The sequence below is a fragment of the Desmodus rotundus genome, chromosome 3 (assembly GCF_022682495.2).
Source record: "Desmodus rotundus isolate HL8 chromosome 3, HLdesRot8A.1, whole genome shotgun sequence".
Lineage (NCBI taxonomy): Eukaryota > Metazoa > Chordata > Mammalia > Chiroptera > Phyllostomidae > Desmodus > Desmodus rotundus.
The window spans coordinates 95,763,434-95,835,522 of NC_071389.1; the positions used below are offsets into that span (position 1 = coordinate 95,763,434).

General features: G+C 39.9%; 1 protein-coding gene and 1 pseudogene across 1 annotated transcript; both read left to right on the plus strand.

Annotated features, from left to right (window-relative positions):
* Window positions 1-19,282: 19,282 nt before the first annotated feature.
* On the plus strand, window positions 19,283-23,256 carry FOXI3 (forkhead box I3). Its single transcript, XM_024552383.3, has 2 exons — window positions 19,283-19,904; window positions 22,374-23,256. Exons 1-2 carry the CDS (start codon window positions 19,283-19,285, stop codon window positions 22,994-22,996), a joined length of 1,245 nt encoding a protein of 414 aa, XP_024408151.2. The 3' UTR covers window positions 22,997-23,256.
* Window positions 23,257-40,699: 17,443 nt separating this feature from the next.
* On the plus strand, window positions 40,700-55,424 carry LOC128780375 (tigger transposable element-derived protein 1-like; annotated as a pseudogene).
* The last annotated feature ends 16,665 nt before the right edge of the window (window positions 55,425-72,089 follow it).

Below are 72,089 nucleotides of genomic sequence, written 5' to 3' on the forward strand. Positions count from 1 at the left end.
TTGAATCTAAAATACAAAATAAACAAACAGAACAGACAGGATCATAGATACAGAAAACATTTTGATGGTTGCCAGATGGGAGGGGGTTTGGGAGGATGGAAGAAAAAGGTGAAGGGATTGAGAAGTACAAATTGGTTGTTACAGAATAGTCATTGGGATGTAAAGTATAGCATCAAGAATATAGTCAATTATAGTCTAATAACTATGTATGGTGTCACATGGGTGCAAGATTTATTGGGATGATTACTTATTAATTTATGTAATATCTAAGCAGTGGGGTGTACACCTGAAACTAATATAATAATGTATGTCAACTGTAATTCAAAATTATTAAAAGAAAAATATAAAACTAAAAATAATAATATAAAATAATTAAAATAGTATACTTCTAAAGAACTCAAAAAGAACTCAAAAGAGAAATCAGAAAATATTTTAAACTAAATAAAATTGAATAGGTAACATCAAAATGTGTGTGATGCAAATAAATCTTAGAGAGAAATTTATGACATTAAATGCATATATTAGTCATGAAGAAAGGTCTCAAGTTAGGATGAACATATTTAGCAAATAAAAATACAGGATACCCACTGGAATTTGAATTTCAGAAAAACATTAATTTTTTAGTATAAGTATATCCATACAATATTTGAATATGCTTATATTTATACTAAAAATTATCTGTTATTTATTTGAAATTAAAATTTTAATTGAGCATTCCATATTGCATTGAATACCTAATTAAAGCAATGATCTCAGCTTCTACCTTAAGAAACTAGAAAATTAGGTGGGATAAATGGTGATGAAAGGAGACTTGAGTTGGGGTACTGAACACACAATGTAATATACAGATGATGCATTATAGAATTGTACACTTGAAATCTATATAATCATGTTAACCAATGTCACCCCAATAAATTTAATTTAAAAAGTAAACATAAATAAATAAATGAATAATAAAATAAAATAAAGGAAACTATAAAAAGAAGATCAAATTAAAGTCAAAGTAACCAGAAAGAAAAAATAAAGTTCAAAGCAAAAATCAATAAAATAAAACACAGGAAAGCAATACAGAAAATACATAAAATCAAAAATGGTTCTGGAGATTAATAAAACCGATAAATCTCCAACCAGATTCAGAAGAAAAATAAAAGGAAAAATAAAAATTACAACCATCAGAAAAAAAATTAACTCATCAGTAGTGAGATAGAGGCCATCACTACAGATCCTAGAAACATGACTAGGATAATAAGAGAACCTCGTGAACAACTTTGTCAGTAAATTTGACAACTCAGATGAATTAGACAAATTCCTTGAAAGATACAAACTACCCACACTCACTCATGATGTAAATCTGAATAGCTTTATAATTATTAAAGAAAGTGAATTTGGAATTAAAATCTTTCCCACAAAAAGAAAAAAAAAAAAACATAAAACCTACAGTCCCAGATGGCTTCATTGGTGAATGCTACCAAACATTTAAGAAGAAAATAATAGCAATTCTACAAAAACTTTTCCAGAAAATTGAAGAGAAACCAAAACCAGATACAGACTTTATGAGAAAAGAAAACATACTAATATCCCTCATGAACATAGACTCAAAAATCCTTACCAAAATTTTAGAAAATGAAATTTCAAAATATGTTTCAAAATGCTTCAGGACTAGAGATAGGGCTTATGCTGTGAATATAAAATTTAATATTTAAAAATCTATTAATGTAATTCACCATATCAATAGACTAAAGAAGGAAAACGCTATGATCATTTTAATAAATGCAAAAAAAACACTTGACAAAATTAAACATGTACTTATGACAGATCTCTGAACAAACTAGGATGATAAGGATACTTCCTCAACCTGGTAAACAGAATTTATGGAAAACCTATAGTTAACAACCTCCTCATTGTCTGTACAACTGGAATAACTACACGCCTTCCCATGGGGACTGGAAACAAGGCAGGGATGTCCACTCTCCTCTCTCTTATTGAATATCATACTGGAGGTCCTAGCTAGTGCAATAGGCAAGAAAGGAAATTAAATACCTACATGTTAGAAAAGAAAAAATAAGATGATCATTCTTTGTAAGTAACAAAGAATACACAAAAGAGCTCCTAACGCTAAGCAAGTTTAGCAAGGTTACAGTACATAAGGTCAGCATAGAAAAGTCAATCACACATTTATATATTAACAATGAACAATTCAAAATTGAAAATTTAAAAAGTACCACTTACAGTAGCATCAAAAAGCCATCGAATACTTAGGTGTAGGTTTTACAAAATATGTGCAATGTCTGTATGCTGAGAATTACAAATCACTAATGAAGGAAATCAAGGAAAGCCTGAATAAATGGAGAAAAGCCCAGTGAATGGACCACTGTGTAGTGAGTCAGACAGGTTACCATTACATTGGGATGCAATGGAACGGACACAGAATCAGGAATGTGAATGTCTGCATTCCAGCCACATCCCAGCCAGCAATGAGCTGTATGACCTGTGAAGCCAGACAAGCCCCAGACATTACATCCATTGTACCCTAAAATGAGTTCCACTGGGCTATACATTGACCAAGTCTGTATGGCTTATAAAGCACTCTTAGCATCAACCTCATTCAGCCCTCAAAGTCTCTGCAGTGTATGTTGTTGTTCCCTTTGCACATGAGAAAACTGTCCTCAGAAAGGTTAAGGGTCTTGCTTAAAGTCACTCTGGATCCAACGCCCTTTCAGCCACCCCGCAGCAAGGGGCAGAGCAGCACTTGCAAGTTCTAAAACCAGACTTGGTGGTGGTGATTACTCACTGGGGAGAAGAGTTTGCGCCTGCGGGTCAAACAGGAAAGCTCATTCCGGAGTGAGGAGAGCACTCAAGGTGTGTAAACAACTCTTCATCTGCATTGTAGCTACCGCTATGGAACCTCTACTTTCAGTTCACAGGTTTGTAAATGCTTGTGACAGTAAGTGTGATAGGCCATTCAAAGATCGCCTGTGTTCTAATCCCTGGAACCTAGGAACATGCTACTTTACATGGTGAAGGGAGTTTTGCGTGTATGATTGAATTAAAGGTCTTGAGTGAGAGATTATCCTGTATTATCTAGGCGGATCCAAGGCAATCCAAGGGTCTCTGTACGCAGGAAAGTCGGAGTCAGAGGAGTTGTGATGATAGAAGTAGAGGTTGCTTTGAAGATGTAGGAAGGGACCACAAACCTACAAGTGCAGGGACCCCTAGGTGCTGGAAAAGGCAAGGAAGCAGATTCACCCCTAAACCTCCTGGAGTGCAGCCCTAGTGACAGCTGATTTGGACTTCTGGCTGCCAGCACTGTAAGAGGATACATTTGTGTTGCTTTAAGTCACTTAAGTTTGTGGTAATTTACAACAGCATCAATAGGAAGGAGAATATGGATGTTTTGGAATTAGATGTTTTCACAAAATGTAAAGCCAGAAATTCTTTATTTCAATCATTGCACGCATTTAAAACAAAATGTGAACAAACTCAAATCTCTGTCCACAGCTCAATCGATAACAGTGCACCCTGCATCCTGTAACAAAGTGATGACAAGTTTACTTCTGTTCAGCAGATACTGTTTAACACAAAGAGATTGTTATACTCTTCACTCTGGAGCCCCAAATAATTTGGGCACAAAGAAACTTAGAATTCTTTTTTACTCAGAATTGCTCAAACACATGCTGGGGTTACCTTTCATTAATGCAAACTCATTTCAGAGTTCAGAGTTGAGAAAAACACATAGCTTAGCACTTAATTGGAGATTTTGATTAGTATTATGTCCATGATTTCCTGCCCAATTTCAAGTTTTCCACCCTTATCTTCATAAATATATGTGGACTTAGGTGCAGATTTTTATTCAGGAAAAAAAAAAAAAACCCACTCTCCATCCTCCGAAAACAAGTACTAAATATCTTAGGATTTTCCAAAAAGGTGTATGGGAATAAAGCTTCCTTTTATTTTGAAATTTTGTTTAACATTTGTTTCCACCCCTCTCTGACTTTGACAGTGATCTGCTGTCCTTTGCCCTGAGCGTGAGTTTAGTGATCATTCCAGTGTGTTAACAGACAGTGACATCATCTGGAAGCACGGAATGGCTCTCAGGTTACCATGAAAATTGACTTTAGCGTCAGAGAGGATTTCAGGGCAGACCTTGGCTAAGTGTGGAGATGCCATTACAGCTAAATCAAAGGTAACTGTGAGGTCTGGCAGGCACCTGTCAACAGGTAAGGGAAGGAGGAGTCCATGAAGGAGCCTTGAGTCAGGAGTACATTCTCCAAGCTTTATTTTTATTTCAGGTGAAAAGGTCATACAGAAAAGCCATCTCAGTTGTCTTTATTTATGGTTCTCAGAGGCCCGATTGGTGAAGTGTCCTGAAGAAGAAGGATGGCTCAGGTGGGATCCCAGTTTCCCAGTCTGGCTGATGACAGACCGAAGGCCTCAAGCTTTGTGGAAGCCCAGCTTTTTATCATTGTTCATTAATGTTTGCAGGCACAACATGAGGGCCCGTTCTGTTACCTCCTGGGCAGAGAGAGGTGTTTTCCCTCCCTCCTCACTCCTTGACGAACTGAAAAGGGTTGTTTCTACCACCTTGTTGCTGGGCTTTCAAGAACAGGTAAAGATATACAAGCATCCCTGGCTGGCCAGCTTCGTAGGTAACATTTCCCACACACTTCTCAAATGCTCAAAAATCAGTAAAATGTTTTACTCAAGCCTTCTCTTGGCACAAGAACAAGTCTCCATTCTTTGGACAGGTTATCTTTCCCAACCAAGTGCAGTGTATAGGGAAGGATGTTCAGACAAGAGCAGAGAAGGAAAGAGACCCTGCTCAAGTTCTCCCCATTCCTCTGGGCCAACTCCACCTCCTTCTCCCCCTATAACGTTCAGTCGGATTCCATGACCCTCTGCCATGTCACTTCCATCGGACACAGTGGGCAGGTAGACAGAGCACGGTCAAGGTGGAGGCAGGTGGAGGCTCTGGGTGAATGTCTTCTTTGCCACTTGAAGGGTACAGGAGCTGAGACAGTCTCCTCCACCCCTGGGAGACAGAATCCTCCCCTGTGAAGTGGGATTAATAATGTCTGCCTCCAGAGCAGTATGGTCGGGAGCAGTATGATTAGGTTTTAATCAAAACCTAAATGTATTTTTAAATACATTTTTAAAAAGTCAAGCAATCCTATAATAACGTATAAAGGACATTGTTCACAAAAAACATACATATATATGAAAAGATATACAAATTTACACAAAATTAAAGAAGTGAGTTAAAACAATAAATGAGATTTTTAAATTTATCATATTAGCAAACTTGGGTTATATTCATTCTTGATAAGGACTTCAAGAAAACAGTCTTTTGTACTGTTGATAGGCCTGCATATTGGCTTGAGGCTTCTTTCTACTCAGAGTTTCAGAACTAATTATCGAACCCTAAATGTGATGGCGCCTGAAACACTGAGGAATTCCAACCTGGGAAGACCTGGGTGTCTGAGTGGCCTGCTCGCGTGCGCACGTGCAGCCTGTGGCTCGTCCGTAGGTTGTCACTGCAAACAGATTTTCTCTGAGCCTTTCACTTTATTTTACTTTTAGTTTTACTTTAATTTGTTGTGTCCCAGGGCTTAAAAATAAGAAAAAGAGTGTTTCATTTTATACTTTGTATAAGATTTAACTTGGCTATTGGATGGTAAGATGTAAACCTTTAAAACAATTGCCTTTAAACAACAACAACATGTTAACATGAGTTATTAGAATCATTTTATATATTAATAAATTATTCACTCCTCTCTTAAAAGAGGCTACAGAATATGATTTAACTTTTTATTGAAGACTCAGGGTCACCACTACTTAATATCAATTATTCTGCCATCAGAACTAAACACCAAACTGTTTTATATTATCTACAAGCCTAAATAAATTAAGGGGACTCTTCAGTAAATGACATCAGGACATCTAGGTGGCCTTCTGGAAAATAAAGTTGGAGTCTTATCTCACATCCAGATGAATCCCAGTGGATCAAAGATTTGAGTACAATAAATGGAACTGTAAAAGAACTTGGAAGAAACATGGGAGAATTGTCTTATAATCTCTGAATGGGGAGGCCAGACAACTATGATGCAAAACCCAGAAGCCCTTACATACGATATAAATTTGATGATTTAAAATGATATCTGCATAGTAAAAAAAAAAGAAAAGCAAAAGAAAACAAAAACACTGCAACAAAGTCAAAAGAGAATATTGGGGAAAAGTGTTATAATTCATATTATAGTCAAAGGGCTCAATCTCCCCTAAATATAGAAAGCTCTAGAAACTGGTCTTTAAATTACTCATTTTTTACTAACAATTACTAATAATATGAATAAGTTATTAACCCATGCTATAATCAAAAGTAGTACACTTAATTCCCAGGTTTATCAATTTAAAAAAATTTTAAAAAGACTATGATAAAAACTATTCCTTAGTACTTTATACACATTATCACATTTAATCTTTTGAACAATTTTGGCATTTTCAACTACATTTTGTATATGAGAATTTCAAGATTCAGAGATTCTTGTTGGTTCTCTTCTGTAAGCTTAATAAGCAGCCAAACTGAGACCTGAACCCAGGTCTTTCTGACTACAGAAACCAAAGAACTGAAACATGTTGCTCTATTGCCCAAAATGCTTCTGATGCCCTTTGTCAGAGGTTTGTGGGAGGCTCTGCTTTGGGAGGGCAGATCTAACTAGCATCCCACAATGACTTGTGCTCTCTCTCTTCAAGTTCACTTCATTTTCACCTCCCAACTCTCAATTTGGGATAAAAAATATTTCCCCCCCAAACTTCCCTTCTTTAAAGAAAATTTACACATATAAACATGTTTACACGAAGTGCTCCTTGGTTAGTTCTATTTCTTGTATACTCTGTGCTCCTCAGCACGGCTGTCAACTGTCTCGCTCTGCCCCTACACTGCTGGGGGTGCTGCAGGCACATACCTGCTGGGCATGGCTCCCCATGATGTCATCTCCAAAAGGAGACCAGCACAAGAAGTACTACTCCTACAACTTGAAAAAGACTTTGATTTTTGATGCCTCTTTCTAATCTCCCCAACTTGAGAATAATAGCTTTACCATTTATTTGTATCTATAAAAGCAACATTTTCTCTCATTTTTAAAGTTATGAATAGGTAATTATGCTCCCAAACTCAAGTGTCAGGATAATGGGGTGGAGGTGAGGATGAAGGTTAACAAGTATATAGCCTGAGGTACCCCACCCTAGAGATTCAGACTCCATGAGGATAGGGCCTAGGAATCTGCATTTTAATAAGCTTGCTGTGTGACTGTACCACAGACTGGGAAATGCTGATTGGAAAATGAGGCCAATCCAACTTTAATTTCAGCCTGGATAGGTGGGGTTGACCCAAGCAGTGGTAGAGTCAGGAAACAGCCATAGGGTCAAGGTTATCATCATCATTACCATCAAAAACTATCTCTGGAGTGCCAATTATATGAAAGGCAATTAGCAATCTTAAAAAGTAGAAAAACGTAAAGGGCCTCAGGACAGAAAGGTTGCGGGGACTGAAATTAGAAAAATGAATCCGGGTTCCACTGGAGGTTGGTAAAGAAGTAGTGCAGTGCCCTGGCTGGTGTGGCCCAGTGGATTGAGTGCTGGCCTGTGTACCGAGGGGTTGCCAGTTTGATTCCCAGTCAGGACACATGCCTTGCTTGTGGCGAGGTCCACAGTTCAGGGTGTGAGAGAGGCAACTGATCACTGTTTCTCTCCTCTTTCTCCCTCTTCCCCTTCTCTCTGAAAATAAACAAATAAAATCTTTTTTAAAAAAAGAAAAAGGAAGTGGTGTAGTAAATCAGTAAAATGCATCTGATGCTTATACAAAGGTTTTAAATGTAATGGAGGCTAGCGAACTCATGAAGCCACAGATACTATAAAATCAGCTCATCTGTGGGTGTTTGTCAGACAGTCTAAATTAGGATCGTAGCTACATCTTGGCATGCCAACTTGTCCATCTGAAGAAGAGAAATGATTTTTGAACTTACTGATTCATTCATGGCAACGCATGGCAAGATGTGGGAATAATGCATTAGGAGAAGCATGGGGGATGCTGGGACGGTGGCTGGTTCAGGAGAGGAATGAACTCCCTTCATTCAGGCAAGAGAGCCAAGACTATCCACTGTGTACACTGGGGAAGTGTTGGCCACAGAAGATAGGCAGGAAGCTTCCATGAGGCAGTTAAAACTGTCAGTTGTGTTAAGAATAGGCCACTGAATTCTCAATCTTCTCAACTTTGTGAAGTTCTGGGTAGAGACTACTGCTTGATACTGAAGCTCCACACCTGTCCTTTCAAGATAGAGAAGAATTAAGTCTTTCTAAGAAAAGGTCTATCTTCACGGATGAATGAATGAGGGTTTGCAAATTAGCATATCTTACAGATAAGTCTTGCTCATTTGAAAGCCTAATTTACCCTTAAAAGACAAGCTTATTTCAGTATTCCAAGGCAAGATAAAATGGCCTTGAATATAGCAAGCCTGTAGGCTGGGCCCCTTGGATCCATCCCTTGGTCCCCTGGGTCATTTGGAGTGGGAAACTCCTCCTTGTCTGAAGCCTTGTTGGAGCAGGGGGTCATGGTTTCACTATGTTTGTTTGGAGCCAGGGACAAGGTCTGTCCTTCTCAATAACAACTTCTTGAATTCATAAATGAACCTTGTTATAAACTCACCTGAAATATTTGCTAGAAGTATTTTGAAGGGCATGAAAAAACACTTGACAAAATTGCAAAAATAACTTTAGCCCTGGCCAGGTGGCTCAGGTGGTTGGAGCATCATCACATACATTAAAATGCTGGGGGGTTAATTCCCAGTAAGGGCACAAACCTAGATGGTGGGTTCCATCTCTGTCAGGGCACATAAAGGGGGCAACCAATCGATGTCTCTCTCTATAAAATCAGTAAACATAGTTATATGAGATTAAGAAAAAAAATCATAAGCATTTCACAGTAGTCAGGGAACAAGAAATCCTTTATCTATTCCTTTTTAAATATAATCTTGGAATTATATCTTCACAAATTTACAACAGATCCTAAGGATTACTTCAGATGGCTTCTTGAACGAAACCTTTTTTGAATAATAGTTAGCTAAACCTATCAAATAGGGCAATTAAATGCCTTTTTCCATTCCCATGTAGATACTTGTAAGCTGCAAGTCTTTATGCTGGTTAAAAATAATTTAAAAAAATATCCCACAGAATTTGTTTTACTGATGTAGGACTTTGTCTGAATCTTAACTTTAAAATAAGCACCATTAAACTGAACATCACTGTTACTAAGTTGATTATTAGTGCTGATCTTATTGAGGAATTTATTTTCAGCTTTTGATCTTTGTTAATTAAATTAAACTTGCTGTTACTTATATGCTGTTATTTATATTTTCATCAAAATATTTTTTGAGCCCTGGCTGGTGTGGCTTAGGTTGCTGGTTCAATTCCCAGTCAGGCCACAGGCCTGGGTTGTAGGTTCAGCCCGGACAGGACACGTAAGAGAGGCAACTGATAGATGTTTCTCTCTCACATCGATGTTTCTCACCCTCTCTTTCTCCTTCCCTTCCTCTCTAAAAAAAATAAATGAAATCTTTAAAAAAATTAATTCAAAAATAAAATAAAAATGTTTTTGAAATTCAACATTATTATTTAATGGAACAATTTTTTCAGCAATATTAATGACCCATTTAAATTATTTACTTCTTTATAAGTGAGATAGCTATTTTATGTTTTATATTATTTATATATAAATATAATTTATAGTAGTGCTACATAGTTATCTTTCCAAATAATGAAATTTAATTTTAAAAGTTGAATCAATTAAAAATATTAAGTAATGATTAGCATAAGTAATAGAAAATCATGAAGGCAATATCAGAATGACTGGATTTGGGGAAACAGAGCTTTGAAGGGAGTGCAGATCGAGCGTGGAGTGGAGACAGGCGAGCTAACACAGTAAGCTGCCTCTCTGAGGATCACTTATGCAGGTGGGACTTAATCTTAAGAGCAGTCAGAGCCACTCAAGAGCAGAAAGCAGGGGAGGGTCATGACCTTTACAGAATCATTATGAGAGTGTCAGGAGAGAGGATTGGAAAGTGACAAGAGGAGGCAGGGAGGCCAATTAGGAGCCAACTTCAATAATCCAGGAGACGGATGATGGTGGCCTAAACCTTGATGTTGCAAGTAGAATAGAGAGTGAAGAGCCATCTCATGACATGGCCATTGAGGGAGAAGAACCTCCTGTTTCTGACTTAGATACCTAGGTCAATGGTGGAATGGGGCCTTTCCACCATTGGGATACGGAACACAGGAGACGTGGATTTTAGGAGAATTGTGATGACCTGTTTAGACATGTCATATTTGAGGTGACTTGTAAGAAAATGAAGACATGTCCAATAGGAGTTGCTTACTGGGCCAGGAGCTCATGGGAAAGACCTGGATTGGAGTCACCAGCACTTTCTTTAGAAAGAGACAAATACCCACCTGTATCAATCAGTCAGCTCAGGCTGCCAAAATAAAGTACCACAGACTAAGAGGCTTAAGCAACATAAATTTACTTCCTTATAGTTCTGGAAGTTAGAAGTCCAGGATCAAGTTGTGGGCAGTGTTGGGTTCCTCTGAGGGCCTCTCAAAGATATGTCATATTGGATTAGGGCCCGTCCTGATGACCTAATTTTATCTAATTAACTCCTTAAAGACCCTAAGTCCAAACAGAGTCACATTCTGAGCTACCAGGACTTAGAATATTAACATATTAATTTTGGAGTGGGGGTGGGGAGATATGATTCAGCCTATAATAAACACCATCCTTAACCTATTAAATCCAAGGGAAATTTGTTGGCTAATGAAATCAGAAAGTTCAAGGTGGTGGGGGGTATGTGAAGGAGGATTCTGGATGAAGGGAATCAAATCCGGGATACAGAATGTGCTTTTATCTGCCACTCAACTTTCCACGGTGTCATCTGCATTCCTAGGCAGGCTCTCCCTCCGTCATGGCACCAAAGATGGCCATTTCAGGACTACAATTCTGCACAGAAACCAACTCCTGTGAAGAGAGCAACTTTTTCCTTGTAATCCTAGCAGAAGTCCTGAAGATGCTGAATGACCTGTCTTAAACCACTCATGCACCTCAGCTAAATCACTGGAACAGGGAAAAGTAACCCAGGCAAGGGCCGAGTCTGAAACTCCAAGTCTGACTCTGCAGCAAGTCTGAATCTCCAGCCAACCCCATGTAACCCTCAAGAATTAGGAATAAGGAAAAAGTGTTTCTTTATACAGTTGTTAAACAGTCAATAACAACTACAATAAATTGTGTCCACTACAATTTCTAAAGCCACCGGAGTAGATGCAGCAAACCATAAAGAATCTATAGACGAAAAATAAGAGGGCTGAAGTTAGGAACCTGAAGGAAAAACACTACTCAATAGCGTGAGAAATATATCCTTGTGGAAGATATATCCTTGTGGAAGAGAAAGGAAAATGACCAGTACAGTGTGTTACCATAAGTCATGAGAAGAGATAGTTATAACATGGAAGCCGGGAAGCAACAACTTGGAGAAAAAAGATTAATATGCTTAACTGTGAAGAGCTCAGACACATCAATTTTAAAAAAGACACACAAATGGAAAAACGGGCAGAAGATCAGGACAGGCAGTCCACCCCCCCCAAAAAAAAATTAAAATGACATATGGCAAAGCATTTAAATTCATTCATGAAGAAAAACAAATCCAAATATTTTGAGATATCTTTCGGTGCTTTTAAAATTGACAAAAAATAAAAAGATGAGCAAATCCAGTGTTAGCAAAGGTGAAGGAAAATAGGCAACCACGGTGAATCTGCTGGTGGTAGAAACAGGGCACCTCAGGCAGAGCACTTTGTCAGAACCACACATGTAAAGGTACATAGATACTCACTGGCCCTGCAAATCCCAGCTAGGAATTTACTGTCATAAGTAAATTAAGCCATATTTTTAAAACAAGGAAATAATCCAAAGACACATCAAAAATATGTTAAATTCAAAATATTGCCCAACAAGTATGGAGGAACACAAACAAATTGGAACAGACACTAGCTATAAATCACTCAAATACAGCCACATGGGTGGGTGTTCCCTGAATATCCCAGGAAAAGTAAGCCCAGGCAAATAAAATGAGGTAGACATAAGGATATCTGGGCTGTTTTGGAAAGTTCTCCAACATATATTAGTGAATATATAGTGTATATATTAGTTGTGTAAAGTGCAGAGCCATGTGAATAACATGGTTCCATTTTTGTCCACTTTAAAATGCATATAGCTGTGTGGATAAGCACTGCAGAACATTCTGGAGAAAAACATAAGCCACTGAGAGCAAGTAGCTGCATTTATTGAGAGGCAAAGAGGGGCAGGGAAGTTGTAGGGGTGAGACTTTTTATATTCTATACTTTTTAGCTTTTTAATTTATTCAAGCAACCAGCTGTAATTGAGCACGCAGTGATGCCAGGCACCGCAGTAGGCACTGGGGGAACAATGGAGGAGGCGATTAGAGCTGAAACACTAGCATGCGCTTCTGGACAGATGGGCCCAGGGTGAACCCCTACTGAGTGCTTAGAAGTGGGTATACCACAGCTACATTACTTAACCTCTCCTTCCTTCCTCTGTAAGATGTAGACTAACAGCTCTTGTCTGATAGGATTCCTGTGAGAATTAAATGAGATAATGCTTGTAAGATGCACAATGCCAGGTATTTACGACCTGTTCCTTTTTTTTTTTTTTTTTAAGATTTTATTTATTTTTAGAGAGGGGAAGGGAAGGAGAAAGAGAAGGAGAGAAACATCAATGCATGACAGCCTCTCGAGAGCCCTATAATGGGGATCTGGCCTGCAACCCAGGCATGCGCCCCAACTGGGAATCGAACCAGTGACTCCCTGGTTCTCAGGTTGGCGCTTAATCCACTGAGCCACACCAGCCAGGGGCTACTACTTGTTCCTTAATTGTTCGCTCTAAAAGAAGTGAGGTCCCCATCTGGTAGAACACCCAGTACAGTGAAGAGGAGTTGGTTATTGGAAATAAAGGGCCAGATTGTTGGATGAGCCATCCTGGCAGGAGTGGGCACCACTCAGAGGTATCCAGCATGATAGCAGGGCTGGAAGGCCTCCTTGCCCAGAGGAGGGAGAAACGCTACAAACATAACCTTCTTTGCTTCAGATGGCTTTCAGGCTGTCATGGGAGGGGCCTGGGGGATCCAGGAAGCAGTCAAGGCGGGAGGCTTTGCCAGGCAAGTCCTCCAGAAGAGCTGCAAACACTCTGGGAGCCTGGTCTGGAGCAGAAGGCAGAGTCTGAAAAGTTAGCTGAGGAAGCTCTGGAATGGGGCTAATGAGCTAGAGCAGAGGCCAGGAAGCATTCCAGAGAACCAGGGAGGAGAGAGTGAGGCAACTAGCAGAGGGGTGGGGGAGGGGTGGATGTCATACATCAATAGCTCTCATAGAATTGTTGGGAGCCCACTGATTTGGCTGACTATTTTTTTTTCTTTTCTTTTTCTGGATTAAGTACATGGAACTTCTGTGGTATCTTCACAGAAGAAGCCTTAGGCTTCTACAATCCTCAGGATTTATCTTTTTTGCTATGCTTCTTGTGTCTAATGTTGCAGGGGGAAGAAGAGCATGCGCGTTGGGGGTGAGCTGGCATGTGGCTGTGCCATACCCTTGCTTCTGAGCTTTCCTGGCTTTGATTTTGCCCCACTCTGTATTTGTGCCAGTCTTCCCTGACTTCCAGAGGGCTGAGTGGGGTGAAAGGCAGGGACAATTTGGCAACGTCAACAAAAAGGGCTTCCAAGGGAAGTGTATTGAAACAGGAAACAAGTCCCGAGTTGGTGGAAAGCTTGCTGTCCCAGAGAGAAAAGAGCTGCTTTGACTTCCCATCAACACTTACGCTCAATACTTCTTTTTTTTCACTTTTAAAAAATGTTATTATTACTGTTTACCAAGGGGGGAATGCAATTTATATACACCAGCAGCTGTAGGGGCAAAGGACACACACAGTTAGCAGTCTGCATAGGATGGACTACTTACGCAAAAATAAGACTCTCCAAAATGAAGGACAGGGGTGCGTTACTCTACACGTCCCCAGTGACCCCAGCATTTGATAAGGCTAGTCAGTGGCCCCTGGGCATGTGGTGATAGGAACTAATATATGGAAGAATAAGCCACAAATCACAAAAAATGTGTAGAGAACCCTTTTACCCCCATACAGACACAAAGAGAGATACATAATAGCATTACAGGGTGATCAATACATTTAATTGAGGAGGAGAGGATAGGAATTTTGCTGTTAGAGGGAAGATTGGTAGGGAAAGGGAGAGTTCCTAACCAATGTCAACTATGGTAGGAGCATTATGTCCATCCAAACTAAAGGAGTTAGTCTGTTCCAGCCCACCTGATAGCCATCCAGGGTAGGAGGCTACTGCTCTGATAGTGGAGGACAGAAAACAAAAACCAAGAGTGACAGATAATAGGAACTTCCCACTTCCTCCTCTAAGCAGGAGCAAAGGCCAGAAAGAAAATGGTAACGCCACAATCTGAGCTCCCCCTCTGAAGGAAGAGTGGACCATGGCCTTACCCTCAACTTGTTTCCCAGACATTATCTGGAAGTAGGCCAGAGTCTCACTCACACCCCCCTTTACCTTTACATTCCCTTAGAAGGAATTATCTATAAAAGCTCAAGGGCCAATTACCCAGTTATTTTAGCTCTTGTCAAGGTTTGACTTTTTAAAAAGTAATCACAATTCTTAGACTTAAGACAAATCTGTAACTAGGCCACTATCCTGACTCTATGGGGGGAATGCAGTAACCAGTCTTGAGGGCCTATTACTACAGTTCCCTGAATCTTCTAGAGTATGTAACCCAAATCAGTCCATGCAGTTCAAATCATTTCTTCTGGAATAAGGAAGGATACATGCACAGCCGGTATCAGAGAAAATGGATCAGGACCCACTCCATCCATGTATGTGGCCTTTCTCTAGCCTTTCTGCTCTTCTGCTTAGGTCTTAAGAAGCAATATCCAAGTGGAAGTGGGAAGATACAACTCCTCATGAAGCAAGACACAGCAGGAAGGCATATTAGCAAGGCAGTCCTGTCCAAGAAAGGCTCAGGAATCACATTGCCTTTCATACACAGGCTTTCTCCCCATCCTATTCCCATCAGAGGGGGCCACAAGAAAGATTCTTCTGAGTCTCCCACAAAAAACAAGGGGGGGGGAAGAAGTCAAGAAAAAGGAAACTGGACAGGCTTCAGAAGCAGGAACATCAAGAGAAGAAATGAAACCGGTCACTGTGAAAGCAGAGTGAAAGGCAGCACCTGGAGTCAGGATGCTCAATACTTCTTAAAGGAATAAAAGAACGGTCCCTCTGAGCTCTGTTTCAATCTGTGAGTAACAGCCTTGAGGTATAAAAGGGAGAGGACAAAGGCTGTCAGTTGGCCCTTCATTAATGACACTTCCAGCTCTTAAATGATAAACAACTGAGTGGTCAAAAATTGGAAATAAAATGACAGCAAATAAGGAATGAACTAGTGGGTCCAGGTCTGGTCTTTCAACATCTTTTCTTAAATAATCCATCCTTTCAACACCAAAAACAATAAATGTACTAACTCATCTTATATATTCGGCTTATATGATAATTACTCTCATTGTTTTATCTTATTTTTAAAAAATATTTTATGTATTTATTTTTAGAGAGAAAAAGGGAGGGAGAAAGAGAAGGAGAGACACACAACTGGCTATCTCAAAGGGGACCAAACCCATAACCCAGGCACTTGCCCTGACCAGGAGGAATTGAACCAGCAACCTTTTGCTTTGAGGGACAACACCCAACCAACTAAGCCACACCTCAAGTCTCACCTCAATATTTTAAACTGTGCTCTTCAACTACAATTCTAATTATCTTGTATATTTTTCTTACTCCCTCTAGTTCCTTTTCCATCCCTACTTGAACCAGGGTGTTTACCTTTTATCTTACTCTCACTTCTTGTTTCATAAAAGCCAAACTTTCTTATGTTTTATTGAGAACAAAACAGATATTTTCTAAAATGTTTTTCCATTACTTTAGTGAATTATTTTCAGAGTTGGTCTTTTCCTCTACAATGAAGTAATGCTTCTATTCTTTGCTGGTATAGAACATTTTCTATAATTTGTGTGTGTGTTCACACATCCTTGGACGGGCTTATACATATTCCACTGTGGCATTTATAAGTAATTCATTAATCAGATACTCATTTTTAAGCAACTGATATTTGTTTATGCTATGATGGGCAAGGTGTTAAAAAAAACTGTATTACATAAAAGGATTTGTGTTCAAAAAGCCTCTGATTTACTAGAAAAGGTCAGGTAGGCATAACAATAATCATGCGAGGTAGAAAGCCGGGTGGGAGGCGTGAGTAGATTTCATTATTTCCACCTGCGGCACTTTCCTAGCCGATGCAGGGAAAACATGATGCTGCAACAGGAAGGACTGACTGCACGGCCCAGTCCTATTCTAAATCGGCGGCCATTAGAAGTGAAGAGGACTGAAGCTATTTCCAATGTATATTACCTTTTTCTTCCTCTGGAAATATGTAAAAATACTGGCAAGCATTAATGTGCCAATGTTTCTGTAATGCTATAAATTAATGAGTATAATAAATTTTACATTCTGTTACATTATTTATTAAAAATGACAACAGCCCATTATAAATCACTGTCATCACTTAACTATTTCAAAGAAGCAACAAGAATGTTACCAAATGTTAGTGGAAAATAAATGGGATATTATCTTTGGCTAGAAAAATTTCTCAAAATGTTTATTTTCCAGTGATGAAAACATGTAACAGTCTATCCTTATTTTATACTGGCATAGATACATTAATCAATTGCCTTGATTATATATTTTTGTGAAAAGACATTTTAACAGAACATTATTATGGGGAACTTGTTTTTTAAAATTTGCTTAACTTTTAAAAAATAGAGATTTAAAAAACATTATCATAAATTTGACGTTAAAAAATCCAGACTATGCCAGTAGTTTTAAGCTTACCTAATTAAGATGTGATTGAAAATAGAAAAGTAACTTCCAAACCCCTAGAGGGTGTGTCCACCTCACAGATCTCCACCCAGACCCGTGCTGTAACAGAGGCAAAGAGCCGCTAGGTGGCTCTGTCATTTTAAAATAAAACTAAAGTCCGCAAAAGATAATGTTAAGGAACAAAATATCTCTACTAGACAGAGAAAATATCTCTACTTAATCAAAGCAAGAAACAAAAGTCTGCAATTATGGCCTCTCAGAATAATTTGGAGCTATTGAATTCAGAATTAGACTTAAAAAACAACCTTGCAAAACTGCAAAGTATGTATGGGTAAGCAATTTGCTAAAAAATGAGGGAAGGCATTATATTATATAGTCTTAAGGAAATCAATTACTAGAGGGAAGATGGTTTCGTATTTTTCCTAATTTATTGCTATCTATGTTCCCAGCTTTTCTTTGGGACTTTCTTTAGTTTACACCATTGTTTAAGAAAATAATGTTAAACTTGGGCAACATAACCCATTAGAAATTGCTTTCCAATTTCCTGGGCTATAGTCATCATCCTTAATAACATCCCAAGAGAATTACAGAACAAAACTTCGTTTGGGGCTATTAGGGAAGGATGGGGGGGGGGGAAGCACTGTGTTTATCTAAATTAAGAACATTTAGATCCTGAAATCAAAATACAATGAAGGCAAACACTATTCCATTCTATAGCATTTGCCAGAACATAGAAAGTGTGCTTTAGAGTGGACAAATAATTCCTTTCTGGTTCCAAAAATGATGAGAAAAATAGCTACTTTTGAAATATGATTTGTACCGTAGGTACCAAAATTTGCTTGTTAAGTAGCTCTAGATTTCATTATTTAAGATTATATATGGAAGATGACACTTTTCCCCCAAGTACATAACTAACTTTATCATGGAAATCAACGCAGGGTTGAGAGGTCGGTGGGCTCCGAATTATCAAGTACTCAGCTGTCAGACTGTAATGGGCAAGTAGGGGGAAAAACATTTTCCTCTCCCGTCCCCCTTAAACGAGAACCTCAGACGTGTCGTTTACTAAGAACATTTAGGGACAGTTTTAATTTGTAAAAACCAATTTTCTTATTAGTGTTCAGAGACAATGACTGCGTGGCATGTAGTGTCGCTACAGGATTGTCCTGGTTTTGTTTGTTTTCCCAGGCAGGACCAGCATTTGAAAACTCACAGAAGTAGTCTGTAAAAAAGCTATTTTACGAACGTACCATAATTTGTGACCTTATTTTATTTGTTTAATGAGCTCTTCTGGCACGCAGCTTAACTTAAACTTGGCTTTAAAATGCTAACTTCGAACCCACTTATTTAAATGTCTTCGAAAACGTTCACTTTTCTGCTTTTGAACACAACAAATCACACCAAAAGAGTGCACACAGTGGACATAAAAATGAACAAATACTTCCCGAATGTGAACGAACAAATAGTTATATGTTTAGAGACATGGTTAGAGAAATTAAAACCGATTTCAGTTCCTCCGATCACAGAGTTCCCTAGAAGGGGACACGCCAAAGATGCCTGTTAATATAAACTACTGTGTATCTCAAAGAGTTGAAAATCACGTTTATTATGCCCTAGCGGGAGCGGATCAGTTCAGATCAGACGTGAATCTGAACCTCGGTCTTAAAAGCTGGAGAGACTGGAGGTAGAAAAAACAGCGAGGGGTAGGCAGGTGGTCCAAGCGGCCATCCAAAGTTAAACGCAAGGACTTTTGAGAAATCTCTGTACTCTTTTGGTTATCATCTCTTTGTTTTAATATTCGTTGTTTTATTTCCTTATCGTGCCAAGGCTACGTTAGCTAGGAAGGGGTGGGTGCTCTTTCCCTAAAAGCTGGAGGCGCCGGCCTCCCTGGGACTCCCGGGCACCGGGGCCCAGCGAAGAGGGGCTGCAGGGGCCCGGCGCGCTCCGCCCCGCGGCGCGGGCAGGTGGGGCGTGGCGGCGGCAGGGAGAGCCCGCCTGGGCCACCGCCCAGCCCGGCCCTGGGTTGGGGGGGGCGGCGGGGGGCCTCGCAGACAAGTATAAGAAGTCGGCTGGCTGGCGCTTCGCGCTCAGGAGCCCGTTCCGGCCCAGAGGGACAGTCGCAGAGCCAGAGCAGAAGCGCCGCAGGGTTGGCTCCCAAAGGGATGCTCTCGCCAGAGCGGCGAGATCCACCCCGCTCGCCCCTCGCAGCCGCCGCGCTGCACCCGCCGACGTCCACCGAAATGGCTCTCTACTGCGGCGACAACTTCAGCGTGTACTCGCAGTCCGGCCTGCCCCAGCCTGCTGCCCCAACCCCGGGCGCGCCGCCGGCCGCCAGGGCGCCCTACGCGCTGGCCGACTACACCGCACCGCCCGCCGCCGCCGCCAACCCCTACCTGTGGCTCAACGGGCCGAGCGTGGGCGCTCCGCCCGCCGCCGCCGCCGCAGCCGCGTACCTGGGCGCCCCGCCGCCGCCCCCCCGGGGCTCAGCTGGGCCCTTCCTGCAGCCGCCGCCCGCCGCCGGCACCTACGCTGGTGCTCCGCGGTCCCTCGCTCAGCCCGCGCCCGCTGCTCCTGCGGCTCCCGCCGTACCGTCCGCGCCCTGCGACCTGGGCTGGTTGTCCGTGGCCAGCCGCGAGGATCTAATGAAGATGGTGCGGCCGCCCTACTCGTACTCGGCACTCATCGCCATGGCCATTCAGAGCGCGCCCGAGCGCAAGCTCACGCTCAGCCACATCTACCAGTTCGTGGCCGACAGCTTCCCCTTCTACCAGCGCAGCAAGGCGGGCTGGCAGAACTCCATTCGCCACAACCTGTCGCTCAACGACTGCTTCAAGAAGGTGCCCCGCGACGAGGACGACCCAGGTGAGGGCAGCGGGACAGGTGCTTCCTTCCCGGTGGGAGAGCAGGACGTGGTGGCAGGGTGGGTGGTCTCCGCGTGGTTGACTTGCGATCCACACGGAGTCTTCTGGTTCTAACTGGCGGTGAGAGCCAGTGGAAGGACAACTACCCAAATCTCTTGTTGGGGTGAGGGGAACCCAGAGGACAAAGAAGTATCAGAGGACCCTCGGAGTGGGGACTTGTAATGGAGGAACTGGTTTCTTACACCTCATTCCCGCTTCTCCCTCACCCCCGCCCCCCCACCCCTCCCCGAGACTGGCCAGCTAGAGAAAAAGGAAAAAGCCCTCGTGCTCAATGGGAAGCCACCTCTGCGCCTGTCGAAGGGGGTAGGGTCAAGTTACAAGGTGGTAGATTAAGAATGAGATCGCGGTGAGCTCTCAGATAAGTGTGACTGTGAAGGTATTCGGATGAGCTGAGAATCCCATCACACATCACAAAAGCGGTGGTGGGAGACCAAGAGGAACCTTAGGCCCTTCAGCTGCCCATGGATGCACTTCCTCGTGCATCAGGTTCCTGGGAGACTCACTGCGTCCTTCATAAAACAGATACTCTGTCTACCTTGAGAGAGATGATTGGAGGATGAGAGGCTCAGGCCTGAGACGGGGGCAGGGCGGGGTGAGGGTGAGGGGTATAAGAACTTTAGCTTAGTCCTGAAAATTGTGGTCTTGGTACCTTAACCTATTTGAAAATGTAAAAATGAAAACCCCAAAAATGGTTCTTTCTGATCTAAGCGCTGGGATGAGGAGGGCTGAGTCACACTGGAGTGCTGCTAGTGACTTCCCTCTACTTGGGAAGTGGATGTGGAGAAAAGCTGAAAAACTGGACAGAAACCTAATTCTACTTGAGGTATTCAGAAGGAAACCAGGACAGGGGACATGGGGGCAGAGTTGTGACAGGAAAAGGGGAAGAGACATAAAACCGTTTCAGTTGTACACTCCAGAGACCCAGAATGTTGTGTAAATTACATAGACACCTTTGTGTACTCATACCTGAAATCATTCTAAAGCAGTGGTTTCCAAGAAATACAGTACAAGCCACATGTGATTGTAAATTTTCTGGTAGTCACATTTAAAAAGTAAAAAGAAACCAGTGAACTTAATGTTTTTTAAGTAACCCGAAATAATTGTTTCAACCTATAACAAATAATAAAAAATATTAGTGTGGTACTTTATATTACTTTTTTTGGTACCAGGTCTTCAAAATCCTGTGTGTTTTGCACCACACCTCACTTTTTGGACTAGCTACTTTTCAAGTGCCCAGCAGCCATGTGTGGCTAGTGATTGCTGGATAGGACCAGGCATGCGGTTCTAGAATGTGCATCTTCCACATTCAGCTTCTAACCTGAGATGGTCACTTAAATGTCATGTACACTCCTCTGGACCTTCTGAAAAGTTCGAGGATCTAGTGTCTCGTCAAAGTGCTTGGTACCAAGGTGGCACAATGTAATTATCCTGATAGATGTATGTATTATTATTGAGATGGTAGTTATATGAATAAATTTTTTTCCTGCAACTATTTGCAGAAGATGTGTCGGTAGAAAAAAATGGGTGTGGGGAGTGCATGCTAGTTTGTGGAGGTGATTAGTGAAGAGCATTCCTGGCTCTACTGTTTCGAACTGGGAATACATCAGGGAACTAGCCAGTCTGAACCTGTCCCCCCCTCCCCCCTTGAAAAATGGAGGTGATAATATTGCCTGTCTCCATAGAGCTGTGAGGAGTAACCCAGGTTATTCATGTAAAGCACTCACTGTAAGTTAAATGCTTAACAACACTTTTAACTGCTGTTGATTGTCTTTACCAAAAAAGAGCTGTTGGGAAATAAAATCCTGGGGAATAGATTTTTTTTTTTTTACCTCAATTGTGCTAGTTAAATTGTGAGTGAAACTTTCTAAGCAAGAGACTACTAGCACTTCATGCATTAAATGGGGCCCTGATTGCTGATATTTGCCGAGTGAAGGAAAAACTTGGAAGACATGATAACAGATACTGTTTTCGCACTGCTTCCTGTACGCCAGCTACTATGCAAAGACATTATTTAACCATCACAGCCAACCAGTGAGGTGGGGACCATTCTTACCTCTATTTTTATAAATAAATAAATGGAGGTCAGTTTAAGAAGTGCTGGATTTTACAAAAGCACTCCATTTGGATTTAGAAGGGAGGCTGTTGGGTAATTGTAAGTGACTTGTGAATAAAATTAGGTCTTAAAATTTAAGTAGCAGACACTGCCAGGAGGAGGTAAAAGTGGCCAGAACACCTTTGTTTCAGATTTTTCCTTAAAGATAAATAAAATCAAGATAACTTTAAACAGTAAATGAGTGAGCATCTTTGTCTGCATTTAATTGAAAGCCTGCCTTCTTCCTCCGAAAATAGAAGCTAAATGAGTGGGCATAAACGTTTCCTTCTCTAACAGCTGTCTTTCTCATTACCATAGGAAAAGGTAATTACTGGACCCTGGATCCAAACTGTGAGAAAATGTTTGACAACGGGAACTTCCGCCGGAAGCGAAAGCGCCGCTCTGAGGCCAGCAGCAGCTCCACTGTGGCTGCGGGGACATCAAAGTCAGAAGAGGGTCTCTCCTCAGGATTGGGGTCTGGAGTGGGTGGGAAGCCAGAAGGAGACAGCTCCTCAGCTTTGCTAAGGTCTTCGCAGTCCCCCGAGCCTCCCGAGAGGACGAAGAGTACTGTTGCCTCCCCGGGAGGGCCCATGCTCACCTCTACCCCTTGCCTCAACACCTTCTTCAGCAGCCTCAGCACCTTAAGTGTGAGCAGCAATGGCAGCACCCAGCGAGCTGTCCCTAGCAGCCACCACCTAGGGATCCAGGGGGCCCACCTGCCCTCCAGCAGCACATTCCCCACCAGCGTCATTCCAGAAGCCTCATCAGACACCTTGCAGCTAAATAACAGCACCAGCAACAGTGGCAGCCAAAGATCTTCCTATTATAGCCCTTTCCCTGCCAGCACCGGTGGGGGGCAGAGCAGTCCTTTCAGCCCCCCTTTCTACAACTTCAGCATGGTCAACAGCCTCATCTACCCCCGCGAGGGCTCTGAGGTATAGAACACAACTTCTTAGAGTTGAACATGCACACCTGAGATCTTGTTAAAAATACAGATTCCAAAGCAGTAGGTCTGGGTAGGTTCTACATTTCTCTGGAGCTCCCAGCTGATCTTCTGGCCGGTTGACCACACTTGGGAGTAGCTTGGGTATAGTAGATAATTTTTTCTACAACCCAGGAAGATTTTACAGGTTTCTCTGGATAAGGGCCTCTCTGGAGAGAAATACACCCTACTCTGTTCTAGGACAGTACCTAGAGCTCTAAGGGGATAGGGACCTTATCCATTTTGTTCATCGCTGTATATCAGGGTTATAAGCTAAAATGTGTACATGGGCTGGCTAAAACAAGTGAATGAAGTCACTGGCTAGGGGAAAGGTAGCAATTGGTGATTGAAGCAGTAGGGAGTGGTTGGGGGCAGCTAGTTCTTTCCTTCCTGCCTGTCAGCATTCTGATTTTCCTAGAAGAGTCAGATCAATATTTTTACAGCAAACCTGCATTTGAATTCTTGGCCACTAATTAAAGTTTTAAAAATACTATAGTAGGAAACTCTACAAATCCTTAAGCTATATCCAGCTCATGAATCACTTCTGCTTATGTTCCAAGTCTGGAACATGGTAGGAAATAACACCAATAAAACTACCCAAGTAAACCCTGTGTGCCAGGCACTGTTCTAGATACTTGGCTCACTTAATCCTCACAATAACTTTGGGAGATAGGTATTATTACAAGCCCTCATTTTCATATGAGGCTGTGAAACTCCAAGATGTCAAATCACTCAAGGCCATACAAATAGGAATTCATGACCCAGTATCAGATCCAGGCAGTCTGGCTTCAGAGCTGGAGCTTGTAACTTAAGAGTTCTAGTTCCTGAAAAGCAAAGGCAGACATAGCATAGAGGGGGTAGGAATGAGCTAGATCACATTGGACCAAAGATTCCAGTTGAAATAACTGTTACTTGAGATGTTCCCCTGAGCAGCAAGGATGACACCACATCTGCTTTACTCCTGCCATATTCCTGAGGCCTGCATGACAATTGTCCTAGTTAACTTGACATCCTATCCCTTCTAGCATGTGTCCTGGATTTTTTTCTTAACAAAGCATTAGAATTTTATTAAAAGTAATTTTTAAATGGAATTTTTATAATTTTTAAAAAATAACTTGTGGTAATTTTTAAAAAATATATAATTTATTTTTAGCACTCCCTTTTACTTCTCAAGAGGTATTTTCATCTGAATAATTGTTATGGCCACCCTCCCAGTACCCAGCAGAGTGTCGGGTACAAGGCAGACACTCAGTCACTGCTTACTCTAGTTGATTTTATTGGAACAATGTTATTTTAAGATGAAGGTAATGTCCTATGAATTGCCTTTGTACCATATTGTTGGTTTGGGGTTTTAATTTAAAAAAAAAAAAGAAACACAAGTACATTTTAAAAAACAAATGTTTAACTTTCTCTGTGTATTTTTTGAAACTGACAGCATTACTCTTAAATTTTTATTTTGAAATACAGAAAACTTTTTAAAAACAGTTTGTTGAGGTATAAGTAACATCACTATTATTGTTTAAATATTATGAATGAACAGGCATACCTGGTTTTATTGTGCTTTACAGAGGTTGCATTTTTTACAAATTGCAGGCAAAACCCTCCATCAGCAAACAAGATGATGACTTGCTTTGTTGTGATACTTTAAGGGGATGGTGTAGCACCGACCCCGCAGTATCGCCAAAGTGTGCCTATAGAAAGATAACCAAAGAGACTACCTACTCCCCTACTATGTGTACAAAAGTCCAGTTTCAGTGGATGTTCCATGTGAGAAATCACTAACTTTTATAAAGATTTCTAACACAGTTCTATATTTGTAAAATAATTTATAATGTGAACTGAGACAAAAATTTCCCCAAAGAAAGTACACTGTGTGCTCAGAATCACATGAAATAAACCCAAATGGGGATGACTTCTGACCATTCTTCGGCATTACTGTTTTTCTGTCTTCGGTTTCTCCTAAAAGAATAGACGTGATTGGCACGGCACCAAAGCCATTACGGGGACTTTGTGTTGAGAGGGGAGGGATGGATGTTTTGTGTTCCACCCGCCCACATCTGAAAGGGCTGGAGTGAAGCAGTTCCTCTTTGGGGAGGGTCTACAGGCCTATGAGCATTTTATTACTGGCTGACATTCTCTGTCACTTAAAGTGAGATTCAGTGAACCAGATGATGTCTATTGTAGGAAGAAATGTTCTGGAAAGGTTTCACCAGCTGGCAACACTCCTCAGGTGGAGCCCTGGGTACTCCAGGGGGCCACAGGCAGCCCATCATTTCCAAGCAAATAGCTAGAAAACTTGAATGTGTCCTCATCTGGAAGAAACCTGAAAGATGAGGTTTTTGGACTAGGGTTTCTGAGCGTCGGCACTATTGATATTTGGGGCTACATACTTTTGTTGTAGGGGTGGCCCTTTGCATCACAGGATGTTTAACGGCATCCCTGTCCCCCGGCCCTAGCCATATGTGACAACCAAGAGTATCTCCAAACCTTGCCAGATATCCCCTGGGGGACAAAAGTAGCCCTGGTTGAGAACTGCTGATGTAAACCAACACCCACAATTTGCCAGTGTGGAAAGAAAGCTCCCTCCCCGACAAAAAGTCCTAGGTCTCAGGGCCAGTAGTTGAGCCCTGAATGAATTAGACCTCTGGGTGTGTATAGGACAGTGTTCCATGAGGTGACTTTTCTCCTAAGGAGAATCATTTGTGAGTAGGTACAACACAGTAACAGGTATTTCTCAGAACTGGTATCTACTATCTGTGTTATTATTTGGGGGCTGAAGTGGGTGGGGAGGGATACAGGCATAGGGAAGACACAGTAAAAAACATGACTAACCTGTATTTGGAAGTATCTAGATCCTGGTAGTTAATGGATATTAAATGCCAGAACATTGGTATTTATGAGAACAAAGACAATGAGAATAATCTACTTCTGGTCTGAACAACTTAACTGCAAAGGCCAGCAGGGCGGCTTGGACCACACTCCCAGGACTGAAGAAGCTGTCCTGAAGGCAAGTCTTCATAGGGAACTGCCTCCTGCTGGCCATGGGATTAAAGGGAAAGGGACTAAACTGCCTGTGCCTGTGATATTCTCAGGTCAAAATCTGCCCCTGCTTTCCAACTGGGAACCAAGTCAGAAATTACAGACCTGAGCTAAATTTCACTTTGCGTTGTTCGGAATAGTGCGGAGAAAAAGATGTGGACCGGTGGCATGTTGTTAAGCACTCTTGCTCTGGGGTGTCCCCAGGGACTAGGGCCTGCAGTCAAATTGCAGTCTTAGGCTGAGGCCAATTAGGCACATTTATAACTCAAAGCACCTGTCTTCCACAGTTCTAGGGCCTAGTGTACCATTCAGAATAAGGGGAAAAGGAGAATTTGAAAACCTAATAAGCAGTTCTCAGGTTTTATTTTTAATACTTTTAGATCCTTTCATCCCATTCTTGAACTTAATGGAAAAAGGCTTTGGAAACTGTATGCTTTTGTACCCCAACTCGTCCCTGAGGCCCCAACTACACTTACAAGTTCCTCCAAGGGCAAACAGGGCCAAGCTTTGGCCACAAGGAATGTCACTAAACTTTGGAAGAAACTCCAAAAGTGTGCTTCATTCCCTTCCTCTCTGAGATTCCTAGAATTTGGAAAGAGGCTAAGTCTTTAGGGTTTAACTGGGTCCTGTTTTCTTTAGATTCTCTAATAGCTGAAACTGAGAGGTTGCTAATGAAAAAAAAGTCCCTGGTGGTTTCCAGGGATTTGCTGATTTCTGGGTAGAGACCCAGTGGGCCAACGTGACCTCGCCTTTTGTCATGGAAAGCAGTCAGCCGGGGGCCGGTGGCTAGGTGGCTGGCACCACTGAAGAGAGGAGGAGTTTCCAGTCAGACTTGAAAACAAAAAAGACCAGGTAGCTACTGAATTCCTCTGAGCTTTCTCATTCATGAGGTCAAGGCATCACCACCAAAACTTTTGGAGGCCTGGAGAGCAGCCCTTTATCATTTAAAATAGGGAACATTACAATAACAATCACTTCTTGGATGCCAGGCAGTATCCTAAAACATACATAAAATAGTTACATTAAGCCCCCCCAAAACTCCTAAGTATACTGTTTTTATTCATTTCACCAAAGAGAATACTGCAGCCTGGGGCATTTGTGTACCAGGCCCTAGTCAAAAATCAAAGTGGTTGTTGCAGGTAAGTGGTACAACTAGGATCCAAAATCAGGCCATCCGATACCAGAAGCTAACTTCCCTGCACCTACAATGCTGCCTCTCCATTTTGGAGATGAAAGGAGAGGCCCAGAGAAGTTATGTGACCTGTCCAAGGCTACACGGCTTGCTGGTTGTAGATTTGGGCCTAGATCCCAGGCTCCTGGCCCACTGTTCCCCTACAGTGTTGTTCCTTCAGGCATTTTCTTTCTATGCTCCCTGATGTCTTTGTGTCTGGAGCTCATTTTCCAGGACACAGAAAGGTAAGCAGTGGGGAGGAATGTCACTTTTCTTTGAAATGTTCTCTTCCACAGGATCAGCCTGCACTCAGGTCAGGGGCCAGATCTAATGCTCTGAAGCTGCTGAGGGAAGCCAGAATTTGGCCTGGAACCTTGGACTTCCATAGGAAATTTATCCATTTGCTCAGCAAATCCCTTTCACTCATCAGGCCATGTGTGGGGGGTATTGAGATCATCTGAGGCCTGGAACAACTATGCATTGGGTAGGGAGGATCCACAGGGTTGAAGTGAGCATCCCCCACCCGGCTGCCAGCCTCTGATGAGGGAGATAGACTGGTTTCACCTGGAAGAGTGGCAGGCAGTGCCACCCCTCCTCACATCTTCACTCTTCTTTCCTGTGTCTGGTGTTAGCAGGACACAACGACCTGGACTGACATTACTCAAAGCTGGAACGACAGACGTGATAAAGCGCCAGAGGTTTAGCAGAGGTCTCTTTGAGGTCTAGGTCCTTGGCGCCTGACTACAGTCCTTTCAGTCCTCTCCAGCCCTGGCTGGGAGCAGCCACAGTGAGGGCACATGAGCAATCTGACTGTCAACTTCCAGTCCCCGCCCAAGGAGACTGACCTCTTTGTATTGCACTTCAGAGGAGGTTCAAGGCTACAAGTGTGTGGGGATTTTCTCCTGCCCAGTTTACCCTCTTGAAATGCATTAAGCAAACCACATTGTAGGGAACCCTCTGCTCCCTTATTTTGCTTCCTCTGTTTCCCCACATCCAAGCCCAAAACAAAAATCGTTGACTCCAGCACCAAAACTTGGTCTCCAGCCCCTGACATCTCACCAGTTCATCTGTGATCACCACGCCTCTGCCAGGAGGGCTACACAGCCTCAGCTCCTGGCTTCCTGCTATCCACAGGGCATTCTTCCCTGCTGTCCTGCACTCACTGGGTAGCTGGAAGCCAGAGCAATCTTTTAAACAATACTTGCAATTATATAGCTTTTCATCTTAGAACATTTTGGTAATTCTATTACCAACAAATGCCAAAGTTCTGTGGCCCTGCATGAACTCTGTCCTGCCCTCATCACCTCCAACTTTCCTTTGCTTCGCTCCAGCCACTCACCATCCTGCACCCGTCAAATGTTCCAAACCCTTCCATTCTAGCATCTTTGCAGCTACCATCCTGCCACAAGAGCTTACTTTGTCCCTCAATTTTCCCAGGCTTCTGCTTGAAGCCACTCTTCGAAGAAGCTGTCCCTGACCAGCCCAACCCCTCCCACTTCCACCAGTGACCCTCAAACTGCCTTTTGCAAACTCTTCTTCCCACCTTAACTAAATCTCTGACTTAAATGAAAACAAATAAGCTATTTTAGTGGGATAATTTCGGGGGGTGAGGAATGAGCCAGCTTAACAGGGCCAGAGCTGGGTATGGGATGAGTCACTTGGCTGCATGCTCAGGTGACCCCATTCATGCCCATCTCTGATTCCCTAAAGAAAGCCTACGTGCAACTGAAATAATTGTCTGACTGATCTTAAGAAAAAGGTGCATTGTTCTTCTTCCCTGTATGGGGAAACTGAGGCCCAGAGTATACATTTTCCAAAGACTTTTATTTATGATATACTAAATGTGCCATCACTAGGTGCATAAAACACAGAACGTTATGTTTATCTTTCAGTTTTAAATGGGCAAAACCCCAAGAATTTCTGCTATGTTTAGACTGGATTTAGAACTCAGCTGTCCCTATATCCCTACACATCACTCCCCCTTTCCACACTCATACCTCCCCTGAGTTCTCCTGGAAACTAAACTGCTCAGCCAAACACCTGAGGTCTTTGATCATCAACCCATCAGCTGCTCCCCCAGCGCTCAGCTAGAAGACTTTCAAGTTCTCTCTCTAAGTTTGGGAAAGGAAGAAAATACCACAACAGCTGCTATACTGCACCTTTCTTTGCATACTGGTGGTAAGAGCCAAAGAATAGCTACTTCAGCAAAGGTTTTTAAAACCTTCCTTCAATGGGGTTAACTCCTGTGCAGCCAAAGACTCCCACTACACATCAGAGCGGTGTCAGCCAAGAACCCCTGCCTCTATCATTGCCTGCTCAGGGGATGTGCCAGGTGTCCTACTACATCGTGTTTCTTGATTCAGGAATTACTGAAAATGGACATGTCCTATCACTGCAGGAATGTTGCCACTGCTAAAGTAGTGAGGCCAACAATGGTGTGGCAATGGTGAGAGTCCTCTAAAAGGGGAAGATCACAATTCATTCTGGTGCTTCCAAATTTAGTACCCCTCCATTTGCTCAGTGGTCTTTAGCACCCACTTTTTATACCTATTAGGAGACACAACGAAAATCAAAGCCCCTGTAAGGATGGAGCTCCACTTACTTTCTAGTGGAGGAGAAGTAGCAAAGAAGGGATAGATAACAGCAGGGTGACAAAGTGCTTCGACCAGAGAAATGTGGGGTACAATGGGGCTGTCTGGGAGAGACCCCAACCCTGACCAGAGTAGGAGTTGGCCAGATGAGGAGGCAGGAAGGGAGGAAGTCTATGTGTGGAAAAAGAGTGGAAGCCTGGAAATGAGAGACCAGGACACCTATGGGAAACAGAACAGCTATGTATGGGGGCAGGTTACATGTAACACTTTTAGGTGGGAAAGGGCAGTAAAGGAGGGGGAAGGTGAATCTGTAGTGTGATAAATCCCATCAACATAATAGAATTGGGCAGAATAAAATGGAATATAAATGAATTCAATTTTATTTTAAGAATGAAATTTATGTATTAAATAGAGTTCTTTGTGGAAAAGCCTGTGGAAGGATAAGATCTAAGAAAGGCCTTTCTGGAAACCACTATAGAAACACAAGCAAGAGGTAATGTAGGGATGCCAGGGAAGAAGACAACGGGAAGTGTAACAGACACTTAGGAGGCCAGAAGGGGCAGACTTAGCGACCTGGAAGTGGTGATTCAGGGAACAGAAAGACTCCGGGATGACTGCTGGGGTTAGGGTGGTTCTGGTCACCAGGTCAGGGCCCTCCAGAGGTGGAGTGACTATGTGGGTCATTCAGGAGGAACTTTCCAGCAAGGGCGGGAGTAGATTGAGATTAAAAGGGAGGACTAGGCTGGCTGTGTAAACCTGGGAGATAACAGAATGTGGATGAGATATTTAATTCAGTCAGTTGATAAACATTCTTAGCATTTCTTTGCTAAGCCCTGTGCTAGAGATACAATGGTGAGTAAAACAGACTTGCTCCCTTCTCTCTTGGGGTTTATACTCTAGTATAACCTGGAAATAATCTCACCAAAGAACGTTATTGAAAAGAGGCCAGAGCACTGTGAAGGAGCAGGTGAAGGTTCTGTGAGCTCATAAAAGGAAGGACAGTAATCTAGCCTAGGGAGTCAGAAAAGGTTTTCCTTCGGGGCATGGGCCTTGACTCGAGACTGAAAAAGAGGGCAGGTATGGACCAGATGAAAGGAAGGGAAGCACATTCCAGGCAGAGGGAGCAGAATTTACAAATTCCCTGTGGTGAAAAGGCCCAGCACCCTGGAAGGCTGAACAGTGCACAGAGAGCTGGGGGACATGGAGCAGTGTGATGGAACCTGATCAGATTAGCAATTTAAATGGTTGGGTGAGTCTTAAAGAATGAGGTGGACAAAGTAAGACATTATTGCTGTTGTTCAGGTAAGTGACCTGGACCAGGATAGTGACAATAAATAAAAAGATATGGATTCCTTTGAAAGGTATCAAGGAAGTAAAATGAACAAGACTTGGTGAAAAATTGGATACAGGGGTGTAAAAAAGGAAGGTGTCCAGGATGAGTGTTAGGTCTGCAGCCTGAGAAATAGAGGGGTGCCATTTCTGAGGTGAGAAAAATTTTTAAAAGATTGGTTGTTGTTTGGAAGGGTGGGGTGGAGAGGATCATAAATGTGGTCTCAGATACATTGAGTTGAGGTGCCGTGGAGATATTTAAATGGGAATATACTGTATTTTGCCATGTATAATGAGCACACTCTTTTTTGGCCCAAACTTTCAGGAAAAAAAACTTTTGTTTTAATTTTTTAATTCAATTATTTATTTATTTATATTTAGATACTTGGTTTTTGTATTATAAAGGGTATTATTTTGCATACAGATTTTGTTATTGCTTTCTAGAGTTACACTTTTAACACATAGGCATAAATAAAGGAATGAAAAACATATAGATACGGAATTAGTACTACTCAATAGTACTACTCAATAGTACTACTCAATTAGTACTACTCAATAATGTGCATCCTTATTTTTCCCTCAAAAATTTGGGCAAAAAATGTACATTATATACAACAAAATACGGTAGATGATTCTGGAACTCAGAAGAGAAATCTAGGCTAGAAATTTAAATTATGAGTCATTGGTATGGAAATATTAACTGAGAAACTTCTTGTTTTTGGCATGTACTTCCATGCTCCCATTAAGAAAAAGCTGAAAACCTAAAAATCAACTTTTTTTAGATTCATCAGGGTTCAAACCACTGCCCCCTAAAACTGAAAAGATAAGTGGATACCGAGGATCACAGTTTATTGGGAGCAGAAGCCTGCTACTGGAGCCAGGGCTGGTAGGAAAATTTGAGATGTAATTGACAAATTGCTGGAGGATCAGCATGAACAAGCTTGAGACTTAAAAATATGGCAGGGGTGGGAGCCTCCACCCTGGCTGGGTAGCTCATTTGGTTAGAGCATTGTCCTTTATGCCAAAGTTATGGGTTGGGTGGAACAACAAATTGATGTTTCTCTTTTTCTCTCTCTCTTCCTCCTTCCCCTTCCATGCTCTCTGTTAAAAAAACAAAACAAAACAAAAACAAAACAAACAAACAAAAAACCCCACATTGGGAGCTCAGGAGGTCTCACATTGTCCTGAGTTTTACGTCTAGGAGCCCTTTCAGGTTCTCAGGGTCAAGATTGGGGAAAAAAAAAAATCCTCTCCTGCTTCTCACAAGGGGTGGGGGGAGGGAGGAAGTAACCATTTTGAAATAAACCACAGCATTCTTTTTGCCATAACAACAGCCTGGCCTTTTTTTTTTTTTTTTGGAACCTAACTAACCCAGGGAAAGTGAAATACCCAACTCCAGTCCTCTCTAGTTTTCCTGTCTCATGTAAATGGGAAAAAAAAAAAAAAAAGCTGAGAAGCACTTGCTAAGGTCACAGGCCAGGAGCACAGGCTCACTGAAAGACTGAGACAGGATCCTAGACCCGGAATTATTCCCTTCCCCGCCCCACACCTCACCACATCAGTCAGGCTCCTGTATAGTAACAATGAATTACAGCTAAAAGAACTGCAAGGATCAGCCTCTGTTTTAAGAAGGAGTCTCTAGGGAAACCCAAAGACAACAGAAGATGAAAAATATGAGGACATTAAAGGAAATGTCACTCTTTGACACATACAGCAATAGCAAACAGTAAACATAGTCTAACTCCTAGACAAATAAATATAAAACCTCACACAAAAGGCCTATCTCATTTCCTTTAACACAATACATCATGTCTAGCTTACAAAAAAAAAAAAAATTAGAAAGCATGCTAACAGGCCAAAACCACAGTTTGAAGAGACAAAGCAAGATTTAGAAACAGGGATATGATATGGCAGGGATATTGCAATTCAACTAGGGGTTTAAAATAACTATGATTAATATGCTAAGGGCCCTACTGGAAAGAGTAGACACCATGCAAGAACAGATGGGTAATGTAAGCAGAGAGATGCAAACTAAGAAAGAATCAAAGGGAAATGCTAGAAATCAAAGATGCTGTAATGTAATGTAAAAAGATTGTGATGAGCTCATCAGTAGACTGGACACAGGCAAGGCAAGAACAAGTGAGTTTGAAGATATTTAGAATAGAAACTTCCAAAATGGAATGCAAAGAAAAAAGAAGAAAGGATAACAGCCCTGGCTGGTATAGCTCAGTGGATTAAGTGCTGGCCTTAACTAGAAGGTTAAACTAGAAGGTTGCTGGTTCTATTCCCAGTTAGGGCACAGGCCTAGGTTGCGGGCCAGGTCCTTGGTTGGGGATGTGTAGGAGGCAACCTATCCATGTATCTAACACACAATGATATTTCTGTCCCTCTCTTTTTCTCTCCCTTTCTTTCTCTAAAAATAAATAAATAAAATCTTTTTTTTTTAAGAGAAGGATAACAAAGACTGAACAGATTACCCAAGAACTGTGGTATAATTACAAAAGGTGTAACTTACATGTGACAGGAATACCAGAAAGAAAAGAACGTGGGAAAGAAACAGAAAAGCTACTTAAAGTACTAACGGCTGAGAAATTTCTAAAATTAAAGAAATAATAATTGAGGCAGTAGAAGTGGATGAAATCAGCAAGTGGAGTGTGGAATGAGAAGAGAAGAGGGTATCACAGCTGCATGGTATCACAGCTTCCATGACTTACTGGTAGAAGAGGATGACTCCACCAAAGTGCCACAGAAAGAATGAGCAGAAGGGAAGTAAAGGAGATTGACATGTCCCAGAGACCAAAGGCACTGGATGAAAACAAAGAAAGGATGGTCAGTTATGGCCAGTGCTTCAAATGGAACTCCATATATTTCATTTTAATTTTAAAAGAAAATTTCCTAAAAATTTGCTAGCCACATATGTAAATGTCTGTATTCCCTCACCAACAACGGGTGGCATAAATATTTTCTTAGTTTTGCCAATCTTAAGTGGTTGGATAGAAGACAGGCATATATAAATTAATATCCTTTTTTATACTGTCCAAAAATGGTTAATAAAAGAAAGAAGATAAAATCCCATTCAGTTTCTGGTTAAACATAAGACTGGTTGAATGAAGATTTATTTTCATTCCCTTGAAACATCACTAAAATTAGTAAAAAATTTAAGAAGGCAGAAGATAATGGGAGAGAGGAGACAGCAAGCAGATGAGTGTCTATAATACATAATATAGAACAATTTATGTAACAAATGAGATGGGAAGCAGAAAGGATAGTGTGTCTTTGTTTATAAATGCATAAAATATTCCTGATAGAAACAAAAGCTGGTTATATGGAAACCCTAGAGTGGTGAGTTGGAGTGTTGAGGAAGAAGTGAGAGGAAGACCTCAATGAAGAATCTTTTGTGCTTTTGCGCTTTGAGCTATGTAAATGTTTTTTCTATGCAAAAATGAATTAACACAATTTAAATTAAAAAAATAAACAGAGTATTCCAAAAGGAGAGATAGTTATTAAAACAAATAATTGTGTAAATAACTATAAATACAACAAGGGACTAGCCCAAGGTCTGTGGAGTCACTGAAGACCATTAGACTTCATCTAGAGGCTGAGCAGGGAAATGGATAAGAAGAAGGCATTTAAATGATTAAGAATAAAGCATTTAAATGGATAAAAAGAAGGTTTTTAAGCAGAGGAGTGGCATGACTAGATTTCCCTGTTGACCAGATTCGTATTCAGACTTCAGTATGGAGAGCTAGTAAGAGAATTCAGTAAAGTTTCTGGTTATGAAATAAATATGGAAAACATATTTCCTTTTCAGTATACAATATTAACAAAGTAGAAAAGGAAACTGCAAAAAATATTTCTACACAATGGCAACCAAAGCTTTAAAATAGAAGACAAAAGAAGATAAAGAATAGAAGTCTTTCCAGAGGTTAAAAAAAGACTTGTCTTTTTAGTTTTCATCCTCTCTCATTTTGTTATTTTTTAAGAATTAACTTATTGATAATTTATAAGCTTTAGATGGAAAAGGCCCTACCAGAGCTAACTGGAATCTTTTAAAAGATTTTATTTATTTATTTTTAGAGAAAGGGAAAGGGAGGGAGACGGAGAGGGAGAGAAAAATCGATGTGTGAGAGAAACATCAGTTGGTTGCCTCTCATACACCCCCAACCAGGGACCTGGCCTGCAACCCAGTCATGTGCCCTGACTGGAAATCAAACTGGTGACCTTTCGGTTCACAGGCCAGCACTCAATACACTGAGCCACACCAGTCAGGACTGGTGAATAGGATTTTTTTTTTTAAGATCTGCATATGGACATTCTCTGAAAAGTCTAAAACCTCATTGATAATACTAAGGAAGGAGTATCAGATGGGCAGCAGACTTCTCATTAATACTGGATCCTCTGAGGGCTTTTTCATGGTAAATAAGCTAGACTAATTCCAGCTAACTTAGGCAAAAAAAGGAATTTACTAGGAAAGTATGCAGTAGCTCACAGAATCAAAGGAAAACCTAAATAACTTGGTCTTGTGGTGGGGAGGGACTCACATTGGCTCTGAAGGTCTCAGCAACAGGTATGCTCCGGGTGCATCACTGGAACGAAGAAGCTGCAGCCACATACAGTGTCTGTGTCACTCTGCAGATGCAGATTCCATGAGGGAAGTGTCTGATTGACTTCTGAACTGGGAGGAGGGCAGGATACCTGAACTGACAGTCACATTGGGGATGGATTTTGCAGATAAACAACACATGAAATTGATTAGTCAATGCATATTCATTGAGTCCTGGCATGTGCCAGGCATTTCTGGGCACAGATAATCAGTGAACCAAGCAAAGACACTGTTCTCATAGACTATACATTCTGATGGAGTTTTGACAGAAAATAATCATAGCTCTATAATCCTTTATCTCCAGGATGAAATTGTAAGAGTTCTGGAAACCAAACATTTTTTGGGGGGAAGTGGGTTTGATATAAACAGACTTGGCAGAAAATCCTGATCTGCATGAATTTGAAACATTTGAGCATTTGAGTATTTATTTATCCATCCCAACTAGTGAAAATACTCATGTATTTGACAGCACAAGTATTAATGGATTTGATTGCAGGATTCTGCCCTTGAACCACTGGTCGACTGCATTTGTGCTCAGGGGAGAGAGTACCTTGGTTTTTGTGAGGACTGGGGATCCTGGTCTTGTCTATACTCTTGATGCTGGCTATGGAGAAAAATAAAGAAGCAGAAACAGATGGCTAGTTAGTGCTGAGAATGGATATGTGAGCGATATGGGAGGATGTTTTCATTTTATATGGTGTGGTCAGGGAAGGCCTCAATGACAATTTGAACACAGAGAACTGAAGGAAGCAAGAGAGAAATTCATGTGGACACCTGGGGGAAGAATAGTTCAGGCAGAGGGTAGAAAAAACACAAAGGCCCTGAGATGAAAGTGTCTTTAGACTGCGGGACTGGATGGGGCAAGGTGAACACGTGGAACAGATGAGATCTGAGAGGCAGTAGGGGAAGTTAGTGATATAAGGACAGTGGCTTTTACTCTGAGATAAAACTTGACAGTAGGGAGAGACTAAAGTTTTAGAAGAATAAATCAGGCTTAGGAGGTCTGTGTCGAGAATGGACAATTTGGAGTGAGGGCTGACATAGGGAAAGTAATAGTTAGGAAGCTGTTGGGAGGTGGCAGTGGTTTGGGTTAGGGTGGCAGCAGTCAAAGGGGAAATCAGTCTATATCCAGCAGGATTTGGATACATTTTGGAGGGAAGAACTGATATACTTGCTGATTCATTACAAATGGAATGTGAGAAAAAGATGGGACTCTTCACGTCACTAACTGAAAGCAGGAAATACAAGTAAGAATGGTGGAGGGAATGTTGCGGTCTGAGAAAGGGGGATAAAATCAGATAAGAAAAAGTGCAGGTCCTGACATGTCCAGGAGATGTCTGCATGATTCAGGATTCTGAAGAAATCTCACAGATTTCTTCCTGGGGATCAGCCCTAGTGGTTTTAAATGCAGATTTTGGTAGTGAGTCCATAAGTACTGAGGGTGGGCAGGGAGGGAAAGAAATAGTGTTTTTTTAAGAAAAAGTCCTTAAACAGTACTTTTATTATTTGGACAACATTTGTTTAGATTTACCTAAATGTTAATAACTTTCTTTGCTTACCATCTTTTTTCACATTTCTTCAAAGACATTTTCCTTTGTGCTGAAATAAATCATACAGATTTTCTTTTAGTGAAGTTCTTTTGGCCTTATACTCCCTCAGTTTTTATTTACATAGAAATGCTTCATTTTGCCTTTACTTGAAAAAAATGGTATGTTTTCAAGACACAGAAATCTAAGTTGAAATTTGTTTCTCTCAACCCTTTAAAGATGCTATTCCTTATCTTCAGGCTTCTGTCATCAGCTGTCTGAATAATTGTCGTTCCACTGAAGAAGGTTTGTCTTCTCTCTCTGGCTGCTTGTAATATGTTTTCTTTGCCTTTGGTGTTCTACAGTTTCACAAAAATATGTATAGGTGTGGGTTTGTTTCTGTTTGCCCTGTTTGGTGTATGTTGTCCTTTTGTGTGTGTGGATTCTTGCCTTTTATATGTTCAGCAAAATTCACAGCCATTACCTTTTTTTCTTTTAAGTTGTTTATGTTTAAAATTTTGTTTATTGTTGACACTATTACAGATGTCCCCTATTTCTCCCCCTCCACCAAGCTCCACTCTTTCTTCACAACATTGTTGTCTGTATCCATGGGCTTTGCATATATGCTTATATGTTTTTTGGCTAACCTCTTCCAGTCCCCTCAACCACATCCCTTATGAGATCTAAGAGTCTATTCCATGTGTTAATGCCTCTGGTTTTATTTTGTTCATCAGTTTATTTTCTTTATTAGATTCTGCATATGAATGAGATCACATGGTATTTGTCTTTCTCTGACTGGCTTATTTCGCTTAGCATAATATTCTCCAGGTTCATACATGCTGTTGCAAAGGGTAACATTTCCTTTTTTTTTAATGGACACATAGAATTCCACTGTGTAAATGTACCACAGCTTTTTATCCACTCATCTACTGATGGGCACTTGGGCTGTTTTCAGATCTTGGCTACTGTAAATAACACTGCCATGAACATATAGGTGCATATTTTCTTTTGAATTAGTGTTTTCGGATTCTTAATGTATATACCCAGAAGTAAGATTGCTGGGTCAAAAGGCAGTTCCATTTTTGAGGAAACTCCATACTGTTTTCCACAGTGCACAGCCATTATTTCTTTAAATATTGCTTCTCCTCTATCTTCTATTTTCTGTCTCTGGGACTTGATTAAATGTATGTCACATTTCTCATTCTTAACCTATTTATCATATGTTTCATTACCTTGTCTCTCTGAGTTGCATCCTCCTTAATGTTATCAACTCCATCGTCCAGGTCACTAATTTCCTCTTCATTTCTTCCTGTACTTTGTTTAACTTTTCCACTACTATTTTTTAAGTTTGAACAATATTTTTTGTTTCTAAAAATTGTATGTATTTCTTTTTCAAAGTTGCCTTAGCATTTTTTGATAGTCTCTTATATCCCTCTTTTATTTTGTAAACATGTTGTACATATTTTATATTCTATATCTGGTAATTCCCATAAATGAAGTGTTTAGAAGTCTAAATCTGTTGACCACTTCAGCTTTACTCTCATTAATTATGACGTATCTCTACATGTCAATTTTCTCTATTGTAAATTCATATTTGTTTGACCCTAATGTGTGGGAATTCTGGCTTTCTGCCAAAAAGGGTTTATGTGAGCTTCTGCTACCAGGTGGGGGTGCTATAAACATATGAGAATTTTAACCTTTTTTGAAGGTCCTAGCTTACTTCAGGACTCCCTGCAGTCAGCATCCCCACCTGCTGTTGACTGTAGTCCAGTGTCTAGGTAAATATGTACTGTCAATTTCAGTATTTGCCCTCTGGTCAAACTCCTCTTTTGCACTTACTTGCTTACTGTTCCCTAATCTGATTTCATTTCATCTTTTGACTGTTTTTAACTTTATGTTGAAATAATTTCATATGCACAGAAAAGTTACAAGAATAGTACAAAAGACCCATATACTCTTCACCCAGATTGCCCCATTAACATTTTACCACATTGGTGTGCTCAAATGCTCTCTCTCTCTCTGTCTCTCTCTGTCTCTGTGTCTGTCTGTCTCTCTGTCTCTCTCTCTCTTATTGCAACTTGATGAAGGGTTGCTTCTGAGCAAGCCTAACACTTAGTTAGGTAGGTCTGGTAGCACCCAATCAATGATAAGTAACTAAGTTCCCACACTGAACAGATGATCCACAGTTGGATGTTTGATTCTTACTAAATTTTATCCTTAAGACAAGCACTGCATCTTTAAAAAAAAAAAAAAGTGTTACATACTCAATGTTCTAAAATTTTAGTAACTTCTACAATCATTCTCCTGCTAAAGCTTGCCATAGGCTCCAAAGCATTCTCAGTGTTTTGGACACATCAGGCACCACATATATATTGAGACAGGGTGGTGGAGCTACTTACAATGATGTACTTTGGAGTAAACCAGAGAAACTTTCCCTTTCTCTGGGCTCCACTCAATGACATGAGATTGAAGTTTTACCCTTGGAGCAGGACAAACACATGTACAATATATTGGTATAAGCATCAAGCATTGTGCTTCTTAGTTATAGGCAGTGCAGACTTTTGGAATTTTCCCCTTTGGAAGGAATTTTTTGTCATGCCCCAGATTATGTGACCTACAGAAACTTCACTAGGTAGCAGTCTTATCTGGTTTTGAAGATCTTTTTATATGTATGTCTTATGAAGACATGAATGGATAGCTACTTCTTGCTTTTCATTATTATTATTATTCATTATTGTCACTAATGGAGAATACTAACATGACATTCTGTGGGATGGTAAAAATAGTAAAGTTATCAGCAGAGAAAACCTGTGAAATTTACTTACAGAACTGATATATCCTCTAGGCCGAGTTGTAAAGGGCTGTGTAGCTACCCCTACCAGATGAAAGCAAACTACTTCTAATTTTCTGTTTATTGAATCAAGAAAAATAAAGCAATAAGTTACTCAATAAATACATTTATATCAAGTACCATAGGCTATACAGGCATACCTCATTTTATTGTGCTTTACAGATAATGTTGTTTTTTTTTTTTTTTACAAATTGAAAGTTTATGGCAACCTTGCATTAAGCAAGTCTATTGTTATCATTTTTTTTCCCCAGCAGCATTTGCTCACTTTGTCTCTTTATGTCACATTTTGGTAATTCTCACAATATTTCAAACTTTTTTATTATTAATATATTTGTTGTTATGATTTATGATCAGTAACCTTTGATGGTACTATCGTAATTGTTTTGGGGCACTATGAGCCACATCCATGTAAGATGGCAAACCTAATTGATAAATGTTGTGTGTGTTCTGACTGCTCCACTGACCAGTCGTTCCTCTGTCTCTCTCCCTCTCCTTGGGCGCAAAAATATTAAAGTAAGGGATATTTAAATTAGGCCAATTAATAACCCTACAATGGCTTGTAAGTATTCAAGTGAAAAGAAGAGTCCCAAGTCTCTTACTTCAAATCAAAAGCTAGAAATGAGTAAGCTTAGATAGGAAGGCACGTCGAGAGCCACCATATGCTAAAAGCTAATCCTCTTGTGCCAAACAGTCAAGTTGTGAATGTAAAGAAAAAGTTCTTGAAGGAAATTAAAGGTGCTACTCCAGTGAACACATGAATGATAAGAATGTGAAACTGCCTTATTGCTGATATGCAAAAGGTTTCAGTGTTTTGGGTAAAAGAGCAAACCAGCCACAATATTCCTTTAAGCCAAAGCCTCACCCAGAGCCAGAACCTAACTCTCTTCAATTCTATGAAGGCTGAGAGAGGGGAGGAAGCTTCAGAAGAAAAGCAGAAGCTAGAAGACATTGGTTCACGAAGTTTGAGGAAAGAAGCCATCTCCATAACATAAAGGTGCAAGGTGAAGCAGCAAGTGTTGATATAGAAGCAAGTAATATAAGTGTTGATATAAGAAGCAAGCTAGAGCAAGTAATTCAGAAGATCTAGCTGAGATAATTAATGAAGGTGACTACACTAAAAATCAGATTTTTAACGTAGACAAAAGTCTTATATTGGAAGAAGATACCATCTGGACTTTTATTGCTAGAGAGAAGTCAATGCCTGGCTTCAAACCTTCAAAGGACAGGCTGACTGTCTTGTTAGAGGCTAATGCAGCTTGTGACTTCAGGTTGAAGCCAAGGATCATTTAACATTCCGAAAATTCTAGAGCCCTTAAGAATTATGCTAAATCTACTCTACCTGTGTTCTATAAGTAGAACAACAAAGGCTAGATGACATCACATCTGCCTACAACATGGTTTACTAAATATTTTAAGCCCACTGTTGAGAACTACTGCTCTGAAAAAAAGATTTCCTTCAAAATATTACTGCTCATTGACAATGTACCTGGTCATCTAAGAACTTCGATGGAGATGTACAATGAGATTAATGTTGTTTTTATGCCTGCTAACACAACATCCATTCTGTAGCCCATAGATCCAGGAATAATTTTAACTTTCAAGTTTTATTATTTAAAAATGCATTTGTGAGTTCCAGCCAAGTTGGAGGCATAGGTAGAAATGCTTTGCTTCCTCGTACAACCAAAAGAAGGATAACAACCAATCTAAAAACAATAAACAACCAGAAGTGCCAGAAAATCAATCTGCATGGAACTCCAACAACCAAGGAGTTAAAGAAACATTCACTGAGACTGGTAGGAGGGGCGGAGATGGGCAGCTGAGCGGAGTGGAAGCACAGCAAGGCAGGGCTGGCTGAATAGGAAACTAAAGATTCAAAGCTGGCAGTAAATTAATGCAGGTGTTGCCACAGTGGGAGAAACTCCCAGTCTCACATGAGAAAGTTTGTTGGAAAGGGGGGCTAGAGTGGAGCAAACAAGCACCATTGTTCCCTCTCTGATCCCTCCCCACAGACAGTGCCACAATGCAGTAAAGAGGGCTGCCTCACCTGGGTGGATACTTAAGGCTGCACCCCCTAACAACATAACAGGTGCACCGAGAAAAAGAAATAAGAATGAAAGAAGAGTTAAAAACTCCAGAAAAAGAGCTAAGCAACAAGGAGGTGTCCAACCGATCTGATGCAGAGTTTAAAATACTGGTAATCAGGATGCTCACAGAACTGATTGAGCTCAGTCGCAAAATGAAGGAACAAATGAAAGTTAACCAAAGTGAAGTAAAGCAAAATATACAGGAACCAACAGTGAAGGGAAAGAAACCAGGACTCAAATCAATGATTTGGAACAAAAGGAAGAAATAAACATCCAACTGGAAGAGAATGAAGAAACAAGAATTCAAAAAAATGAGAAGAAGCTTAGGAAACTCTGGGACAACTTTAAACACTCTAACATCAGATTCACAGGAGTGCCAGAAGGAGAAGAATGAGAGCAAGAACTTGAAAACTTATTTGAACAAATAATGAAGGAAAACTTTCCCAATCAGCAAAGGAAATAGACTTCCAGGAAGTCCAGGAAGCTCAGAGAGATCCAAAGAAATTGGACCCAAAGAGGAATACACCAAGGCACATCATCATTAAGTTACCCAAAATTAAAGATAAAGAGAGAATCTTAAAAACAGCAAGAGAAAAGGACACAGTTACCTATAAAGGAGTTCCCATAAGACTATCAGCTGATTTCTCAGAAGAAAACTTACAGGCAAGAAGGGACTGGAAAGAAGTATTTGAGATCATAAAAGGCAAGGACCTGCATCCAAGATTACTGTTATCCAGCAAAGATATCATTTAGAATGGACAGGTAGATAAAGTGCTTCCTGGAAAAGGTCAAGTTAAAGGAATTCATCATTACCAAGCCCCTATTATATGAAATGTTAAAGGGATTTATCTAAGGAATAGGAGAAGATCAAAAACTGTGAACAGTAAAATGACAACAAACTTACAACTATCAACAACTGAACCTAAAAAAATGAAAACAAAAAACTAAGCAAATAACTAGAATAGGAACAGAATCAAAGAAATGGATATCACATGGAGGGTTTTCATTGGGAGGGGGAGGGGAAGAATGGGGAGGGAAAAGTACTGGGAATAAGAACCATAACTTGTAGGCTAAAATAGACAGGGAGGGGTTAAGAATAGTATAGGAAACAGAGAAGTTAAAGATCTTATATGTATAACCCATGGACGTGAACTAAGGGTGGGGGGAATGCTGGAAGGTTGGGGGTGCAGGGCAGAGTGGGGATAAAGGGGGAAAATTGGGAAAACTGTAATAGCATAATCACTAAAATATAATTAAAAAAGAATAAATGACAGTGATGTCACATTAAAAAAATAAAAATAAAAATGAATTTGTAAGGGTATAGCTGCCATACATACTGATTCCTCTGACGGATCTGAGTAAATTGAAAACTTTCTGGAAAGGATTCACCATTCTAGATGCCATTAAGAACATTCATAATTTATGGGAAGAGGTCAAAATATCAAGATTTATAAAAGTTTGGAAGAAGCTGATTCCAGCCTTCATGGATGAATTTGAGGAGGTCAAGACTTCACTGATGAAAGTAACTGCAGATGTGGTGGAAATAGCAAGAGAAATGGAATTAGAAGTGGAGCTTGAAGAAGTGACTGATAAAACTTTAATAAACGAGGAGTGGCTTCGTATGGAGTAGTTTCTTGAGATGGAATCTGCTTCCGGTGAAGATGTTGTGAAGGTTGTTGAAATGACAAGAAAAAATTTAGAATATTACATAAATTTATTCAACACGGCAGCAGCAGTGTTTGAGAGGACTGACTCCAATTTTGAAAGAAGTTCTGCTGTGGGTAAAATGTCATCAAAGAGCATCACACACTACAGAGAAATTGTTCTTGAAAGGAAGAGACCATTGTGGCAACCTTCACTATTGTCTTATTTTAAGAAGTTGGCACGGCCACCCCAACCTCAGCAGCCACCACTCTGATCGGTCAGCAGCCATCACCACCGAGGCGGGACCCTCCACCAGCAAAAAGATTATGACTGACTGCGGGCTCACATGTTGGTTAGCATTTTTTAAAGTGTTTTTTAAATTAAGGGGTGTACATGTTTAGACATAATGTTATTGCATACTTAACAGACTACTGTATAGTGTAAACATAACTTTTATGTTTACTGGGAAATCACAAAATTTGTGCAACTGGCTTTATTAAGATATTCACTTTATTGTGGTGGTCTGGAATTGAATCACAGTATGTCTGAGGTGTGCCTATATTCCTTTTCTCTGGTAGAGAGACCACATCTAGAATAGTAATGACCGTTTTTGGAGTTATTATCAGATTCAGTTTATAATAATATACTGCTATTGTTTAAGCCCTTCACTTTTTTATGTTTGCCTAACTAAAAAACTAAATGTAAATATAAAAGAAATGCTCAATCTTTCATCTTTCATGTGAGTTTTCTGGTATATCATTATTATTTAGTGTGAGTTAGAATTAAATCCAAGTTTGCATGAGTCTACCTAGTAAATTATTAGTCTCAGACACCTAGTCAAGCTAACACACTGAATGAAAATTTTCCTATAACTGAATCCTTATCAGTAAATTAAACCAGACCTAAAATTAGGTCCTGCTCAGAAAATTTTATTTTATTTTCTCTATTTTCACTGTTCTCTATTAAAAATGAACAAAAATTAGTCAAGTCCTGCCTATTGAATGCTACATAAGAGTACATAATTAAATGTTGATTAAATGGAAAATTTCTAGGATTATATCATTCATAAAACTGACACAGAAAAGGTAGAAGCCCCAAACAGATCAATAACCATAGGAGAAATTCAAATAGTAGTAAAAATCCTACACCTAAGAAAGGTACTAGGCCAAGACAGGTTTATGAGCAAGTTATACCAATGTTGCAAAGACCACATTATCCAATGTTACTTTTAAACATGTAAAAGTATGAAAATTTATTGATTTGTTCTATGAAGCCAACAAAATACTGATAAATCATAAATAGGACAGCTCTCCAAAAGAAAACTGTAGATAAATATTACTTACAAATATATGCCAATATATACAAAAGTCTGTTGGGAGACAGACTATGGGATTCGTGTTTCTGCATGTCTTACAAACAGGTACTAACTGCGCTTTAGATCCAGACTACATTTTCAAGGACATTTACATAGTGAATAACCTTGGGAGATAGTCATAGAAACTCCATCTAGAATATTGACAAGGTTTGTTTACTGTCCAGTATAATAAAAATAATTTCTCCTTCCAGTAGCTTTGCTTATTTGTCTTTATAAAAGATTCAGGTTTCCTAAGCTTGGAGTTCCTCAGCTGTGATGCATGTCCACTGGAGATAAAGAATCCAACCATGTTGTCCCTGTAGGACTTGAGGGGCAATGGAAACCAATAGGAACATGATGCATATGCTTTCTGCTTTGCTGTGAATAACAAAGTCCTTCATTTCTGACCTAGGAGTCTTGTGTATTCTGTCCCGATATACAACACTGTGGTAGGCTAGTTTACTAGTTTCCAAGCAAGAAAAAAAAACCTGACCCTTCACAGTTCTCAATAAAATCTTAAATAAACTATTATCACATTGAATTTAGTAATGTACCAAGCAATCATATATCATGGCAAAATAGAATTTATTGTAATTATTCAAAGATGATTGATCATCAGAAAATCTGTTAATGTAATTGACTATATTAAAAGAGCAAGAAAAAGAACCAAGATGGTGGCGTAGGTAGACACACTGCGCCTCCTCCCACAACCAGAACTGACAGAGAATCGAACGGCAAGGGGGTCCGACACCAAGGAAATAAAAAATAAACATTCATCCAGACTGGCAGGAGGGGCGGAGACGGGCACTGGGGTGGAGAGGACTCGCATGGCTGTGGCGGGACCGAGACTGGCGGAGTCGGGGACAAACGGGGCAGGCAGTCCAAGCACTAGCAGACCCTGCGGCCCCACATTCGAGTAGAGATAAACCGGACGAACGGCGGGGAGCGAAGCATACTGCACAACCCAGGGCTCCAGCGCGGGGAAATAAAGCCTCAAACCTCTGATTGAAAATGCCCGTGGGGGTTGGGGCGGCAGAAGGAGACACTCCCAGCCTCACAGGAGAGGTGGTTAGAGAGACCCACAGGGGCCTAGGGCGTGCACAAGCCCACCCACTCGGGAACCAGCACCAGAGGGGCCCAGTTTGATTGTGGGTATCAGAGTGAAAGACTGAAATCCAGAGGAGAGTGAAGCAGGCGCCATTGCTCCCTCTCGGCCCCTCCCCCACGTACAGCGTCACAGCACAGCGACCAGCGTTACCCCGCCCCGGTGAACACCTAAGGCTCCGCCCCTTAAAGTAACAGACACACCAAGACAAAAAAAAAAAAAAATGGCTCAAATGACAGAACACTTCAAAGCTCCTGAAAAAATACAACTAAGCAATGAAGAGATAGCCAAACTATTGGATGCACAGTTCAAAACACTGGTTATCAAGATGCTCACAGAATTGGTTGAATCTGTTTGAAAACCAGATGAAAAAATGAAGGCTATGCCAAGAGAAACAAAGGAAAATGTACAGGGAACCAATAGTGATGCGAAGGAAACTGGGACTCAAATCAACGGTGTGGACCAGAAGGAAGAAAGAAACATCCAACCACAAAAGAATGAAGAAACAAGAACTCAGAAAAATGAGGAGAGGCTTAGGAACCTCCAGGACATCTTGAAACGTTCCAACATCCAAATTATAGGGGTGCCAGAAGGAGAAGAGGAAGAATAAAAAATTGAAAACTTATTTGAACAAATAATGAAGGAGAACTTCCCTAATCTGGCAAAGGAAATAGACTTCCAGGAAGTCCAGGAAGCTCAGAGAGTCCCAAAGAAGCTGGACCCAAGGAGGAACACACCAAGGCACATCATAATTACATTACCCAAGATTAAACGCAAGGACCTACATCCAAGATTACTGTATCCAGCAAAGCTATCATTTAGAATGGAAGGGCAGATAAAGTGCTTCTCAGATAAGGTCAAGTTAAAGAAGTTCATCATCACCAAGCCCTTATTATATGAAATGTTAAAGGGAGTTACCTAAGAAAAAGAAGATCAAAAATAGGAACAGTAAAAATGACAGCAAACTCACAGTTACTAACGACCACACCTAAAACAAAAACAAGAGCAAACTAGGGAAACAACTAGAACAGGAACAGAACCATAGAGATGGAGATCACATGGAGGGTTGTCAATAGGGGAGTGGGAGGGGGAGAGGTGGGGAAGGTACAGAGAATAAGTAGTATAGATGATAGGTGGAAAATAGACAGGGGGAGGGTAAGAATAGTGTAGGAAATGTAGAAGCCAAAGAACTTATAAGTATGACCCATGGACATGAACTATAGGGGGGGAATGTGGGAGGGAGGGGGTGGGCAGGATGGAGTGGAGTGGGGGGGGGATGGGACAACTGTAATAGCATAATCAATAAATATATTAAAAAAATAAAGAAGAAAATAAAAAAAATTCTGAGGGAAAACAATAAAAAAAAGAGCAAGAAAATAAAACATGCTGAAAAATTATTTAACATTTATCACCTATTTTTAATTAAAACTAAATAAAACAATGAACATTACGAAAACCAGAGCTAGAAATGAAAGAAGCACTCCTTGATTTAGGAAAATGTTTTCAACAGAAGCCAACAACAGTGCTTTAAAAGCATGCCCACTAAAGACAGGAACAAGGCAAAATTTCACACTATTACTTAAGCTAGTAAATACTGAACTGGAGTTAACTAGTCAGTAAGAATAATAAACAGGAAGCATAAATATTAAAAAAGGAGGGAGAGGAGGAGAGAGAGAGAAATCAATATTTTCCTTTAAAAAATACAGGAGAGCCATCTAAAACATTTTGAAACTAATGAGATAGTTCAGTGATATAATTCTATCATTAGATACAAGATTTACACATAAAATTCATCTCTTTCCTATATAGAATCAATAATCAATTAGTAAATTACAGTTACTGAATGTATCCCCCCCAAAAAATCCATGATCTTGAATAGGTAAATTCAATATATAAAATGCCACTGTTCTCCCAAACCATTAATATATTTAATGTAATGCAACTGAAGTCCCAACATAATTTTTTATGTAACCAAGGAATCCCAATGCTTATCTGAAGTAGAAAATATATGAGACAACTTTTAAAAAGAGTATGTATAGGTGGGTATGTATAACCATATGTGTATATACAGGGTGTGGAAGAAATAATGTCCCCCTTTTTTATTACAAACTCTTTTATTACAAAATTATGAGCATGTAATTCTGTAACATAACAATATCACACTCAGGCACACCATATGACATTTTAGGTGAAATGTTCAAATTAAAACTATAAATTAGTACAGCCATATTATTATGGTACCAACCACACTCAAGGAGGCATTACTTCTATCTGACCCTGAATACAAATTTATATAACATAAATATGTTTAAAATGAGTATACACTACATATAATGTAAGTACACATTATAAATATATATTATATAAATATGTAATATAAATTACATAATATAAATATATATTCTCCTCCCCATCCCTTACCAGCTATTAAGATATAATATTTACAAAATCTAAACATTAGGTATCAGTGTAGGAAAATACAAATGAGTCAAAGAGACAGAGATATATCTACATATTGCAATTTAAAATAATATCAAAGTGGCATTTCAAAACAATGAGGAAAAAATACTCAAAACAATGAGAAGAAATACCCAAAACAGAATTAGGGCAATTGGCATTCATAAAGAAAACATAAATTTAAATTCTATGTACACAATACACAGAATAAATTCCTGATGAGTTAAGAGATACATATGAAAACAAACACAAAAGTGTAAAATTATGATAAGAAGGATATTAGAAGAACATTTTTATAATTTTAGAAATACTTGCATATGAAAGGTAAATGACAATAAAAAGAGAAAGGTAAATGATTCTCTCCATACATTTCAGCTACAAACCCTTAAAAACACAAACAGAGAACAGGATACTCACAGGAGAAATATAAGATACCAGTTTACACATAAAGATGCTCAGCTTTGTTAGTAGTCAGGGAAATGTAAATGAAAACATAGTTTTTTAACTTCTCATATAACAAATGGAACAAGATTAATAATTCCCAAGGTAGGCGATAATGTTTTTTGGTGCTAATATAAATTACTTCTACTACCTAGCAATTTTGATGGCAGTATCTATATCAAAATTTAAAGTACACTTATTTTGACCCAGAAATTCCACTTCTAGCAAGTTATTTCAAGTCACTCTAAAATCTGTATAACATGTATATATTCACATATAACCTTTCAGTTTCTTAGTAGCATTCATACAGTGTCTGTTTACCTGCCTTCTGAACCTAAACTGTAACCTTTTGAAGTCAGTTTATTTTAGTTGGGTTTCTTTCACACAGTATATTATGGGACTTTGTATTTGAGGCATTGTGAAAATCTGGTTCTTTCATAGGTAAGCTGATCACATCCACCTATATTGTCACACAGATAGGTTTACTAACATCTTAGGAAATTAGTTTTCTTCTTTGCTGTTTCGTTCTGTTTCATTTTTACATTTTACTGTAAGGACTGTAATTTGTTTTTTTCTTTTTTTCTCTCCCTCTGATTATTGATCCCAATACAATTCTACTGCTTGAACTCTAGGTCTCAATTGCATCTTCTGGAAAATTAAAAGCATAATTAAAAGCATAACTATGCTTTTAATAATTATCTGTGGGCTCTCATCTTTGCTCCTGCCAGCTCTTTAGGAACCCTTACTAGGCTACATTCTTTCTTAGGTCCTGAATTCAATTTCTTCAGTCCGCAAGGGAGCAGAGTACCCCTTTCGTTCTGGACTTCTGCCTGCCCTCTGCTGTTTCATTGGTTGCTTGCCCAGCTTTTGGAAAAAAAAAAAAAAAAGACGTCACAGTTTGCCTTGCTTTTGAGGCTGTAAACATTTTCTACAACTGGAACAACTAGACAACACCCAATTAACCAACCAAATAAAATCCTCTCACTTCTGGCAAATCTGTGCTGAGAAGGGCTCAGGACTGCTCAGAACAGTTCCAGAGCCTGGATACAACTGCTTCCGTGCCAGGCTCAACCCTACACTTCAGTTCACCTGGTAGTGTACAGCCTACCTTGACCTTCCTTCTTGCTCTCATCCTCTGTCTAGGTCAGAGGCACAAGTGTCCTAGCCTGCAGACAGAGAGGGAATGTGACCTTGAGCTCCACCTTACCACACAGGAATTTGGACTTGTTACTCTGGAAGCAACTTCCAGTAAGTTTGTGTTCTCACTGGTCGGGAGGAGGCCCTACCACTATTGCATTTGCCCCCTCTCTGCACTAAGGTACAGAGTACCTAGGCAGTCTGTTGGAGGCCCCTTTCATTCATTTCCTATGCAAGGCCTTCCTTTCATTGGTGGTTCAACCCCAGACAAGGCAAAACCCTCTCTTCTTTCCTAGGTTTGACCTTGGGAAGTATGGGGAAGGCTGCTGCTAGCCCAGACTCCCCAGGGTTAGGAATATTTCTGCTCTAAGGCATAGGTCTGAATGTCCAGGGCTTGGTTGCAATTTCAGAAGATTTGCAAAGCTTTCCCTGGAGGAAACTCCATTCTCTGACATTCAAGGTGTGTTTTCCAGCCTTTCATTTGGACCCAGATAGATAAAAATCTATTATTAGAGTACCCTAAAGCAGTCTTTCATTCCACCCACAGGAATCCCTGATAAAGAAGGCGGGAGGCTTTCTTTCCTCAATCCTCCTGGTTGGGTGAAAGGACTTCTCTCATCCTGAGCTAGCCTCTCTGAGCCTGTTTTTGGACAGACATCCTCACCCTCTATAAACTGCAGCTGGCAATAACTAGTGCCGAACAACAAATGACCTGTTGAGAGACCCGGAGTTGGGAAGCCATTTCAACATCGAGACTTTAGAACTACATTATAAGCTACCCTTGAGTGTGTGTTCTATTATGTTTTAATCCTGCTTGGGAACAGTAATCACTGAGTGGAAGGAAAATCCTACCCAAAAAGTTCAAGTGGCACAGGAAGGAAGCATCTTATTGTTAGAACCTGATGGGTGATACAGGAGGAGGTCAGAGTATAGAAGACAGGATCTGGCCCCAGTAAGGGAAGCAGACCCTCCCTCCAGGCCTGGGGAGCTCCAATTCTCCTCAATCTAAGAGGATCTCTCCAGAAGAAGATTTAAGAGGCAGAGTAAGTCTAGACCAAGTGTTAGCAAGTTGCAGTCCTTGGCCCAAATTCCACACCAGGCCTGTTTTGTACAGAATGGTTTTTACACTTTTAAATGTTGGAGAAAATCAGAAGAATATTCTTTCATGACACATGAATACTATATGAAATTCAAACTTCAGTATAAATAATTGACATTTTAGCAGAATACATGCTCTCCCATTTATTTGCATATTACCCAAGGCTGCTTTGGGGCACCCACTACACAGCTGAGGAGTAGACATAGACCATGTGACCCCAAAGTCTAAAATGTTTACTGTCTGCCATTTTACAGACAAAGTGTGCTGTTGGCCAAGGTCATAGATACAATAAAGTTCTTTATTTGACATAGTTGGAAAAGATTAGGTTTTACAGGTAGGCAAGCCTTTGTTCAATTCTTACTCAATTAAAAACATTTTATTTTGGAGAATGTGCCAATGAGGTGGCCATGGACAAGGGTCATCTTTGCTTTTGAGCATTTTTTTCTCTTAGCTGTTTTTAAAATTTTGTGGGAATGTTCTTAGTTACTTTTTAAAAAGTATGTGAAACTTGTAAAACACTGCTGAGAGACAGCATTCGGGGGCTCACTCAGTTCCCCTTGTAGGCACCGGTGCCACCTAATTGTTTGCTCCACACAAAAGGTGGATCAGAGAAAAATTACTTCTTTATTCTTCCCCTTTACATCATCTCCCCTGCACCTGGGGAGTCTGGATGCACTGAGACCCAGAGCAGTGTGCGTCTGATGATGGGTTACACCAAAGCGCACCAATACACAAATCCCTCCCAGATTTAGGGAGATTTTCTGTAGCTTAACTAGATTTCTAATTGTCCTGCCACCTGTACTGAAATGTACAGTATGTGTTAATCTTGAATTCTTTTCTGTTTCCATAATCTTGGTAAAGTTTCCTGCACTCAAACAATAAATCCAGTTTGGTCCATGGGAGTTAAAAAGGGAGCCAAATTCATTTTTACACTTTTCAGCATGAAGACTTCTTTGGAGCAGTCTGGGCACCTCAAACGCTGGCAGGATTTTCTCTTTCCTGTGGTCCCTGTGCTATGCCTTCCAGGCTTGAAAGCATGAGTTCACACGTCTGCTGTCTTATTACAAAGTTTCCATGATTTCGGAAGAGTTTTTAGAAGGAAATAGGTGAAAGTTTCCACATATTTAGCACACCAGAGCTCCTGCTCTTCCTACAAACAAACTGTTCATTGAGATGACAACTCTTTTGTTTGTTTATTTCCCGGTGGTATTGAGGGTACAGAATGAAAAGATAGATGCAGTACTTGTTTTTGTAACCTTTTTTTTTTTTTGGACATTTTTAAAGGCAACTCTATCTGAGTCTGCAATGGGACCTTAAACACATTGTTTCAACATCACTTTACTCCTATGTGAAGTTGGAAAAATACATTATCTGCTCCGCTATTTCATAAGGTTGTTTCAGTACTTAAATGCAATAAAATATGTAGCCATCTCTTAAAAAGGGAGAGAATTTTGTGACAGCTCATCCCTCTTGAAAGGGAAGATTTCCTATTTTCTGATTGTACCTTCTCTGTCCCCTATGTGCCCCATACCCCCAAAATTAAGGATTTTTTTCTTTAGCTGAAGACTTTGAGTTATCTGTCCTTAGACAAATTGTTTGACTTGTCAGATTCAGTTTCTACATTAGGAAAGTTTCATTTTCTAAAAATATATATATTATTTATTTTTAGGGAGAGGGGAAGAGAGGGAGAAGGAGAGCGAGGGAAACATCACTCTGTTGCCTCTCCAACTGGGGACCTGGCCCCCAACCCAGGCATATGTCCTGACCAGGAATCAAACCAGCGACCTTTCAATTCACAGGTCGGTGTGCAAGAACTAAGCCACACCTTCCAGGGCTGGAAAGTTTCATCTTAAGAAATAATATGTATACAGGTATATAGGATGTTATCCTCAGAGGAAGCTGGGGGAAGAGTACCTGGCCATCTCTGTACTATTTTTTGTAACTTTCTGTGAGTTTAAGTTATTCCAAAATAAAATTTAAAATTATATGTAAAGCACTGGGCACAATGCCTACCATATTTTAAAAGTCCATTTAGAGTAGATTTAAATAAATAAATAAGTAGGTAAAAGTTCTTTTGTGCTGTAAGCATTACATAAACTTGAGCTTTAGTGTTATTATTAATACTACCTGATGCTATTATTTAACACCATAATAACTAATATTTGTTGAATGCTTACTATCTACTGACAGTATTTTAAGTGTTATATTATTTAATTCTGATAACATACTTAGGTGGTAGTTATGATTATTATCCCCATTGTATATATGGGAAAGCTGGGGCACAGGAAGGTTAGATAATTTGTCTAAGCTCACAAAGTTTAGAAGTTCTTATTGCTAACTAAATTTGGGAAACAGTGACTTAAGATTATATTTTCCAGAGGTACCTAATACAAAGCATACGGTGGAGGTGATGGGGAAGTTTGCAGCAAGGAATAAATATGTCACTGGGGACAGTCAGACAAGAGAGGACATGGGAGCAGACAGTCCTTTGTTCTAATCCTGTTTTTTGCTCTTTGTTTCCACATTTTGTGGTCCTTTGGTCTCAGTTTTCTGATCTTTAAAATGGACACAGTAAAATCCATCTCACAGGTGCTGTGAGGATTAGCATTAATGTCATAGGAAGCATTGTACTTTGTATGTTAATTGTTGATATTAATTTACCATTCACTACCACATAAATAGGGTTAAATTATCAGCCAAGTGACTACCTTGGGTGGTGGAGAATCAGGCCCTGGGGAATTTCAATAGTGTAGTCAATTTTGATAAAGTGGAGGAAGCTTTCTAGAGACTCACAAGGGAGGGTATTGGACAGGTAAAAATTTGTCCCATGGGAAAGCAGCAGTATTGAAAGAAAGACTTGAACAAAACAAGCTCACTAACTTTGGAGTACTGATACCCTTTCATAAAAGGACACAACTTTTCAGCAGCTTCCTGTTGCCGAAAGGATTCTACCTTTCAGGAGAGACCCAGCCTCCTGCCTCCAGCAGTGGGTCTCACCCTATGGGCCTTGATAGGATACAGTACGAGACGTCCTCAGAGCTATCGTCTGAACACAAACAGAGTGACCCTCTTAATCACATTTCAATCTGCACACCTACGCAGAGATCTCTTATCCTCTCAGCAAGTCTCCCTGGAGATGAGTCAGTCAGCCAAGGTAAAGAGATAGTTTAATGGCCATTTAAAGTTTTAATATCAGAAGCAGGGTAAAAAGTACCTTTACTACTGGAAACTACTTCTATATAATTTTTAAAATTTTTAATTTTGCTAATTGATGCAAAACTCATGAGATCCGCATTGGGAGAACTCATGAGTTCCAAAGTTTTGAGGCACCGTACAATAGTTACCCCTCTTATCAGTGGTTTCACTTTCCACGGATTCAGTTACTTACTGTCAACGGAAGTCCAAAAATATTAAATGAAAAATTCCAGAAATAAATAATTGACAAGTTTTAAACTGCGTGCGTGCTGTTCTGTGTGAGGTGATGAAATCTTGCCCGGGATGTAAATCACTCCTTTGCTCAGTGTCTCCCCCTGTAAACACGTCCTGCGCAGTTAGTGCCTTGTATCCCTCTTAGTTACCAGATTGACGGCCGTGGTATTACGGTATGTGGGTTCTAGTCAGCTTTGTTTTACTTCACAATTGCCCCAAAGCCCAAGAAGAGTGAAACTTACAATTTGAGAGCTTGTTTGGAGGTTCTAGCAGGGAGCACAGCTACTCGTATACCCTTGACCGAAGACCGGTCCTCTCCTCTAGTTGGGAAGGTCGTCCTCTTCGACGGAGCACGCAGCTTCGGGAGGGACGCACATGGATCAGTGAGGGAGCAAGGGGACACCCGCCTAGCCAGCCAGATCAGCCGAATCAACCCTGGCAATCAGATGTCGCAGCCAGATCGCCCTCACATCCTGAAACTGACAATTTGGATATGCCACCGAGAAGCTGTCAGGCACTTCATTTAAAAGAAAAGGTGTAAGTTCTTACCTTAAGAAAGAAAGAAGAAATTGTATCCTGAGTTTGGTAAGAATGAATCTTCTATGCGTAAAACTGACGAAGAAAAAAGAAATTCATGCTAGTTTGCTGAAAGACCACATTCACATAACTTTTCCTGCATTGTGTTATTATAATTGTTCTAATTTATTACTAGTGTTGTAAAGCTTTAATGTGTCTAATTTATAAATTCAACTTCATCATAGGTATATGTGTATAAGAAAAAAACATATATATACAAGGTTCAGTACTACCTGTAGTTTCAGGCATTCACTGGGGAAACTTGGAAGCTATTTCCTGTGAACACGGGGGGACTCTGTACATTATCGTCTATGGAGTTACGCTTTCAGACGCACTTCATATGGCGTATACGATGAATCAGTAACATCTGGGGACAAGGCGGCCCTGCAGGAATGGTTCCCCAGGTACCCACCTTCCAACACAATTGTTTTTGGCTGTTGATGTGTTAGAAATGTCCGAGCACTTCATACAAGATGTGCCAACCTTATCTGGAAGGTTTTGAGCAGAAAGCCTAGGAAAGGTCTCTAGACCCAGAATTTTAATAAAGTTTCTTCCAGTGATTTTTGGATGCATGCCAAAATTTGAGAACCACTATCCTAGTGGATTTCATTGTTTCTTTTTCTATAAGAACCTGGCAGCATCAGGGCCCACAGCTGAGTCAGCTCCCTTCATATATCCTCCAGCTTTTTCTGATTCTGTGTCAGGTAGTGTGCCAGTTTATCCACTGCTTACCCCATATTCCATCTGCCCTCAGCACGCACCTTGGCTGGCCCAGGTTCCTTGCCTGGTGGTTGACCTAAACCTTTCTTCCTGAAGAGACTCAGCCATTAGCAAACCTGGTTGAATTGGGCTGTTGTAGCTTTCCACTGAATTTTATCATAGCATGTGGGAGTGCTGAGATACCCCCAGGAAGCCCCTGTGTCCCAGACATATTCATCCTGACCTCCACTGTGTGCTTGCAGCCCAATTTCTCCTGAGAGGCAGGCTCAATCACCCCAAACAGTACAGTGACCCCTTTGCCTGGCGATTCACTGGAGAGAGGAGCCACGGGTGCCAGGTGGCAGTGCCAACTTCCAGTCAGTGGAACCCTGCTGTGCTCCATGTGGTAGTGTTCCCACTTGGGGACTAAGACCTCTTGACCAGCAGGGCCCAAGGTTGGGGTGGGAAGCAAAATGCTGGCCAGGGATCCAGGGACAATAGTGAGAGGATCTACTCTCAGGTCCTTTCCTTAATCCCCGGCCTGTGACAGCCTGGCCGAGGGAGGCACAGCAGCGTATGGGTCACTGACTAGAGCACAAATTGCTCTAGCCCTGCCAGGTGTTGTCAGTTAGTCAATGACAAAACTGAGTCCTCAAAATACCCTCATCTCCTGTGTGAAGCCTCTCCTTAAGGATGATAGGGAACACAGAACAATTCTGTGATCATAACCCCATTGCGGTCCTCATTTGCTATAAAACAGGTTCTTTGGTCAGAAGCAATGCTATGTGAATAAAGGAGAATAAAGCATTCTTCAGTCTACAGGTGATGATTTTAGCAGAAGCATTGTGGGCAGGAAGGCACATCCATATGTAGAATAAGTGTCTGCTTCAGAAAGAACATGTAATAGCAGTGGTGCAATAAAATAAATATTTTAAATACAAAATATAGAGAGTAAAAAGGGGAAAATTCCAATTCACTCTCCTCCTTTACTTTTCCCTTTCCCTTGTCTGTGCACAATTCCAATACTTTCACCAGAGCTTTTTGACTATTAATCTTTTGACTTGTATTTGCTCTGGGGGGTCTTTTCTGTGCATTTGTACACATATATGTTCATATCTAAAGTGAGCTTTTTTCTTGAAATCTGAATGGACTTCTATTACACATACTGTTTTAAAACTTTTTATTAAAATTAAAAAAAATTTTCATTAACTACTAAAATATTGTTTTCATGTATAGGAACATTTATGTATGTAAGATCTGTCTCTCTGTATCTATATCTATAGCCATGTCTATGTCTATATCTATGTCCAGGTCCATGGCTACATCCACATCTCCATCAATATCTACATCCACATCTATCCACAGAAAGCATTGTAAGACAATGAATAACCATGAATGTACCAGAGAACCCAGAACAATAACTATAACTAGTAACTTACATATATATATATATGTATACACACACACTTATATGTGTACTTTATTGGTGTTATATTGGTTAATAAAATTATATAGGTTTTAGTGGTGAAATTCTATTATACATCATCTGTATGTTGTATTGTGTTTACCACAAAGTCAAGCCTCCTTCCATCAGCTGTTTATCTCTCCCATACCCTCTTTTACCTCCCCCTACCTCTTATCTTTATGGTAGTCGCCATACTTTTGTCCATGTCTGTGTGTTTGTTTGTAATTTGTTTAATCCCTTCACCTTTTTCTCCAAGTCCCCCAACCTCCTCCCTTCTGACAGCTGTCAGTATGTTCTTTTTTTATAAATTCTTTTTAAAAAGTTTTGTTTATTAATCTTAGAGAAAGAGAGAGGAAGGAAGACAGAGAGACAGAGACAGAGACAGAGACAGAGAAACAAAGAGAGAGATCAACCTGTTGTTCCACATTGGTTAAGTCTTGTATGTGCCCTGACCAGGAATCAAACCTGTAAAACTAGTTCTACTGGGATAATGCTCTAACAAAAGGAGCTACCTGAACGGGGCCTAGAGCTCAAAACTTTATTTTTCTTGTTTCCTACTCAACCTTCCAGATCCAGCACAAATGTTTCCTGAAAGATGCTTTTTCCAACTCCCTGCCACCAAAATTGTTGATCTCTTAGGTCTTTTTGTCCTGTCATTGTGCTTTGTATCTTCCTCTGCTATAGCAGTTAGCACAGTCTACTATGACTATATGTTGACATTACTATAAGAACTAGTGAGCTTTGAGGTCAGGAACGGAAGACTATAAGGCAGTGAATGAAGGAAAAATTTAGACTCAATGATCATACAATTGGAGAGATTTTGTTGATTTAATCTTTTGTTAATCTTGTTAGGACAGAAGAAGTGAACATTCCAGAGTTAGGAGAGAGGGGATAACTCATGAGGTTAAGACTCTGACTACCTTTTATGAAATTGCGGTCCCTACTCCATCCTCTTGATCCTTATTTTACTTACTTAGCACCTTATCATATAACTTATTTGTTATGGTTACTGTTTCAGCCTGTTCTTTTAACTATTCCATTCTTCTGCATCTCTCCTTAGGTAACCACTTTCTGAATTTTTGCAATTATCTTTCATTGTTTTAGTTTTAATAAGTTTAAAAAGTTGTTAAGTAGTTTAAGACTCAGAAGAAGATACAAAAATAATACAGGGGTCCAGTGTACCATGCATCTACCTTCCCCTTAACTTACTTAAGCACAATACATTGCCAAAACCAGAAAGTTAAGGTTGGTGTAATAAAAAAAAGTCAGGTACAGACCTTATTTGGATCTCACCAGTTTTGTCAGTACCCTTGTGTATGTGTGTGTTAATAGTTACGTGAAATTTTATCATGTGGAGATTACAGTGGCCCTCAGCACAACTAGGAGACAGAACTGTTCCATCACTGCAGCTCTAGAAGCCACTGATCTTTTCCCTTGTAATTCTGCCACTTTAAGAATGTCATGTAAATGGAATCATGCAATGTATAACCCTTTGAGATTGACTTTTTTCATTAGTAGACTGCTCTTGAGATCCATCCAAGTTGTTGCATGTATCAATAGTTTATTCCTTGTGTGTGTGTTTGATGTAAGTCTTAATTTCTCCGGAATAAATTCCTTGGACTGCCATTGTTGAGTAAGGTAAGTGTGTGTTCACTTTTATCAGAGACAGCTAACTGTTTTTTGGAGTGATTGAACCATTTTCCATTCCCACTAGCAATGTATAAGAGATCCACCTGCTCCACATCCTCATCAGCACTTGGTATAATCAGTATTTTTTCTTTAAACCATTCTAATAAGTGTAGAGTAATATAATAGAATTAATTTGCATTCCCCTAATTGGTAATAATGTTAAACACTTTTTTGTGTGTTAATTTGTGTCTTTTCAAGTGTTTTGCCTGTTTTCTAACTAGATTTCCCTCCCTTACTGTTGAGCTTTCAGAGTTCTTTATACATTCTGAATACAAGTTCTTTCTTGGATGTGTGATTTTCAAACATTTTATCGTAGTCTATGGGTTGTCTTTTCATCCTCGTAATAATCTTTCAGAGAACAACAGTTTCTAATTTTGATGAAGAGAGCAATCTATTGACATTTTTCTCTTGTGGGTCATGTATTCTTGTTGTGTCTAAAAAGTCTTAACCTAAACCTAGATAAAGAAGACTTTCTTGTTTTCTTTTAAAAGTTTTATAGTTTCAAGTTTGGCTTTTAGGTCTGAAATCTATTTTGAGCTAATTTTTGTATAATGTGTGAGTTTTAGGTGAAGGATCTTTTTCACCTATGAATATCCAATATTTTCAACACCATTTGTTATAAAGATTACTCTACCTCCATTGAAATTGCTTTTGCCCCTTAGTGAAAAATCAGTGGGTAAGACTTTGTGTAAGTTGATTTCTGGACTCTCTTTGATTGTATGATCTTAGCGTTCATCCCTCTGCCCACACCACACTCTCTTGTATACTATACCTGCCTAAATAAGTCTCAAAATCAGGTGTGATTCCTCCCAGCTTATTTTTTCTTTTTCAGAATTGTTTTGGCTACTCTAGTCCCTTTGCTTCTTATATAAATTTCAGAATTAGTTTGTGTACATCTACAAAGAATTCTCCTGGAACTTTGATAGATCAATCTAGGGATAATTGACATTTTTACTATGTTGGGCCTTTTAATTAATGAACATGGCATGTCTTTGCATTATTTAGCTTTTTCATTTTAATCATCATTTTGTAACATTTATTATTTATTTATTTATTATAATTTTTCTAAAAGAAAGTTTATTTAGAAAGTTATAGAGGTGAAATAAGGGCCCTTGAAGCCTTGGAGAGAGAAAGGTAAAAGTAGAGGGCAAGGGGGAAGAAGAGGGGAAGGGGAAAGGCCCAGCCCAGCACCCTGGAGGGAGAGCAGGCCCATTTTGTAATTTTTAGCATATAGATCTATACGTTTTGTTAGATTTATACTGAGTATTTTCTTTTTTTATAGCAGTCATAATATTGTGCTTTTAATTTGTTTCCAATTGCTTATTACCAGCACTGATTATTAGCATGGGTGTTTTTCATGTGTTGATTTGACTCTTGAGAATCTGCTAAATTCATTTTATTTATTTATTTATTTATTTATTATTTATAATATATTTATTGATTATGCTATTACAGTTGTCCCATTTCCCCCCTTCACTCCACTCCATCCTGCCTACCCCCTCCCTCCCACATTCCCCCCTATAGTTCATGTCCATGGGTCATATATATAAGTTCTTTGGCTTCTACATTTCCTACACTATTCTTACCCTCCCCCTGTCTATTTTCCACCTATCATCTATGCTACTTATTCTCTGTACCTTTTCCCCCCTCTCTCCCCCTCCCACTCCCGTTGATAACCCTCCATGTGATCTCCATTTCTGTGGTTCTGTTCCTGTTCTAGTTGTTTGCTTAGTTTGCTTTTGTTTTCATTTTAGGTGTGGTTGTTAGTAACTGTGAGTTTGCTGTCATTTTTGCTGTTCCTATTTTTTATCTTCTTTTTCTTAGATAAGTCCCTTTAACATTTCCTAGAATAAGGGCTTGGTGATGATGAACTCCTTTAACTTGACCTTATCTGAGAAGCACTTTATCTGCCCTTCCATTGTAAATGAAAGCTTTGCTGGGTAGATCAATCTTGGATGTAGGTCCTTGCCTTTCATGACTTTGAATAATTCTTTCCAGCCCCTTGTTGCCTGTAAGGTCTCTTTTGAGAAATCAGCTGACAGTCTTATAAGAACTCCTTTGTAGGTAACTGTGTCCTCTTCTCTTGCTGCTTCTAAGATTCTCTCCTGCTTAATCTTGGGTAATGTAATTATGATGTGCCGTGGTGTATTCCTCTTTGGGTCCAGCTTCTTTGGGACTCTCTGAGCTTCCTGGACTTGCTGGAAGTCTATTTCCTTTGTTAGATTAGGGAAGTTCTCCTTCATTATTTGCTCAAGTAAGTTTTCAATTTTTTTTTCTTCCTCTTCTCCTGGCACCCTATAATTCGGATGTTGGAACGTTTCAAGATGTCCTGGAGGTTCCTAAGCCTCTCCTCATTTTTCCGAATTCTTGTTTCTTCATTCTTTTCTGGGTGGATGTTTCTTTCTTCCTTCTGGTCCACAGTGTTGATCTGAGTTCCAGTTTCCTTCCCATCACTATTGGTTCCCTGTACATTTTCCTTTGTTTCTCTTAGCATAGCCTTAATTTTTTCATCTAATTTGCAACCAAATTCAACCAATTCTGTGAGCTTCCTGATTACCAGTGTTTTGAACTGTGCGTCTGATAGTTTGGCTGTCTCTTCATTGCTTAGTTGGATTTTTTCTGGAGCTTTGGTCTGTTCTTTCATTTGGGCCTTTTTTTTTTTTTTTTTTTTTTGCCTTGGCGCACCTGTTATGTCAAGGGGTGGAGCCTTAGGTGTTCACCAGGGTGGGGTAATGCTGTTCGCTGCTGCACTGTGATACTGTATTGGGGGAGGGGCCAAGAGGGAGCAGTGGTGCTTGCTCCACTATGCTGGTTTTCAGTCACTCCCTCCGCTACCCACAAATTGGGCCCTTCTGGTGCTGCTTCCCAAGTGGTGGGTTTGTGTATGTTCTAGGCCCCTGTGGGTCTCTCCAGTGAACTCTCCTGTGAGGCTGGGAGTTTCTCCCACTGCTGCCTCAAACCTCTGTTTTCAATCAGAGGTTTGAGGCTTTATTTCCTCATGCTGGAACTCTGGGTTGGGTGGTCTGTCACCTGGTCCACCAGCTGCTGCCTTGCCAGCCAGCTGCAGCTTTGCCCACCCTGCTTGCTCCACAATCCGCCACCTCACTGGGTCCACCAGCTGCCGCCTTGCTGCGAGGCCTCTCTGCCCAGCTGCCCATCTCTGCCCCACCCTACTGGTCTGGATGAATGTTTCTTCTTTATCTCCTTGGTTGTCGGACTTCAATACAGTTCAATTTTCTGTCAGTTCTGGTTGCTTTTTGTTTTTAAATTGTCGTGGTCCTCCTTTTGGTTGTGCGAGGAGGCACAGTGTGTCTACCTACGCCTCGATCTTGGCCAGCAATACCTTAAACTCATTTACTAGTCTTTTCTGTAGTGGAGGATAATTTCCTTGGGATTTCCTAGACAATCATGTCCTTTGCAAATAAGAACAGGTTATTTCTTTCTTTTCAATCTGTATGCTTTAATTTTCTTTTCACTCATGGTAATATGCCCCAACTTACTTATCATTTTAATGTGGATGGGAACCTAGTTCTTACTTTATCAGAAGTACCTCTTCTTATATCAGTACAAGTCTGCACTATGTATCCAAACCCCTAGAGGCCAAGTGTGTTTTGGGATTCTAAATTTTGGGGGTTTGAGAAAGTTAGTTTGTTGTACTCAATGAATTTTTCATAACAATGTCAGCAGGATCTGGGCAGTACCTTGTAATCAAATACATTGATTTTTTTTTGCAAATAAATAAGTAGTCACACTATGTGGGATAAAGTCTAAATAGTGTCACATAAGTTTTGGTCAGGTTTTGCTACAAATGAGTTTGTCAAACTTAGGAAAAAGTTACTGTTTTGAGAAATTTTTGGATTTTGGAATTGGAGATATGAGATTGTGAATCTTTATTATTTTACTTAGAGTTTGGTATTTCTTTGAATTAGCATTTTTCTCATCTGTAATTTTGGCCTCAGTACATTTGAAGTTTCTCCTTTTACTCATTTTTCTCTTTCTGTTTTTTTGTCTTCTGGAAATTCTTTATGATTTCTGGTCGACTGGTAGAATCTGATATCATATTCTATGATAAATTTATTTTTTACTTAAGCCACTTTTATGTCACTTTAAGAAATATGGAGTTAGAGAGATTAGATGTGTGTTCTTATCTGCCACATTGGTCCACAACCCAGATCACCCTGTTTTCAGCTTTATATATTCATGATACACAGACCCATGTGCACTCACAGAATTTTTAAATAATAACTATGTCTACATTTGTAATCAGTTAAGTAAACATGGCCTAGAAAAAGGTATAATTCTAGGATTATACCTTTTCTCTCCCCACCCTCCCATGCAAGGTGGGTATTAGGCATTTTATTTTGGACAGAATCAAGAACAATAAAGGGAAGAGTATTGCTCAATAAATCTGGGCCTCTTTTCAGAGTTTCACCAGTTCACAAGTCGTGGAACTCATAGAGTCAGAGAAAGACCAGGTGAAATGTGCCAAAAGGCTAGCCGCAGTTATCTGTGGTTGGTCAGATCATAGAAAATATTTGCTGTCTTTCTTCTACTTTTTAATTTTCTTAACTTTCTAAAGTGACTGTGTAGATCTTTTTTTTATAGTTTTGAAAATATTAGGGAGAAATGAGGGATATCTGTAATAGTGTCAACAATTAAAAAAAAAAAACCCAACCCTGACAGCTAAGACCAGTATGGCTCAGTTGGTTGGTTATTGTCCTGCAAAGTGAAAGGTTGCCAGTTCCATTCCCGGTCAAGGTTGCAGACTGGTGCCTGGTTGGGGTGCATGTGAAAGATAACCAAGAGATGTTTCACACAGTGATATTTTTCTCCCTCTCTTTCTTCCTCCTTTCCCCTCCCTCTAAAAGCAAATAAATAAAAGCTTTTTAAAAATCCTGACATACTAAAAAAAATAAAGACAAAATATTTTTAATTTAAATATTTTATTGTTTATGCTATTACAGTAGTCCTGAAGAAAAAATATTTTTTATGGATGGGTCAAAAGTAGCTGAATTCTTTTTTTTAAAGATTTTATTTATTTATTTTTAGAGAGGGTAAGGGAGGGAGAAAGAGAGGAAGAGAAATGTCAATGTGTGGTTGCCTCTCCCACACCCTCTACTGGGAACCTGGCCTGCAACCCACGCATGTGCCCTGACTGGGAATCAAACCAGCAACCCTTTGGTTCACAGGTTGGCGCTCAATACACTGAGCCACACCAGTCAGGGCAATAGCTCAGTTCTTACGTCTGCTTTTCCAATCTGTTGAATTATATTGTTTTACTGAATTATATATAAGCCAGCCTTATGTGGATGTACTGTTGGAAAGTTACAGACTCACAGACACCCCAGAAAGATCTTGGAAATTGCTAGGGTCCTTGGCCCACAACTGACAATCATTTTTCTGGAGAGATGTTAGTGTGCCACACACTTTTTAAAAAAGTATACAATTTGCCCTCTCTGGGTAACTCAGTTGTCCTGATACAGTATTTCATTCCCTGGTCAGGCCACATACAGGAGTCAACCAATGAATGCATAAATAAGTGAGTGGAACAACAAATTGATGTTTCTCTCTCCCTCTCCTCCCATTCGTCTCTCTTTCTCTCTCTGAAAATCAGTAAATAAAATTGGAGAAAAAAAAAGGCCCTGGCTAGTGTGGCTCAGTGGATTGAGTGCTGGCCTGCGAACCGAAAGGTCACCAGTTTGATTCCCAGTCAGAGTACATGCCTAGGTTGTGGGCCAGGTTCTCAGTTAGGGGTGCACGAGAGGCAAACTATCAATGTATCTCTCACACATCAGTGTTTCTCTGCCTTTCTTTCTCCCTCCCTCCCGTCTCTAAAAATAAATAAATAGAGTCTTTAAAAAAATAAATAAAAATTTTTAAAAAGCGCGCAATTCAATGATTTTTAGTATATTTATAGAGTTGTGCAACCAACATCACACTCAATTTTAGACTATTTCATCATCTCAAAAAGAAACTCTGCATCCTAGGCTATCTACCTCCCAGGTCTTCATTCCCCTCAACCCTAAGCTTTCACTAATATACTTTCTACCTCTTTATATTTTTCCATTCTGGACATTCATGTAAATGAAATAATATAAGTATTTTTTTGTGTGTGTGACTAGCTTGTTAGCGTGATGCTTTCAATATTTATCCATGATTCATCCTCATTCCTAGTGTATACTTCATTTCTTTTTTTATGATCAAATAATATTCCATTGTATGGATATACCACTTTTGTTTATCTGTTTGTCAGCTGAGAGATACTTGGGTTATTTCTACTTTCTATTACTAATAATGCTTTTATAAATGTTTGTGTATAAGTTTTCGTGTGGGCATATGTTTTGAATTCTTTTGGGAAAATTCCTAGGAGTGAAATTGCTGGGTCAAAAGGTAACTCTATATTGGATCTTTTGGGGAACTGCCAGATTATTTTTCAGAATGACTGCACCATTTGCCACCTGAATGGCTGAACCACTCACAAGAACTCTGTAAATGACCATATAAACTTTTATAATAAAATACATTTGCATTTTCTTTTTCAAAGAAAGAAAAGAAACATAATGAAAAATAATTTTGGGTTCTAATTTTGTGTTGTCTGTAAAGAGAAAGTGATTCTTTCTTTATCGATAAAAAGGGAATAGCCAGCAGTTCCATCTAGAATTCTCTGCCAGCCACAACAGGTCTGTGCTTGGTAAATAGCATGAACAGAATTCTTGTGCAGAAGCTCTTTGAACCTGAAACTTAGTAGTACTCAGTGGCCATGGGTTCTCAATCTTAGGAAAGCCTTAATCAGCCTTGGCCAGGGAGGCAGAACTGATATAGGAGTATGTGGGGTCTGCCCCTAACCCTCAATTAAAGGGCGGTTTATGCAACATGCCTTCTTTTTGAACCAGAGCCAGGGTCAATGTTGAGCTGAGGTAACATTAATTATTTTTCCGCTTGTCGGATTCCATGAAAAAGATGTGAAAATGGCCTGTTTGTGAAAGAGTGCAGGCAGAGGCTGTGAGCTGATTATGTCTAACCTAGTCAAAGCTTCCTTGGTGTGGGAGATTGTAATCAACAAAGCATGGCAGCATCTGTGCCCATTACAACAGGAACCCCATCTGCCTGGCTCCCTAGCAGAGACAAGAAGTCAGCTTTAACCCCTGCTGGACTGAATTGCATTGACTGTGTGGAGCAGAGATTTACTTTCATCAACTATCTAGTACACATTTAGGGTACAGAGTAGTGAAGGAGGTAATTGTCCTGTTTTATAGGGGAGGAGGCATTGAATTGCTCCCTAGATAGAGCAGCATCAATTACGTCTGTGACTTGGGCAGCCATACAGCTGTCAAGGCAAAGAGTGGCAAAGCTTGAAAGATAAAGAAGTAAGCTTAAAAAAAAAAGTCAGAAAAAGACCTTAGAGAACATTAGAAGGTGCTCCAGACTTTCTATATATGTAGGACTTAGGGGTTGTGTTCTGGTTGAAAGAGGCATCCCAATAGGCAATTGAAAGATTAAGAAGTCTCAATTCTTATCAGAAAACTGGGTGAGGCAGCTGATGATACTATGGGCAAACTAAAACTCATCACCCAATGTTGCCCTTGGCAATCATTTGACCCAAAGATCATCAGATATATTGGACTCAATTTTCTTTTATTATAATCAATAATTATGCCCCCTTTATTTTACAGAAATACATTGAAAACAAAGCCCCTTATATACATGACTATAAAAAGATCGTATACCATAAACTATTAGTGATGCACAATGAAATAAAGAGCTTATACCAGAAATGAAAATCATCTCTATCACTTAGCATGTTGTTTAGTTTAGTTGACATTTTTTTTTCACAGCAACACTTTCCTAATGGAGGAAGCAAGATGTTGATATACACTCTGGCACAATTTCCTTGTCTCATAGTACAGTGGCATTTCAAATAGTATTGCTCTAGACCAGCGGTCCCCAACCTTTTTGGCACCAGAGACTAGTTTCATGGAAGATAATTTTTCCACAGATGGGGGTGGAGGGTGGAGGAGAGGGATGGTTTCTGGATGATTCAAGCACATTACATTCAAGCTCACTTCCTGCTGTGTGGCCGGGTTCCTAAGAGATGCAGACTGGTACCCACCCGAGGGACTCCTGCTCTACTCGACATAATTAAGTAATCAGATGCTTGAGCCCATACATAAATTCAGCATGAATGTGGCAATTTAATTAAAACCTATGTGTACTGTGTTATCATCGGTGATGTGATTTTCCAAATATATTGGTCAATTCTTGGTAAAGTTCTGAATATATAAAGTACAATCTTCTCTTGATTCACAATGCAGTTGCATTTCTGGAAATTTCAGTGCATATTAAACCATTTATGTGCAGTTCACAATTCAGTTCAAGACATAGGTGCTGCACTCCTACTTCAGTCCTATTGTCACCAACCCCAATTGTCCTAGGGTACTGCCCACAGTTAACCCTGCTCATTTCTGCTGATTGGCTACTAGTCCTGCTGGTCATTAACTCACTATTGCCTTTAAAGCATTAATGTTCTAAAATGTAACTTAAACCCTTGAAAGACTCTTTGCAAGATGTTGATAATGTACCCCAGGTGATCCCGATGTAGAGTGTCTATCTATGTCTTGCTCATACTTTGAGAACTGTATTTCCTAATTATTGTTAAAAATTTATAAAAATAATGATTGGAAACCCTAAATTAGCCAAGGGTAAAAAAAACCCTTTTCAGACCTTTTAATGAGTGAATGTGTATGTAAATCTGTAAGACGGAGATATTTTTTTCCTTTTCACCATTTTTTTCCTTTTAACTGATTTCTCCACCCCTTTACTTTGGCAACCATCAGCTTGTTCTATCTATGGATCTGTTTCTGTTTTGTCTGTTCTTTTTTTTTTTTTTTTTAGATTCCATATATAAGTGAAATCGTATGGTACTTATCTTTCTCTGTCCAACTTCTTTCACTTACCATAATACTCTCTAGATCCATCCATGGCGTTGCAATTGGCAAGATTCCATTCTTCTTATGGCTGAGTAGTATTACATTGCATATATACGAGGTCTGTCCAGAAAAAGTCTATCCATTGTTAATATAACGAGAGCAGTTTGTGCGTCATCGATGTAACCATGCAGCCAAGGAGAGTAGACTGGAATGCACATGCGTGAAGAATGATGACTTCACTGTACTAGTCAGTGGGGGCAGTAGATGCTGTTGAGTGAGCATGTGTATGGTGGGCTATCACATTCAAAATGACTGAGCAAGTAGAGCAACAAATCTGCATCAAATTTTGCGTTAAGCTTGAACATTTCTGTGCAGAAACTATTCGCATGATTCAGACAGCTGCGAACTGGTGGTTGGCAACTTCATCATGACAATGCGCCTGCTCATGCATCACATCTTGTGCAGATTTTTTTTGTGAAACATCAAGACACTCAAGTGACTCAGCCCCCAACAGCCTGGATTTGGTGACTTTTGGTTTTTCCCAAAACTAAAATCACCTTTGAAAGGGAAGAGATTTCAAGCCATCACTGAGATTCAGGAAATATAACAGGGCAGCTGATGGCAATTGGCAGAACTGTGTGCCAATTACATGGCTGGATACCTTCTAGATGGACCATACACACTCACACACACAGTCTTCTTTATTCATCTGTCTATTGGTCAACACTTAGGTTGCTCCCATATCTTGGCCATTGTAAATAATGCTGCAGTAAACATAGGAATGCATATGTCTTTTTGAAATCATATGTTTGTTTTGGATAAATGCCCATAAGTGGAATTGTTGGGTCATTTGGCAGGTCTTTTTTAAATTTTGTGAGGAATCTCCACATTGTTTTCCATAATGGCTGCACCAGTTTATGTATATGCTGTACTTTATTACAGCTGGCAGTGCAGCAGGTTTGTTTAAACCAGCATCTCCACAAACAGGAGAGGATTGTGTTGTGCCAAAACGTTAGGACAGCTACAATGTCACTAGGTGATAATAATTTTCAGTTCCCTTATAATCTTATGGGACCACCTTTTATATGTAATTTTTCACTGATCAAAACATCATTACGTGGCACATGACTGTAGTTGTTACTCAAATAGTGTTTATTAAATTAATTACTTAGTGAATTAAATAATCAATAGCAGTCTACTTAAAGTGTGGTTAGGATAACTTCAGATTGTTCTGAGAAGTGGAATAGAAACACTAGAGAACTCCATCAGAAGTTTCACAGCAGAGCATCACAGAGCCTCCCCATACGGCACTCGCCGTCATCAGGATGGGCAGGTTATGCACTGCAGAAACTGTGGCAGCACCATTCACTCTTTCCTAGAAGTCTGTGTACAGCTGGGTTGGGCTGATAAGACATACACATAGAAATAATTAAATAACAAATAAAGAGATTTTGTAGTTGTTTTACATGTTGGTGGTGTTATGGTTCAAGCTTTGGTATATTTGTTTGTATTACTGTTATCCTAGATTGGTATTACTGGGTACTAGTAGTAATGTATTAGAGGGGGCATATTGTGTGTATACAGCAAACTTTTCTGTGATAAAACCTGTTGTTCCAAACTACTCACTTTCTGAATTACCACTTTCCAAATACCAGATTCCTGCACCTTTACCCAGGCACCTTCCTCTACTTAAATCACCCTTTCCTTTTGTCATTCAGACACACAGTTCCAGGGCCCAGTTCAAATGTCACTTCTCTGGAGTGTTCTGAGACCTTCCTTTGGCATTCACCTGCCGGTGGCAGAACTCACTGTTCTCTCATGCCTTTGCCATCAGCACATTTTAACGAGCCTACTAGTGCTAATAAAAAGCAAGAGAGGGAAATTGTTATGTGCTTTAAGTCAGATTGAGCAGGGTTCAAAATCTGGATCTCTCATCAATAGCTGTGACATTGGGTACAGTAATGCTTACCACTGCCTTTTCACTGTCTCAAAGACATGTATTCCCGTTTCAACTGATGAATTGGGTAGAGGTAGTTCACTATAAACAAAGAAGAAGAAAGGATTTGGAGATAGAAAAAAAAGATGCATTGTATAATTTAACCATTAATTAATTTTTTAAACAAATAAGTAGTACTTACTGGTCAATATTTGATCATTTTCCCAGGATAAAACATAGACATGGAGATCTGCTCTCAAGAATGTTCTCATTAAAGAAAGATGGTAATCAGTTCGATTACTTTTGGAGTAATGCAAGGCATATATAAATTCTATCTATATATATCCTTCAACATCAGCACAATCTCATAAAGGATGCCCATCTATGGCATTGAATTCTTATTAGGGAAAACATTGTCTGGGTCAAGTTTGGCCATTGGCCACCAGGCTGTGCCCTTTGCTTAAGACTTCTTTTAGAGACTGGACTCAAATGCCAGAGGGTCCTTGCACAGATGACAAAGATGTGGCAAAGAGGTGAGGTGTAAGAAACAGTTCAGTTAACTTTTAATACTGTTAGGAAAGCTCAAACTCAGTGAATAATATTCTGCCTTGATAATAGAGCAGAGTAGGGATTGTGGGGGATGCATATCCCCAGTTTTTGCTTGCTTTTAACTTTTTATTATGAACATTTAAAAATACAAAATAGAGAGTATAGTGTAGTGAAGACCTCCCAAGCTCATCTCCCAGCTCATCAATCCTAGGGAATCATGGAGGTCATTGATCATTTCTGTAGCTGGAAAGTAAGAGCAGGCACTATTCTAACCCACCTGACAGTTACATGCCAGAATATGGGGCCAGCACTGCCAGATTTTTTTTTAAAGCTAGACATTTTAATATTTATTTAAAACCTCCTGATTTTTATGTGTTGTCAATTAGTTAAAAATTTATCATACATTGTAGAAGTCAAGACTGTACTGCCAGCTGCTGATTTTAGTAGTGACATACTTAGAGAAAATGCTGGAGGTGGGATAGGAAATGCCAGTCAAATGCTGAGCTGATTCTGGGTCCCTTACACATACCCATATTTAAAACTCTCTCCTATGGGATTAGCCACAGATGATCCTAGACATAGCTCCGTGAGGACCCTCCAGTACTGTCAGTCCTATAGGGATTTCTTCAGAGGTTTTTGTCTTACCTTAGGCCCTGAGCTCCTTAAATCAAATCCTTGAGAAAACTCAGTCTCTTCCTAGGGCTCAGCAGATAACAATAACCAATAGAGTTTTCAGGAATGAATGAACAAATCTTTCTTGTCATACTTGAGTCTTAAAGTCACATCAAACATCATCAAATGCAGGTGTAGCCAGATCCACTAATATGGCTATTATTTTTCTTGTTTTTTAGAAAAATATTTTATTGTAAAAGGCTACATTCATACTAATTACAATTTGAAAATTTTTGATGTATTTTCTAGACTGATTTGTATTTTTAAGAGATCATGAGTTGATTAATTTGTAAAAAAAAAATGTGATTTGTGGCCACCTCAGAAAATAAAAACAGGTAGGATAGCTAATTAGGTGTTGTTGAACAATTAGATGGTGTTAAACAGGGATATTTGAACACCAAAGTTGCCAGCTATTTGAAAGTGCGGTCTATGCCTTAGACTTAAAAAAAAATAATGCATAATTCACATACCATAGAATTCACTCTTATAAAGTATACAACTCAGTGGCTTTTAGTATATTTGCAGAGTTATACAACCATCAACACAATCTAAATGCAAAACAGTTTCATCACCCCCAAAAGAAACCCTATAACTCATTAGTCCGTCTTCACTTCAGCCCCTGCCAACCACTAGCTTACTTTTTATTTCTATGAGTTTGCTTATTCTGGACACTTCATAT

Bases quoted from the DNA above. Each gene is read 5' to 3' on its own strand.
- FOXI3 (XM_024552383.3), top strand. From the start codon at position 19,283: ATGGCTCTCTACTGCGGCGACAACTTCAGCGTGTACTCGCAGTCCGGC. The intron at 19,905-22,373 runs GTGAGGGCAGCG...TCATTACCATAG, and splicing joins CCGCGACGAGGACGACCCAG to GAAAAGGTAATTACTGGACC.